The 60,948-nt window shown below is 32.4% G+C and overlaps 4 protein-coding genes and 1 long non-coding RNA gene across 5 annotated transcripts; 3 read left to right on the top strand and 2 right to left on the bottom strand.

Annotated features, from left to right (window-relative positions):
• The first annotated feature begins 3,784 nt into the window (after positions 1-3,784).
• On the top strand, positions 3,785-9,818 carry LOC130641879 (uncharacterized). Its single transcript, XR_008982514.1, has 2 exons — positions 3,785-8,002; positions 8,074-9,818. It is a non-coding gene; the product is annotated as an uncharacterized LOC130641879 (long non-coding RNA).
• Positions 9,819-10,495: 677 nt separating this feature from the next.
• LOC130641877 (N-glycosylase/DNA lyase-like) lies at positions 10,496-12,881 on the top strand. Its single transcript, XM_057448881.1, has 5 exons — positions 10,496-11,339; positions 11,669-11,845; positions 12,179-12,228; positions 12,385-12,447; positions 12,730-12,881. The coding sequence occupies exons 1-5, from the start codon at positions 10,643-10,645 to the stop codon at positions 12,802-12,804; spliced, it is 1,062 nt and encodes a 353-aa protein (XP_057304864.1). The 5' UTR covers positions 10,496-10,642; the 3' UTR covers positions 12,805-12,881.
• Positions 12,872-23,070, top strand: LOC130641878 (puromycin-sensitive aminopeptidase-like). Its single transcript, XM_057448882.1, has 24 exons — positions 12,872-13,171; positions 13,375-13,453; positions 13,771-13,973; positions 14,294-14,401; positions 14,770-14,970; positions 15,499-15,595; positions 15,671-15,704; positions 16,106-16,176; positions 16,312-16,346; positions 16,463-16,471; positions 16,812-16,963; positions 17,307-17,319; positions 17,543-17,647; positions 18,080-18,140; positions 18,390-18,499; positions 19,462-19,531; positions 19,775-19,905; positions 19,975-20,109; positions 20,391-20,610; positions 21,288-21,595; positions 21,818-21,870; positions 22,414-22,513; positions 22,678-22,725; positions 22,838-23,070. The coding sequence occupies exons 1-24, from the start codon at positions 13,043-13,045 to the stop codon at positions 22,955-22,957; spliced, it is 2,592 nt and encodes an 863-aa protein (XP_057304865.1). The 5' UTR covers positions 12,872-13,042; the 3' UTR covers positions 22,958-23,070.
• Positions 23,071-27,694: 4,624 nt separating this feature from the next.
• Positions 27,695-38,661, bottom strand: LOC130641875 (uncharacterized). The gene is made up of 15 exons (XM_057448879.1): positions 38,490-38,661; positions 37,536-37,817; positions 37,240-37,341; positions 36,374-36,571; positions 34,739-34,909; positions 31,848-32,055; positions 31,208-31,265; positions 30,974-31,126; positions 30,425-30,480; positions 30,154-30,291; positions 29,816-29,984; positions 29,624-29,728; positions 29,269-29,487; positions 28,639-28,864; positions 27,695-27,942 (listed from the first exon to the last, which is right to left on the bottom strand). The coding sequence occupies exons 1-15, from the start codon at positions 38,563-38,565 to the stop codon at positions 27,920-27,922; spliced, it is 2,184 nt and encodes a 727-aa protein (XP_057304862.1). The 5' UTR covers positions 38,566-38,661; the 3' UTR covers positions 27,695-27,919.
• Positions 38,662-45,252: 6,591 nt separating this feature from the next.
• LOC130641874 (cyclic AMP-dependent transcription factor ATF-2-like) lies at positions 45,253-47,466 on the bottom strand. Its single transcript, XM_057448878.1, has 4 exons — positions 47,312-47,466; positions 46,365-46,619; positions 46,019-46,159; positions 45,253-45,850 (listed from the first exon to the last, which is right to left on the bottom strand). The coding sequence occupies exons 1-4, from the start codon at positions 47,333-47,335 to the stop codon at positions 45,680-45,682; spliced, it is 591 nt and encodes a 196-aa protein (XP_057304861.1). The 5' UTR covers positions 47,336-47,466; the 3' UTR covers positions 45,253-45,679.
• Positions 47,467-60,948: the final 13,482 nt, after the last annotated feature.

Below are 60,948 nucleotides of genomic sequence, written 5' to 3'. Positions count from 1 at the left end.
TTTCTATGAACCACTAAGCCTAAAATTCAATCCCCCCCCCCCCCTACTATCGGTATCTGGGTTCATTAATGAAATTAGCTTTTAGGCAACACTAAAGGTGCTTTTTTTTAACTTACTACAGAATATATACAATATGCTCAAAAACTAATTAAAACTATAAATCCTTGTGAAATAAAACAAAAATTCATTAGAAAAAAGATAAGGATGAGATATCATGGTCACTTATCATAAAGCTATCACTTAGCTAAAGTACGTGTCCTAAGTTTAACACCAACCAAAGTTCGTTAAGTCAAAAATTGTCACTTCCAGCCTACTTTAAAGTCAGAAATTGAAAATGTTACAAAAGCCTTCTTTATTTTTGGAAGTGATCATATATACGGGCGAGTTCAGGTGACTTTTTTAATTAATTGATGGTTGTCCGACGAAACCCCCACTTTTTCCTAAATATGTCTGGAAAATTCTCGAAATGCAACACCTTGCAACATAAACATGGTGGACGATAGTTTAAAGAATGCGTTTGAAGAGAAAGGAGTAAATAAAGTTTATATATAAGTTATTTATCAAGTAAATCTTAAGAAATTTGCTACCACATGGTTCATTTTAATTTTTATATACTTTTTTAAGTAATTCTTTGGGAGTCATTTGTGGTAAATTACTTTTGGGGGGCATTGTTTGGGACCATGCAGGTTTTGTTCAGGTAAATAGTAAAAAATTTTAAAAATGCCGAACTCGCCTAAAAATGTCCGCACTTTTTACGACGTATGCAGCTTATTGGCACTTTCGTATTAGGACAATGGAAATCCTACAAAAGTGCCTAACGGATTCGATTGCAATGTATTGATTTTATGTGGAACCTACACCTTGGTCATGTAGGTTAATTTAATTGTAAAATTAAAATGACTGGGGGGGCATTCTAAAGTCATGTCGGGCAGAGTGAATATTGAAATAACGTTGTTGCAAAATGAATGAGATAGCAAATGAATGAGATAGCAATGTAGCTAGCTATTCACTGACCAAACCTAAATTTGTGCGAAATTTCTTAACTTCAAATATTCAGTGTCGCTTTGTTAGCATTTTCCTGTTTAACAAGCAAATGGTGGGTTTAGTGTTTAGTAGACTATAAATGGGACCACAAAAAGCAGTTCTTAGCCCTGTTGGTCCATATTGAAAACAACCGACATCATACCCTTTGAAATTTGTTAGGCTAGCCACATTAGTTTTAGTCACTGTAAGCTGGTTGCTGACGATGCTTTTGATCCTTTCCCTTCCACGATTTACAAACCAAGGCTATAACTCAAAGTCACATAAACAATAAATCATAGTGGACTCTGAGTGTCACACAAAAAGTTTGAAATCATCAACTTTGACCTATACTATTTCATGCGCTATAAAATCCATTGCTTGAGAATACAAATAAATATGGTAGCCTTTGGCTGCACGTACCTTCGTCAGAATTCAGATCAGACTGTGTTTTCTGATAAAGATTGATATGTATGTATCTCCCATGGTATATTATTAACGTCTATGATTTCGGTAAATATTGCTAACTATAGTGATTACTACACTGCTCCTCTTCCCTAGCAATTTCTAACTGGCTAGCTACAGTACAGTTTGAATGGTACGCGCGATACAACGCTTTTTCCTGCAAGTGGAAAGTCCTTTAATCTTTTGTTTGTCCTAAATCATTTAATGATATTTACAAGAATTATGCCATAAGTGATTTAACAAAAGCTTTGCAATAAAGCAATACTGTAATTATTTTCTCATAACTCAGAGAGTTTCATTGTTAAAACTTATTTCAAAGATAGCTAGATAGCTAGATAGATGTGCATATTTTGCATGGCTAGCCTCACAAATATCAAGGGATATACCCTGTCTATTATTTCCAGGAAGGGTCATGGTTTAGATAGAGCGTTCTAGAGTATTTAATGCTCTTTTTGAGCTACGCAGACCCAATAGGGTGTATGCTCTGCTAGACAACTCTTGGCAACATTCAGCGGCCCACACAACGTCCCATCTCACTAATTTCCCTCACATGGCTTGGGTTAACCCGAGGCTATGGTAACATTCACTCGCCTATGTTGAATCGCTGTCAAGAGGAATCGAACCCCGGTCTCCTGCACAGAATATGAGAGCATAACCACACTAAGGCCCAAAAGGAATTTGTATCTTGGTTTACCGTCGTCTGTATCTCAGGTGTACCATGCAGGAAATTTTCATTATTCATTATTTTGCCCCTCCGCCTAGCTAGCTTGAACCTGAAACCCTCGGAGCCCAACCAGAATTACAGAAGAGGGTGCCGATAAGCCGCAAACGCCTGCATATATAAGGGCGAGTTGGGGCCACTTTTCGAATCAAATTTGCGGAAAACTTTCCTTCAAACTTACCCGAACTCGCCCGGAACATTCCCGAAATGCAATTCCTTGTAACAAACAATGTGTAAGATAGTTGGAAGAAGGCGCTTGAAAATAAAGGAGTTAATAAAGTTTATATATAAGTTATTTAGCAAGTATATCTTATTTTAAACTATCAAAAACAGTTCTTTTAAGAACTTCGCTACCACAGTAAGTTTATTTTAACTTTTATAGTTTTTTGAATCATTACTGTCTGTTTTTCTTTTCTTTTTCGGGCATTGTTCGGGTCTCTTCGAGGGTTTTCGGGCAAATACCTGATTTTTTTTAAAACGCCGAACTCGCCTCGTCGTATGCGGCTTATCGGCACCCTCGCAACTACAGCGCCGAAATACAACCTCTGGAGACTGGGACATCTATCGAAATGAGGCAAGGCTTGATCGCACAACTTTGTATGACACGCATTGGAACAAAGGCCTTTCGAAATTTAAATTAACACATTGCGTTACATTTGTAAACATTCAAAAAAAGAACACTTTCGATCGATTTGAATACAGTACAGTCCAGATGTAAGCGTACGCGTACGCGCTTAACTTGCAAAAATAATTGCATTCATTAAAAAAAACAATAGGATAGCGAGTTCCTTTCAAATTGCGCGAAAATAATTGCTTCGTGTTAAAAACAAAAGCATAGCAAGAAACATTGTTTAAAAACAATACTCTGCGCGAGAATAAATTACACGCGAAGGCCATTGAATTTTTATTTTTTTTAACAACGAAACTAATTATAGTAACGCAATTTTAATCTCGATTTATTTAAAAAACACAAGCTCTTTTAAAAAACAACAAATCCAATGATCTAAATATTTAAAAAAAAACTAATGCTACTTTTAAAACTTTTAGTAATATTTCTTTATCGTCGAAACATATTTTTTAACATGCGAAACTTTTAAAAGTTCTTTTTATAAAAAGCAACGTTTAGCAACGCAAACGGAAAACCCTACGTTCGGGACTTTTCCCTTCGCTATAAGATTTCGAAAACAAGTTAAATTTTAATACCGAAGAAAGAAAAAATCTAAAAATATAACTTTTGACGTTTTATAGTATCACGCTACATTTTATTGTTAAAAACATTGTCTTTGTTTTTTCTACCGCGCAACAGCTCTATCTAAAGATTTAAACAATGCATCTCGCTGTCTATTTAGTTTTCGCGCAAATCTTTTATTTTATAAAACTATCAAACAATGGCTCGCCGTGTCACATTGATAGAGTTGATAACATTTTAAATACTTAAAACACTATCTAACAGAGCTTTCCTATCGCCATTCTTCGTTCTGTAACTTTCTAAAAAAACATTTCTATTGCCGCTCTTCGTTTTGAAACTTTTAAAATGCGATCTAAAAAAACATTTTTATTGCCGTTTTTCGTTTTTAAACTTTTAAAATGCGATATAAAAAAAACATTTCTATCGCCGTTTTTTCGTTTTTAAACTTTTAAAATGCGATCTAAAAAAACATTTCTATCGCCGTTTTTCGTTTTTAAACTTTTAAAATGCGATCTAAAAAAACATTTCTATCGCCGTTTTTCGTTTTTAAACTTTTAAAATGCGATCTAAAAAAACATTTCTATCGCCGTTTTTCGTTTTGAAACTTTTAAAATGCGATCTAAAAAAACATTTTTATCGCCGTTTTTCGTTTTGAAACTTTTAAAATGCGATCTAAAAAAAACATTTCTATCGCCGTTTTTCGTTTTTAAACTTTTAAAATGCGATCTAAAAAACATTTCTATCGCCGTTTTTCGTTTTTAAACTTTTAAAATGCGATCTAAAAAAGCTTTTCTATCAAAATTAAAGTTTCAATCTTTGTTAAAATATAATAATTTCTATGGCTTAAAAGGTTTATTTAACCCGCGCAACCAACAATGCCTTCTCGCTAGTTTATTTATTTTCCACGCAAAACTTTTGTTTAATAAAAATATTAAACAATGGCTCTTCGTGTCACATTGATAGAGTTGATAACATTTGCAATTATGCTATTGGGAATAGTTTTGTTAACACTATTTAACAATAGTTACGCGCAGTTGTAATAAGCTATTTTTTCTTCGATAATCTTTTGTTTATTACGCGTAAGTTAATGACTTACAAGACTCGCAAGATAATTAATAAGAACAAAAGACAAACAACTACCGCCTCCGAGAAAAAGGTGTGAAACTTGAGCGTACGCGTACGCTTACATCTGGACTGTACTGTAGGATGCATTAAGTATATTTCATTTCTTTCTTTGTGGAACTGTGATGAATATGTTCATCATTTATCTATATTGAATATTTAATTATTTTTTTATTTATTTTACTATTATATGTTTTACTATACTGGTTCAGAAATTTTTTCATTCAGGGTTAAAGAATGTGGCTCAGGGGCGACTTAAAATTGAAGGGTCCGGAAATAAAGCATGACGACATGCGCGGTGATTCGAGTTGTTGTTGGAAATCCTCAGTGATAATGGTGTGGTGTGCGAAGCATGTCAGAGGGGTTTATTAAGATATTCTTTGAGTCATTAATTCATATTTTCATTCTCCAGAGGGAAAGTGAAGACAATAATGAATTTTTTTAATTACGACAACAACGTGTATCTTGTTTTTTCTCAAGTCTTTTTAGATTGGCGTCACGATCACTGACGCAAGTTACAGTTGTACAAAATATTTAAAGCAATTCTTGCGGTCAGATTTGCGTCATAACACTGGTTGAACAAATCACGGGCCAGTATTCAGGTTAAGCAGCCATTATGAAATGGTGTATAAATGCTGCAATCATAATGTTTTTGTGGTGAAACCTTCATAATTACAATATGGATTTTTCAAGGAATTCTTTTTTTTTTTAGTCAAATCTTTAATATGTTTTAGATACTGCTTAATTTTTTCCATTTTGCGACATTTTATCGCTGTTTTTGCTTGTAAATTCTGTTTAATTAAGGTTGCTACTGTGAAGGTTTGACCATGAAAAGTCCACTTTGTACCCCATCAGAGAGCAACGAAGGAGAACATTCCTACCGCAAGAATGTATGTAATAAACTAGGTTTCTTGTGTATGGTGGGAAAGTCTGTTATAACACAACTGTTAAATTTCTCAAACCCTCAAGCAACTAATTAGGCTTTTACTTTAGTGGCTCCATCATCTCTCTTGAACTGTGATGAACCAGTGTGTTGTGATCACTTCATGATGAAATACAGATTTCTTTTCCAAATCTTGAACAATTTCTAAGTTCAAAGATTTCATCTCTTGTGTGTCTGAAATTTTACCAAAAACCAATATTTTATAGAAGAAGGTGCTTTACCAGCACAACGACAACAAACTCCTAAGGATAGTTGGTGTCCACATCAACGCAATTAATAACATTTCGAATCTTAGGAACATGGATATGTAGTATGTTTGGAAGATGCTGCTCCATCAGGTTGAATATCAGACTATTGCTCAGTCACAACTGCTTCGTAAAGAACAAAAATGTTATGAAGAATAAAGTTATAAAGTTTTTTACTAAACATATAATAAAATTTGGTAGTTAAAAAATAAAACGAATGGGAAACGATTTGGAAACGATTTAGAAACAATATTCCGAAACGATTTAGAATCAACTTCTGAAACGATTCGGAAACGAATTCGGAAACAAATTATAAAACAAATTGTTATTTTGTTTTTCTTTGAAGCTTAATTAAAAAACAATTAAAACGCAATAAAAATCGATTCTTAAAAATTATTTTAAAGCAGATGTCGATCCTGGAGAAGGCGTCATTTACAAGCTTAGACTTCTTTTATATATTAGTACACTTTTAAAGAAATCTTATATTTATTGTTTATTCATACGTTATAGTTTTTCCAAAAAACTAAAACACCATGACGACGTTAAATGAAAGTGAATTTAAATGTGCCAACCCAGAGGTAGCACCTTTCCATTTTAAAAGAAAACGGACCATAAACTGTTGTTCTGGCTTCATAAGATCTGATATGGAAAGATTGTACAGTGTTCATGAGTTGGCAGAGGGAAGTTTGTTGAGGAAAACGAAAATACTCTGGCCAAGTTACTGATAAGTTACTGATAGGCCCTATCACTAAGCCAGTTGAGAATAATTACTGTGAATAAATCAACGACAATGACTTTTTATTTTTTGAGTGTGTGTTTACATGCAAAAACAAGACTTGCATGCAGTTATGGTGTGATATTTTTATGTTGCTAGGTACAAAATCATGTAAAGCTATATACAGAAAACAAATTAACTTCAGTTACCTGGGGAAATTATTGGATATTTTCCTCCTTAGAATGCAATTATTTAAAATTGATTATCCAAAAAAAATTAATAAAATTTCATGTGGAATATAACTTGTTAAAAATAATCCTAAAAAAAGCAAACAATCGTTACTTCTTGTCTGGAATTAAAAAGCGAATAAATGTTGATATATCATTCGCAATCTGAAGAGTAGGGTTAAAAGGTACGATAAGTTCCATTGTTTCGAAAAATATGTTCTTGTTATTTATAGACTTTTATAATCTGGTACATGAATAATTAATTATTTACATTAGCTTTCTGAATAATTTGTTTAGGTTTCTTATGAAAGAGTATTTAATGTTAAAAGAGACATATAGGTATCGGTTGTTGTACAATCTTTAAAACATCACTGTTTTGTATTAGAAAAAATAGTGAGAGAACTTAAAAACCCAAGTCTAACAAAGCCATATTTTGTTATACATTGCGAAAAAAGAGTCTACAATATGTGAACATTATGTCTAATAAATAGATAAATCTTATCTAAGAAAAAATTAAGTTACCTACGAATTATCCTTTCTCACAATTTTGAAATTTCAAGTGCAGCCCGCTACGTAGTTAAAACTATGCGTATTTATTTAAAAACTTTAGAATTTAATTCGTAACTGGTTCTATAGAAATCGGCTACAAATACTACCCATGACAATTGCAATGTAATAAATTAGAAACAATTTTAAAATGATCTATAGGCAACGAAACAAATTGTTTGGAAAAAAGTGTGAAAGGATTTTGAAATAAAGTTGAAACAAATTTTAATGAAGTACTTACGATGAGATTGCGAAGCGATTGAGAAAGGATTGCGAAACGATTCTAACTGAAATAAAACAATTTTAAAGCAAATTTATAATTGTTGATATGATGGCATATGAATTTGACTACTTTGATACCAATTTGCATAAGCATGACCACTTCAACTCATACTCCTTCTTTAAGAAACGACTTCCTCTGCATGTAACTAGTTAAAATGTTGCTTTTATTGCAACCAATTAGGCTCTTAATCAAGTAGTGGCAAGTTGTTTTTGGAAAGTACAAAACGTTTTTTATTGTTGACAACGAAGAAGTTTTTTTAAATTATTATAATTAATATTTGTGACATTGCTTTTTGTTTCTCTTGGTGGTTTAAAATGCCTGGTACACACCCAAAACCTCAAAACTAAAAAACAAGGTTTTTTATTGTGACTTAATTTTTTTCATCAGGTGGAATGAGTGCCTGTGAAGCTGTGAAGGTTTACTCTGTACCACGAGCGACAATTGGGACAAACTTCGGGGGTAAAAGCAAATCAGTAGTTACTTCTAGAGGAAATGCACCAGTTATTTCCAAAGCTGATAAAGATTGGTAAGTAGCCATATCAACTTTTGATTAGCTTGTTGCTTATTTTTTTGTCATACACAAATACTCTTGTTTAGATTTGCGGAATGGATACTCAATATGATCTGATATGGTTTTCCGCGCACACCCTTATAAATTTAAGAGGCTGTCAAATGTATCTAGATAAATCGAGAATTAAAACTCCCTATTTTGTTGAAAATCGCCCTGGAAAAACATGTTTTTTTGGTTTTCTTAAATGCTATCCCGACAATAAACTTGGATGGGCCAAAAAATTGGAACAGGCATGGGCAATAGCGTGTACAGAAGAAAGTGTGCACGCTTGGTTTGATACTTTTGAGGAATTCGTGAAGGAAAATATAATATCTTTTGATAGTCAAATCTTCACCTGTAATGAGCCTGACTTCCCATTGCAGTCAATAAAAGTCTGTTGTGACGAACAAATTAGAGGAAAATTCCAAATAACCAGCAGAAACAAGACATCTATTGCATGCTTGCAATGCATATGCACAAATGGTCTGTAGTCGCACCTGCAGTCATCTTTCGAATTGTGAATATTTATCCTGAAATGCTATTTGTTTTCAAAAGTTTTTATTTTGGATTCACCAAAATCGGATGGATTGAAACCACCCAGTTTTTTTGGGTGGCTCAGCAATCATTTTGTGAAAAGCATTCCGCCATTAGGACCATGCATGTTGCTTGTTGATGGCCATGCATCACACATTGATTACCACACAAGCCCATTTTGTCAACGAAGTCAAATCTTGTTGTTCTGCCTACCTCAGCATACCTCTCATGCAAATCAACCAATCAACCTTTAACTCATTGCGACTTTTTCATTGTCTTTAAGCACAATTTCTACTGGATTATGACCTGTAGGCAGTTTAAATGTAGACCACGACCTTTTTAGACCTGCAAACGTCTTGGATGAAGAGACAACGAAGGAAAGAAAATTATGCTACTTTGACGTCTGACACAAGTTTTAGCAGTCTGGCATGACAAATATGGCCTATGTGAATGGAGTAGAATCAAGTCAAACCAGCTAGCTCAAAGTGGCACAACTCCCCAAAATTGCATCCTGTCCAACAAGCGTTGATTAATATGAAACAAGGTATTGGAAATAAGAAACATATTTTTCTAAAACGCTTTATGGAAGACTTTTCCATCCCCAACGAAAGTTTTTAACAAGCTTTGAAAGTCCTTTACTAAGGTTTGTTAGAAGTCAAAAAGAGAAACTTTGATTAGATGGTTTTCCTTTCTCCCCACAAGACAACGTAAATCCGATTACAACTCGATATTGCGCTACCTGAAGATAAAAGAAAACAAAAACAATAAAAAATAAAAAATAGGAAGGACTTTCCAAAACACATGACCAGTGTTACAGCCATTAAATTCCTAAATATACAACACAACGTAAAAGATCTGACTAAAGCTTGTTAAGGAGGCTAACGGACAAAAGCAAAAATCAAGACTGCTGTTAAAGCTAGCCAATCTGAATTAGCTTTAGTAGAGACAGGAAAATTAAGTCGCTCACCTAAAAAGAAAATATTTTTAATGGAATGGAAGATGGTGTGGAAAGGTTTGGATCCAATGGGACAAGTGTTTGACTTGGTTTCGTGCTGCATGCACTAACTAAAAGAACGAAATTGATGCGCTATTCCAATCGAAGTGTAAAAATTGTTTTTTACACTTCCATTGGAATAGTGCAAAAATTCCAGTTTTATTTTATTGTCCATTTATTTTATTATCCATTGGAATAGTAAAAGTTCCAGTTTTATTTTATTTTATGACAATAAATACAAATTGTAATAACACAGATACTTTATTTTTGTCTTGGTTTGTCCAAAGTCCAATAAGAAAGGTGACAACGTAAGCATGCATTTGGTTGAGTAACAAAACAAGTATGAAGACATCAGAATTTTGGAAAACAATAAAGTCTCAGATAAATTGTCCATATTTTTACCAGAAAAAATTTTGGACACCTGTTTGGAATTGGTCAAGGCCAAAATGTCTAAAAATGTCTTAAAAATTATCATTTAGATGAATCTCTTCCACAATATCTCTCGAATGAAGTTAAGAAAAAACACCTTCTTTATGGTCCTCATGTTAGGTAAAATATCTGGAATAATAATAACTTAATTTTTTTGCTGTCTGAATTTGTCCAAAGGGTTATTTTTGGTCACAATGTGACAAATATGTAAAAAAGCGGCTTTTAGAGACATAATGTCTGCTTAAACTTTTTTCATTAACTAATCAAAAAACATTAAGATCCCGAGGCCAGTAATGATAGCATAGATAAAATATTAATTTGGCTGAGGTATTCAAAAGGTTTTTCAAGCCAAATATGTGACATCTTTTAAATAAAACATTCTTTTATGTTTCTAATTTATAATATAGGTTCTTAAAAAAATGAAGATGGTTTTTCTATATATAGTTCACAATGACTTCAAGATTTAAAGTAACTTTGTAATATTTTTACAGTTTTTTTATTTTATATTTTAGTGAACAAAAGTTACAGAAAAAACATGGATGATATTGTTTTAGTACTCATAGTCACTATTTTTGCATTATTTCTTTACTTTTTATATTCTTTCTTTTTCTGTATGTTTCCAAAAAAAGAAAACAGAGATTAATGTAAACCTTTTTATTATGTGGAAATTCCTTTGCTGTTCAGAACAGCAGATCAACTTAAAAATTGTTCTTGATTGTGGCCAATCATTCAGATGGTCTAAGAAAGTCGATGATCCTTCTGTTTGGCTAGGTGTGCTAGACAAAAAATTGTGGTTGCTACGTCAAAGTTTAGATGGAATTGAGTACAAGGTTTTTGATAATACTGCAGGTCCTTGTTATGACAATAATAGTGATAAATTTGCTGTGAATAACTTAAATAACAACCATGCTGACAATGAGAAGTTTTTATGTGACTACTTTCAACTAGATATAGATGTTCCTTCTTTGTACGAGAAATGGAGTAGTGCTGACGAGAACTTTAAAGGCTTGCAAAATCAGTTCTGTGGTATACGTATGTTGCGTCAAGATCCGGTAGAAAATTTATTTAGCTTTATTTGTTCACAAAATAATAACATTGTGCGAATAAAACAGCTGGTTAATAAGTTATGCATAACATATGGTCAAAAAGCAGTTTGTTACCAAGATGTTGACTATTATTCATTTCCGTCATTGTCTGCATTGGCCCAACCTGGTGTTGAGAAAAAATTAAGAGAATTAGGATTTGGTTACAGGGCTAAATTTATTCAAGAAACTGCTGCTTGTATAGACCAAAAGGCAAAAGGAGAAGAATGGTTGTACAATTTACGCAATGTTCCCTACAAAGAAGCTCATCAAGGTAAGAGGTTCATAAAGGGGTTAGTATAATACTTTTTCCTGCCTTTCATATAGTTGCATTCCCCTACTTCCCCTCACATTGGGATCACGCTACGTTATTGCTTATATAAAGAATTTATTATTTAAATTCAAAAACTTTGATAACATCTTTATTATAATGCTTGTTGTGTGTCTGTGAGCTAAAAGTGTTAGCTGTAATTAGCGACATGGGCATTCTATGCATTTTTCTCACAGTTAAATCCCATTGATTTGTTTACAGGTTTACGACTAGTACAAATAAATTTCCCCTAACAATTGTGTTGCTGCTTTCTTACTGGGACTTTGATTTAGATCTTTGTTCTTTGCCTGGTGTTGGTGCAAAAGTAGCAGACTGTGTGTGCTTGATGTCATTGGACAAATCTGAAGCTATACCTGTTGATACACACATGTGGCAGATTGCTTCTCGAGATTACTTGCCTCACTTGAAAAAAAATAAAACATTAACTGATAAAACTTACAAAGAAATTGGTATGCTTTAGTTTTATTTGTATACTACATTGAGTTAGATTGAACTTGAAAACTTTTAAGCAAGGAAATACATTTTCTCTGAGAAAATCTTAATTTATAGCGTTAATAGTTTTACTTCTCGAGCTGTGCGTGTAAATCTATGTCAAATAAAAAGAGAAATAAAAGTTGATTGTGTATTGGAGTATCTTTGTATAGTCAAAGTTGAAATTTTCAGTTAAAGAGATTTACCAAAGAATTTTACCAAGTTATAAAAAATTTATCTCCAGAAGTTTTTTGTACATTTGAAAAAATTTAATAAATGTAGTGATAGAGTAACAATTTTTATATTTTTAGGTGATTTTTTTCGTGAACTGTATGGAAATTATGCTGGCTGGGCACATTCCGTAGGAAATTTTTATTTACAAACGTTGATTCTAACATTTTTTTGTTATGTATATACATTTTTTGTGTTTTAAAATTATTGTATTTTACAACATTGTTGAATTAACGAAGAGAAGCTAAACAAGAGTTTTTTGACACTATAATAATTATTATTGTAGGTTTTATTCAGTGCAGACCTGAAAAAATTTCAAGAACTGAAAACAGTAGAAGCCAGTTTAAAAGTAAGAGAGTCAAGTTTAAACACAACGGTGCAAATGTTTGTTTACTTAAAGACGTTGTTTAAACTGTAAACACTCTGTTTGTCAAGAAACAAACATGCTTGCTTTGAGCTACGTACATTGTTAATATTGGATTGTTATATATAAGAGATTCTTCTGTAAATTATTGATAAAGTAGAACATGTTGAGTATACTTTTGCAATACACGGGAACAAGAAAAATCTTGCAATAGATTGTATAATATATAAATCACTAAACCCTTTTCTTTTTCTAATTTTATCATAGCCTATCCAAAAACGGAGCAAAGTAGGAAGAAAGCAAGGACGTTCAAATGAAGTGAAGAAAAGAAAAAAGAAATAATTACTGCTTTTCAAGTTTTTAACTGTAGATTTATTGATGTATAAAGTTATATAAATATAGAAATGATGTAAAGTTGATGTCCATCTACTTCAGTTATCATTTTTCCATAAATTCTTTTACTTGTATATGTTCATTGAACTCTTGCTTTTTAATACGATATATATGTTTACCTTGCAACTATACTTACAGAATTAATGAAACATATTAAATTAAAATATTTAGGCTATTGTAAAGAAATATGACACAAGTAGAGAAGAAAAAGTTCAAAAGACTTTCAAGATGTGTTATACCTTTACATTATGATATCACATTGCAGCCAGACCTGGAGAAGTTTGTGTTTAGTGGGAAAGAAACCATTGATGTAACGGTAATGGCTTAATAATTACGTTTTTTTAAAACAACTATATCCACTGTATAGGTATACTGTGTCTCAAGGAGAGGTAATCAGTGTACTGCCTACTTTTTGGTATGAATAAGCTTATTTTCCTCACTAAAATAATTATTCTTAATTAAACTTCTGTTCTGAAAAAAAATTGTTTACCCTGTCTATATTTTTGTTGTGATCTTTAGGTTGTAAAAGAAACAAAACAAATCAAGCTAAATTGTTTAGATATCGATATTTCTTCTGCAACATACACTACTGAAGATGGTTTGTAGATTTTTGTTCCCCAATATTTTGAGCATGCTATACTGATTTTGAATTTGTTTCAATGAATTTGTAATAAGTTGTCTTTTTGTAGTTTCTATGGGGTAACTGACAAGTCAAAAAGCGTTTACTAGACTTTAATATGACGTTTTGCTTTTAGCTCTTTCTGCCTAAAACGTCAGAAGGAAAAAAATAATATTTAAAGGGGAAGTTAGTCCAAAAATTATTTCTTTTAAATTTTATCTAACTTATCTATAAAATCATGGAAACATGTTGACCAGGGTTTTCAAGTTACAAAACATTATTTTTTCTATTATTAGGGATAGTTCTAACACCTAAAGACATTAAATACAATGAACAATCTGAAACAGTTAAATTTAAATTCGAAAATGCATTACTAACTGGAAAGGGCAGACTTTCGATAGAATTCACAGGCATCTTGAATGATAAACTAAAGGGTTTCTACAGAACCAATCAAGGTGGTGCTGAAAATAAACAGTATGCTGCTGTTACACATTTTGAGGTATATAACATGTAGTTATTATTGTATACAGTATCCTTTAATAATTTACACATCGTTTTATGTATATTGAAATACCCAACTTTACATCTGTGAGCCAAACATAGTATAGCTGCAAGTAGCATTGGGTGTTTTTTAATGGGCTAAAGACTATTTATTTAATATATGATATATAATTATCTACTTAAAACATTAGATATACATTTCCTATAATTGCTTTTTAAAATTTTCGCAGCCAAAAGCAAAATGTGTGTTTTAGTTCATGTTGTTATTCCAGTGTATATCTTCTAGTGATTACCATCCATTCTAGTAATTATTTTTAGCCGACTGATGCAAGACGTGCTTTTCCATGTTGGGACGAACCAGCGTTAAAATGCACATTCGATATTACTTTAGTTGTACCTGAAGATAAGGTGGCATTATCGAACATGGTAGTTACTTATATATTTTATATGTTTTAAAAAATAGACAGTATTAACTGCTTGGTCCGGATAAGCAACCGGCTAATTATGAATAAGTGTCCACCATTAATAAGTAATCGCTCAGTGCGCCTAATTGTTAAATTGTTTTTATAGCAACGCTTTACATTATGTATCTGTTTCTGAAAACTTATAAAAAAATTTGGGGCAGGAAAAACTTATTTATCATTTTATCCTGTATTTCTAATATTATTAAATATTATTAACTTAAATATACAGACATTTCCAATTTGCAAATAATTACATGATCATCTTGCATCGTTTTTGTTAGATTTTGTCTTCTTTTTTCTCACATGGAATTTTACATGTTCTTTTTTCAGAATGTAGTTGAGACTGGTGTTCATTCAGACAACGCTTCATTGAAAGTGGTAAAATTTGCAACCACGCCAAAGATGTCTACATATATCATTGCATTTATCGTTGGAGATTTTGATCATGTTGAAAGCACAACAGACAGTGGTGTACTTGTCCGAGTGTACACTTCTGCTGGCAAAGCAAACCAAGGAAGATTCGCGTTGGAGGTTTGTTCATAAATACTTTGTAGTCAGAAATTTTCAAAGAAAGAAATTTTTGTATTTTTTTTCAAAAATTCGTGAACCAAAATTTTTCGATATATTAGGGTTTGTTTTTTTTGGAAACCTCTTAAATATATTCTACAAAAATTTTAAAAGTCCTGCGGTCTTATTCTTTTAACATATAAAGTTTCAACCACGAAAATAAACTCTGCTATATTCTAGATTTAATTCTGATTAAATTTATCTCGCCAAAAAGTATTAAAAATTATTTAAGTGGGTAATCAAAGATTAACATGAGAAATTCTCTTAAATCATTCTAACAGTTTCATTTTCGACGAAATTTAATTTTTGACCAGCTACGAAGATAAATTCCGTGGAAATGGAAAAAATCTGTTTTCGAATTGTGATATTTTCTTGCAAATACATTTGATCATTTGCTGTTAAGTGGGTCTTATGTTGCTCTTGCTTTTGTATTTAGAGTGTTTATCTATGTTCGTTGTTTTTCATTGCATGTTTAAGTACACTTATTTTTAGGTAGCAACAAGAACTCTGATGTTTTATGAAGACTATTTCGGAATCCCATATGGTCTGCCTAAAATTGATTTAATTGGTGTGGCAGATTTTCCAATAGGTAGAATACAACTTTGAGATTTTTAATATCGCAAACTTGAATTTACGAACATACAGTTTAATTTTTTTATAATAGGTGCTATGGAAAATTGGGGACTTGTCACATATAGGTACGTACTCTCGTTATCTCTGAGATTGCAATTAACACTATCCGTATAGTACGTCAAGGATGATAAATGACTGGCTATTTCCTTTTGATTTTTCTATAGGTTAACTATTAGCAACAGTCAGATTTCTGTATTTCTTAAGTTTTGTAGCGAAAGGCATTTTCTGAAATGAAATTTAATTTTTGAGAACATAAAATTGATGCCTATACCTAAAGACATTTATTTGAAGAAGTGGCCTTTGAAAACTAAAAGAATGTCTGATACTTTTACTCTTAATTGTTGTTTTTTCTGTTTGTTTTTTGTATTTTGCTAAAATTATATTTGCGAGCAATATAATTTTAGCAATATACATGTAATACATAATACACACATATATTTTCAAATTTGAATTTTCTATTCTTTAGAGAACAATACCTCCTTGTTGCTGAAGGAGCTACCGCATCATCTACGAAACAGTTTGTTGCTGAAATCATTGGTAATTCATTCTAAAGTTTTTGATTTGCATTACTAAAAGCTGATCAATATTTTGCAAAATAGTCTATTCTGAGCATTATTATTGCTTTAAAATTTACTAGTTCGTTCTCCAATTGATTAAAGACATATTTTTTAGGACATGAGTTAGCTCACAACTGGTTCGGAAATTTGGTATGTGAAAATGATACTTCTCTTTTTAAATTGTTTCGGTTGTTGCTCTTGTTTATCTTACTCCGTTTCAGTTTTACGATGTGTTGATTTCATAACATTTTTTGTTCGTTTTTTAGGTTACCATGGTAAGATTATTTAAAGAAAGTGCCTAACCATACAGAAAAGAGTAAATTTATAGAATGCTTTAAAAGATGCAGTTTTCAAGTGAATTTAGCGTGGGTTGTCACATACATTTATGTTTGAACTGAAGGACACGAACCAGAATAATGGTAAAACTTAGCAAATCACTGGTGACTACCTTAGGTGATAGCTTTCCTGAAGAAGTACAGAGATTTAATGAACCATTGCACGTTATAACCTATGCGTCGTAGTCCCATAAAGTGATGAAAAATTCCTGATTTTTGCATGGAATTTATTTCATCAAATTCCTATCTGTATTACCAATTCTGCAATCCTTTTTATCAGGAATGGTGGACACACTTGTGGCTAAAAGAAGGTTTTGCAAATTTCATTGAATATCTTTGCGTGGACCATTTGTATCCTGAATATGATATTTGGAGTCAATTTGTGACGTCACAGAATATCGTAGCACAAACATTAGATGCTTTAAGCAATAGGCAAGTGTGATTGAAATGTTTATGCTACTGATGGGCCGTATTGGTTGTAAAAGCTGAGGGGCCAGTGTAATGGTCGAAAAATTGTGGAAGTTACGATCTCCATGTTGCATAAAATGGTTTTTAAATTCTAGCGTTGTACTGTCTGAAGAAAATGTTATTTATTGGAAGCTATCATATCTTCCTCTGGAAAAAAGTGAGGGGCATAACACAAACAACCTCTGATTCGTCGGCTCTATACTGTGTAAAACATAAATAAGAAAGTAGAATAATCAAGCTGTGATTATGTTTTTGTCTTTGCTTTTTCCTTTTCATTTTTATTATTTTTATTTTTATTTTATTTTAGTCATCCGATTGAGGTGAGTATATCTACAATAATTTATGCATCAATATTCATCGACATGTTAACTAAATTTTTGAACGCAGTGTGATAGACCTTCTACAGTTTGTCCTATACCTGCAATGTTGTTATTTCTTTCGTATACACTTTACATTATATTTAATTTCTTATTTCATGTGCTCGGCTGAAACTTTTAAGTTAAAGGAAAGTGTAATATGACTTTATATGTATATAAAACCCAGGTCGCCGTTGGACATCCATCAGAAGTTGAAGAAATATTCGATCAAATCTCATATTCCAAAGGTGCTTCTGTGCTTCGGATGTTACACCAATACATAGGAGCAGAGGTAAGATTGTCTGGAAACCGTAAGAAATTCATACCATGTTTTAATTATTTTTGACCCTTGTCAAATCAGCGAATCCAATGAAATGCTATTTCAGAGATAGGTTTAAATAGCAGTCAGGAACGATGAATTTTAATTCCTGTTTTAAGTTTTACTAAATAGTCTTTTCTGTTTAAAGTTTTGGGAGTTGCTGAACTCGCAGTACTAAAAATGCACACTGAGTTATTGCTCATTCTAAAGAAAAAAAAATTGATTTGTAAACAGTAATAAGGATAATTTATATTGATTATTTTGGTATAAATAAACCTGCACCTTATCTTCCCAAATGCTGCAAAGATGATGATCGAGTGGCTATAAACCACCACCTCTCACTTTATACCAGTACGTCTCACCTATGTACCGTTGTTCCCGTATTGTTTACATTTTACACTTTAGGATTTCAAATCTGGTCTTCATTCATATCTGGAAAAATACCAGTTCCAAAATACTAAGACAGGTATATTATAGTGCAAGTTTTTAAGAATGAAAGTCCTTTAACGTGTTAATAATATGTTTCTTGACAGGTTGGAAAGATAAGTATTTAAATTGCAAAAAATATTTAAAAAAGGTTAGCTATTAAAGTTTAGGGTCGAATTTTTTTAGAGATAAGCTTAGACATATAAGCCAGTAAAAATTCTTGGACGTTTTTTTTCCTATCATTGTATATATTTTAGGTTTTATTTTTCTTGATTCTAACTTTTTCTAGAGGATTTATGGGAACAACTTGAGATTGTAAGTAAGAAGCCTGTTGAGCGAGTGATGTCAACATGGACACAGCAGTTAGGTTTTCCAGTTGTTTCAGTTAGCAGAGAAACAGTAAGTCGATTTGCATTGCATGGAAAACTTAGTGTCCTGCAATCTAGAAAGATTGATAACCATTAAAGACTGAGGTAGTTTTGTTTCGGCATTGAAATGCACACTAGAGTTAATACTTTAAGTTGATTAATTTTCGCGCATATTAATTTTCGCGAAATTCTCGAAATTTATCCATTTTTCTTTGCGCGAAAATTACAGGGAAGGTTATTTTTTTGAAAAATGTATCTTCGCAAAATTACCAGAAATGATTTATTCGCTAAAATAATTTTTGCAAAATTTTCAACCTCTTAATTAGAGCAAGTTCAGTTAAGGACTACTAAACTAAAAGTTTCAAAAAAGTGTTACTAGATTCGTGAAAATAATTCTTGACCGAAAAAGTTTATGGCTATAATTTTTCACCTATCTCTATTTTTTTATATATATAGTTTAATATATAATATTGTACTCGCTAAACATCTATCATATATCTATATCACATATGCGTCCTTTCAATTAACTGCTTATATTTTGCGATAAATCTGCGTACGAAATTAGGCCCATATGCGAATGTAGAAATAACACTCATTTTTATGTCTTTCTTAACATATTTTTATTTGGTTTCGTACTGAAAATAAATTCCTTAATGGAATCTTAACCAAATCAGCCTAAGTTCTCATTATAACACTAATCAAACGTTACCTCACTCTAATTATATTGTGTTATATCAGCGATTTAAGCAAATTCATTGATCTAAATCATTAAAATTACGTCATTATACACTGCAGCGTTTTCAGCGCTTATAGAAAGCACTCCTCATTATTTCGCAATATTGAGCACTTGGTGCCAAAAGATTGAAGCAGATTTTCGCATTCACGGTAGCTGATATTTCTTAACGCAGAGTTCAAGCCCAGAAAACATTCTATTATTAACACAGGAAGATGTTTTTATTGATTATTATTTGTAACTAAATGTTGTTTTCCTAGATTGGAGATGGCAAAGAGGTATTAAAAATATCACAATCTAAATTTAGCATTGGAGACCAGAATGGGAAAAGTATGGAAAATGATTTAATCGAACCTCGCTAATACGCAAAAACCATATAGATATTCTTTTGTAATTTGACATTTGGTCAGCCTTCATCGAAACATTTCATATTCAATTAAGATTAGCCTGTTTTATTTTTCGTTTTTTAAAAATAGGCTAAAACATTAAACTATTTTTACAAAGGTATATTTATCCTTTTTTATCTGCATTAAAGAGTTTTTTCTTGCTCAATAGAAAAACATCTGCATTTAGAATTCCGCTGGATGATTCCAATCAACATTTGCACCGGTAAAAGTCCGGATGATGTCGCAATGACCGTATTAATGAGTGATCCAGATATGTTGATTTATGTTGATAAAGCAACACCTGAAGATTGGATTAAGGTAATTCATTGACACGCATTAATTTCTTGTGCCATAAAATTAAAATAACTTACAAACAACGTTTTTTAGTTGAATCCTGGCCAGACTGATTATTATCGTGTGAAATATTCTGAAGAAATGTTAAAGCAACTGATACCTGCCATCAAATCCAAACAACTATCCAGCAGAGACAGGCTTGGTGTGCAAAATGATTTGTTTGCTATGGTATATCTACTTTTTGCCATTCTCAGACATATTTAAGGCAACGTCTTTTAGATTTTCACGCTTATATTTATTTATATGGTATTTATCAATATGAACTTTTCATCATAAAATTGTATTTACCAAAAAAATGTATCTGCACTACTTTAATGGCACCTAAATTTGCGAATTTGGCAAAAATCTGTGAAAAGCGCAAAATTCATAACACGCAAAATCTAATACCATCAAGGTAGAGAAGTCTACACTCCGTGTTAATAAATTAAGCTAAGCATTTTTACGTACAGGCATGCGCTGGATATTCTCCAACAGTAGAGTACATTCACTTGCTGAATGCGTACATAGATGAGGATGACTACACTGTGTGGACAGACATCTTGAGCAACTTGAAAAAGTTACTGTTACTCTTTGAACGTACGAATTCTTTTGACCAGTTTAAATCGTTTGTTCTCACGTTGATCACACCAATTTCTGAAAGAATTGGATATCAAAAGAAAGAAGATGAAGGTTAGTTCCTATTTGTTGTGCCTTTATTGAGTTCATTATTAATTTTAAAAATGTGCTATTGCAAGACAAGAAATACTTTAGAATGTTTACCATAGGTTTTGTATCTGTAACCTTATGGGCTACGATTACTTGAACTATTACTTACCCAGGATAACTTCTTCAGCTCCTAATAGAACTGTTATCAACAGGTTCCTGAGAAGGGGGTCCTAGTACACAGTGCATTTGAAACTCCTATTTGAGCTTTGAAAGCCGTGTAGGCACAGCAATCGCCCAACTAGACAACCGCCTAAGATATCAATGAACGCAACAGAAAAACACTTTTATAGTATCTGGCATGGCTCAACCACAGTTTAAATCCAAGACCTTCCGCAAGGGAACCGAAAGCTCCACCACCAGACGTAGTTGACGTAGTATTTCTTCAAAAAGTTCTTGAATTAACGTGTGCTACAAAATGACAGCAACGATAAAAAGACATCATTTTGGATCTCTTCGTTAAGTTAGTTAAAGAAATAAGAATAAAAGTGATATTATATACAACTTTCGCGATTAACCTATTTTAACATATTTCACTGAAATAAACTTTTTGTTGCTGAAGTTTTTTCCTTTAAATTATTTCAACATTTTGGTCAAACTATGTCCACATTGTGAAATGGTTGCTAGTTCCTTTTTATTCATAGGTCAGCTTATCAGTATGCTACGAAACTCGGTTTACACTCTACTTGGAATGTTAGGCCACAAACACACTGTCCAGAAATTTACAGAGATGTTTGATGAACACGTCCGTGAGGTGTCGGTAATTGATACAGATTTGCGACATGCTGTGTATGCGACGGTGTGTTGCCATGGTGACGCCGACACTTTAAAGCATATGAAAGAGTTGGTTAAGAAAACGGATGTCGCGGACGAGCGCTCCAGATTGCTGCGTAACATGGGTAGATTCGACTGTGATCAATTGAGGAATGATGTTCTGCAGTTTTCCATATCTGTGAGTTATGCTGGCAGCTGGAGATAAACACAACTAAGTTTCTTAACAATAAAGTGTTCTTACCATAAAAAGAAAAATACGCTTTGTGCTAACCACCGATAAATATCGGATCGATATCGGAATATTTGGAACCTTTATTATGAAAATTTTCTTTCCCCGTATCATCTCAACCTCTTATTCTTTTTGCCAGTGTATTGCATACTTTTTTATTTTACTTCATAGGAAGAAGTGCGTAATCAAGACACACTAGCCACTTTAAGTGGATGTCTTTCCAGGTTAGTTATGAAAGTTATGAAAAAATTCGTCTGAGCACTGTAAAACAAAACCAAAATGAGATTTCTTAAATTTCTTTTAGTTGAAGTCTGATTGGTTAAAAAATACCGTGCAATACATATCCACCAATCAATCTTGTATTTACATTTTAAATTTAACGTTTAAGCTATTACGATGAGTATTAATTAAAATACTCATCGTAATCATCTTAAATACTTATTAAAATATTAAAAGGTTGCTTTTTAATGACTTTGCTAAAGTAACGCCTGTTTTCTATCGTCCACTCATTGTCGTGACTTTTTCTTTGGAACCATCACACCATTCTCAAATTGTTGGAAAAGAATGCTTTAGGGATAAAGTGGTATTAAACTTTCATACAACTTTGATTTGACGATTAAAACAGTCTATTATTCTTAGAATTTAAGGGACCCCAAATTTTAAGAATCTGACATATCTGCTAAAAGCATACAAATATTTCCAAATTTCTGACTTAGTGGTCGCTGTTCCATAAACATTTTAAAAGACATTTTGTGTTTTTCTTTCAGACATGCAGGACAACTTCAAACATGGAAATTCATCAAAGAAAATTGGGACGTTTATCAAGTACGATGCGCTGGTGGACATGCAAGGGCTAATTTGATTAACGTATGCAAATTCGTTGTTGTTGTTGTTGTTGTTATTGTTGTTGTTGTTGTTGTTGTTGTTGTTGTTGTTGTTGTTGTTGCTGTTGTTGTTGTTGTTGTTTGTATTGATGTTGTTGTTTTGTTGTTGAAGTTATTGCAGTTCCTCACCTCGGCTTTTCTTTTTAGTACACTATTCAGAATTTTGCTACAACAGAAGAGCTGAAGAATGCAGAAGTAAGATTTTTTTGATCTTCTTTTTTTATTAGGTATTACTACCAAGTATTTTTCTCGTAACTTTGTAGCATAAACTTGTTTTAAACATTTTTATTGTTGTTGCTGTGTTTAGGAATTTCTGAATGCACATCCTGTCCCCTCAGCTGAAAGAACGATAAAACAAGCGATGGAAACGATTAAAAATAATATTGAATGGTTGGAAAGACTTTCTGGAGTGTGTGCGGTATTTTAAAAAAATTAGGATATCCCGTTTATCGCAAGAACGAATTAAGTAAGACAATCTCTACAGCTTTTTGATTGCCTTAATTTGTACTAATTTGCGCGCGTATTATTTTTGCGCAAGCTGCAACTCCCCTACAAATAACAAGGGAAAATGGTAAAATTCAGAGTTGAGACAAAAAACATGTTTTATTTTTTTCTTAAAAAAAAGTTTTCTTTCGCGCGTATTAATTTTCACTGTTTGTGTTTGCCCTTATTCTAAATTTCGCGCATTGAAGAATTACACAAAACTATTACGCGAATTCGCGAAAATTGCGATTAAGAAATATAATATATATATACAAAACAAAGACATGTAGGCTGTAAGGTTTTGGGTCTTATCTAACCATAAAAGATTAAATTATAAACCTACTGAATTTACTGAAATATATACTGCACTACCTTTCCCCTAAAGTTAATGTTGTTAAATTAGTCTTAGCGAAAACTTGTTGCTGGTGGTATTCTTAGCAAGCATTTGTAAAAGCTATGAGTTTTTGGGAGTTATAGGTTATAGTTCTTTACCTTTCCAACATATACAACGTTAGTTTATCATAGTCATCCTTATTTTATATATAGCCATACATATTTTTTGTGTTTTCGCTAGATTATATTACAATTCTTAAAAATAAAAATATTTTGTATGAATTATTCTTGTAAGACTATTTTTTACTGATAAGCTATCAGCCTGATAGCTTGCGCGCTTTTTATGTTTTGGGAGCGCATCAAATTTCGTTGGTAGTAATTTGCCGCAAACTTGCTTTGTTGAAGGGTTCCACTCGAGCTTCGTTACATCGTACTGCTTTCGTATAGTTAGCAAACGAACTTTTCAGTTGTTGAGGTATTAAAATGTTTAGATCGCTAATACAACTGATTGCGTATTGAAAGGATTTGTGTGTATTCACGCATTGCCAGCACCAACACGTCACATACGATGTTCAGAAAGAGATTCAAAACAGTACTCGGACGGTGACACACAGGTGCTACAGCCAAACAACTTAGACCAAAAAAGGCGTTCCTAATCTAAATAAATTGAAAAATAAATTCTGGGCAGATACCTCTTAAGCCATGGAATTAAACTATTTTGTAAGGATTTAAGCAAAATGACTTTTTTTGAAAAAAAAGATAACGTTCGTTGTACATAAAAGTTTAGTTACGACAGGTTAAAAAGGTAAAAAAAAGGTAATTTATGAGCTATTATTATCCTGTTTACGAGATAATATTGAAGAAAGTTGGGTAAAAGAGGGTATATTTTTTTTTACAAATACATGAAATATATCCGTAAAGGTACTTGATATATCCACTTTCGGATATAAGCCAAACTAGTAGTTGCTTGCTGTTAAAATATCTATTTTACATTTCTCTAAACCAGCTAGGCTATTTCACAGAAACATTGATGCAAGCAATGCTTCGTTGTAATACTTCGGCAAAGTAATTTTGGCGGTATTACATTGCCCTTGTTATTAAAAAGAGAGGTATTGGAAGTGAACGATAAGAAAGTAGGAAAAGGACATGTTCTGTAAAAATGTAAGAAAACTACGGGGTTTGTCCTTTAGTTACATTTAAAATTGTGATCAGCATCCTTTCAAGTAATAAAAAATCCAGATACGCTTGTCCTGAGATTTGGGGCTACAAACCTAAATGTCTACGCCTCTTGGCCTACGACATAATGACAGTGTTAAAAATAGAGCAGAGTATTTCCTTTGTAGCCGGCAAAATTCACGAAATACCCATGCCGGGATGAATGTACGACAGGCAAGAATTTGAGAATCGGCAAACCTGTGTATTTTCCTAAGGGCTAATGACTGTTTCTTAAATATTATCATGATAAAATTGATTTTTCTTCTGTTTCTGTACAGCTGACGTTTTTATGGTCTTATATAGATAACAAAACAAAACAAAAAACAACCTTTTTATAATTTTATTAGGATACTAGGTTATGTGCAAACGCAGCAATCGCTCAACTAGACAACCACCTCAGATGTCAATCCTACGCTAAATAGTAAGGATAGATTCACACTTTTATAGTCTCTGGTATAACTCGCCTGGGGTTTGAACCCAAGACCTTCCGCATTGGAAGCAATTTTTTTTTTATTCCATAATAAATTGTTACATAACACCCAAACAACAAATAACTTTCGTTTAGAAGTAGGAAAAAAGAAAAGTGTTCAATGATTCAGTACCAACTATTATCTTTAAAAAAAAGGAAAGGTTCCTTTATCTTAAGATAATTATTAGGCTTCGATTTGGCAAAATGCATCTTTAAAAGCTCGGCATTCTTGCACTTGTGCTACAAAACCTAAAAATTTCCCTATTGAATTTTAAGGTACAATCGTGGACAAAATTAATGAAACAAAAGCATTTTTTCGTCATTTTTCAAACACGGTTAAAGGGTCAAATGGTCAATACTTATCCGGAGGATTTAGGTAGAGAGTATTAAGAATTTATAACAATATAATTCACGTCGTGGCCCTATTCGTCTTGACATCAGCAATGGTTAGCATGTTTTGAGAAGATTTAACAAAATACCAAATTTCCTTAGTCCGCTGTGAACATGTGAACATTTATATGAACATTTATTTACAAGTTCAAAATGCGCAACTCTAATATAACAACAACCAATGTAATTACTTGTGGTTGCCAAATTCGAATTTAGCCGTCCTGCTTCAATATATTTTGTCCAAGAGTGAATATGTTTAGAAAATGTGATGTGTACGGATTTCGTTGTGATTCCTCCAAAAAGTTGTTCATGCACCTTGACTGGCAAAAATCTATTGCTAGTCAGAAGATTTTTGTGTCTTTGCGTGCTTGACTTTCTGCAGGTTATGATCAGAAATATTGTAACAGCTTGAATCAGCTGTTAATTTGACTGTTTTGACAGCGTAACCCATAAACCTAAATGGTTTTAGGCTAAATTTGGAGATTGGTGGAATAGAGACCAGGGTAAAATGAAAATTGGGTGTACATATGACACGGGAAAATAGGTAAACTTAGGGGAATTTGTGTAGGATTTTGACTCAACTCAGAGAAAGAACGTTATGAGACAACTTATGCTAACCATGTTTGATTATTCAACAGCTTTATATTAGTATAAACTAGTCTATAAAGTCCGTGGAGAAATCCACTTAGGCAAAAGGTCAATAAAAAGAGAGTTTGTTTAGATGTTTTGCTGACGTCAACAGTGCAGTGCAGATAAAAAAATTCGCGAAATTTGTTTATTCTTTGCCTGTTATGTGTAAAGGTGGAAATGCTGGTTAAAATAATGTACAGGATAATATGTTCTCGACGAACGCTTAAGGAGATATCAGGGATTAAAAATCTTGCTGACGTCAGCAAAGACCCGTCAAAACCTTAAAAATTTTTTTTAGAAATTTGTATACCTGTTGCCTTCATCGTATAGATCTTGAAACGCTGATCAAGAAAATGTACAGGATCATGCGTCTTTGACAAATGGCTGCAGAGATACTAGAGTTTAAAGGTTTTTTGATGACGTCATCAACCCGCCCATTCCGAAACGGATTTGGGGACCTAGGTTAGGAAAAATTACCCAAATTGGTCCTAGGTGGTTCCTAGTTACCCACGCGGTGAAAAATCATTGACGTCACCACCTCGTTTCCAAGTTATTTGGCCTCAAATTTTAAGTGCACTGTAATGGCTTCATTAATTTAATATAGGATATTGACGTTAAAGTAGTGTTATTGACCGTTGCGCCGTAACGTCAGAAAATTTAACATATTAGACATGCAGGTTACTTCAAAGAAAATTTCGTTAAGATCAAAGGAAAATGAACATATCCACTTTGCCTGTTACAGACACACGGAACTGGCGTATTATTATATAGATAGTCGATAAGGCCCGTGGAAAAATCCACTTGGGCAGAAGGACAATGGAAAAATAGGCTGTTTTAGATATTTTGCTGACGTCAGCAGTGCAATTACAAAAATATTTGGCGAAATTTAGTTTATTCGTTGCCTGTACTGTGCAGAGGTTAAAACGTTGACCAAGAAAATGTATACGACCATGTCTTTTTGATAAGCGCTTAATGAGATATAAGGGTTTTAAAATTTTGCTGACGTCAGCAATGGCCAGTCAAATCCCCAAAAAAATTTTTTTAGAAATTTCTATACCTGCTGCCTTCATTGTATAGGTCTTGAAACGCTGATCAAGAAAATGTATAGGATCGCGTATTTTTGACAAACGGTTGCAGAGATATTAAGGTTTGAAGGTTTTTTGGTTACGTCATCAACCCGTCCATTCCCGAAACGGATTCGGGGACCCAGGTTTGGGAAACTTACCCAAATTGGTCCCAGGTGATCCCTAGTTACCTACGCAGGAGATGACGTCAGTTATTTCTACTCGTTTCCAAGTTATTTAGCCATAAATTTAAAAGTGCAATGCAATGGCTTCACTAATTTTAATATACTTTCCTTTGACGTCAATATTGCTTTAACGTCAAAGTTTGGTAATTTACAAAACAGATTTATAGACGATGCTTTATAGACTTTATCAAAGAAATTTTATCCACTTTGCAAAAGTCACAGACAGACAGACAGAACTAACGTATTATTATATAGGAGATTTTTGATGTCCAATGAAGTTGCTTAAGAGATTTAAAGTTGTTTGCGAAATCTATAACACGGACTAAACAACAATGTCCCTTTATCCCTCCATGTTTTTACCCTTAAGAAAGGTATCATTATCAAAAAATACAATATTTCTGTAATAAAAATTTGTATATTTCACTATACAACGATATAAAAATATCCTAATTTCAAACAAATATATACAAATGTTACACTTAGTTAAATTCCACGCATCTTTGTGCAGCATTATGAAAAGATTATTTTTACTAAACAATAAAAACTAGCTGGTTAGATGGTCATTCTGTCTTTGTACAAACTTGTAATACTACTTTCACATGTCTGATTGTAACATCATTTCAATGGTCTTCGCCTTGGCGAACTAAAAAAAAAAAAAATTATCACAATGTGTTTTATATTTTTAACAAAGCTTCAAGAACTTTTTAGAAGTATCACAGAATAATCAATGTCCTTTTAGATTTCACATCATAAATACCGCAATGATCTGAACAAGCGACCTGGGCGCTTAAACGAGGGAAGGGGTTAAAAATGCTGTGCGCTGTTTCTTCCTTGAATAATAAAACTGAACAAAAGATGTAACAAAATGAAGTTTAGTCTTTCTCTAGGGTTTTTTAGTTTTGCATTTTATACAACATCGATTTTCAAGTATGCGCCCAGTTTCTCAGGGTAATTTTCGATTAAGCGCCTCCTCTTATCAGGTGGGCGTTTATTTGAGGGAGCGCTTAAAAAATGATGGGCGCTTAATTGAATTATTACGGTATGGCAAAATCATGTCTCCTAAGCTTCATTCCTGTGTTTGGTTGTTGCAAAATGAACTCACGAATCAAGATGTAAAAGATTAATGATTTTCTTCGAATGAGGAAACTAGAAAACGTAACTTCTGTGTATTTCATCGATTCGCAACTCATGATAAATTTCTTACGAAAAAGAGAATACAGTCCTCTTAACCTGAACAGGTTATTAATTCGACACTTTTCTATAAAATAAGATAAATCAATTGCTTCATAATGAGTCGGTCTAAGTAGCCAAAAGTTGGACAATTTCATCAAAAACCTACCATGTGCTCTGAAATCGATCATCAACGGTTTCGCACTATTTCCCACATTAATATCTTTTGATATCATTTGTCCATCAGGAAACACAATTTTAATCGCATGTTGACCATGAAAAGCTTTAAATTTGAAATGGTTTTCATTCTCCTCCGCCAAACTCGGTAACAATACTTCCGTTGGAGTTTTCCATTTATGACGTAATGATAGATATTTCTTGCCTACTGCGTTTGGCTAAAATATATGAAAGCTGGAAGTTATTTGCCATCTGTTTTCAGATCCTATTTACACTTTTAAGACATCAGATTCCGTGCTAATATATCGGTGGTATAACCGAAAAAGAGGAACTTAGAGTCCTGGGTCATGTTCTTCCTCTAGGATCTTGGGTCATCGTTTTCAGGTATGTCCACTCTGGTCTCTTCAGCAACCATATGCCTAAACATGATGCGTTTCTGCGGAAGAAATAGTTTCTTCTATACAATAACCCTGTGAAGTATGAAGTTCATGCCAAGGTTAAATTTAATGGAGATGTCTCGCAGAAGAATAAGCATTACTTGTCAGTTTATCTCAGTTAAATTGTTTATTGTTTACCTGCAAGAATATCCTTAACTCCTATCAGAAAATAATGATATACATACCATGAAGTTATCTCCTTCAAACAAACACGTGTTATTACCACGCCAAGAATGTTTATCCCAAAACGACCAAAACACCATTCCCTGTACAGCTGGATGACTGAACGCTACTCTCATTATAATTTCTAAATTGTCTGCTCGTTTTTTTTCATCTTCTTCTTTAATATCTAATTCTGTTATCCAGATTGGTAAACCTGCTGTTGCGAGTATGTCTAGACGATCCTATAATCAAGCCGCATAAAATATGTGATTTCTCATGTTACTTTGTGTTCTTTTATGTGTCTATGCTATCAATCAATGCATATTTTGTCAGTTTTTTTATAAATAAATTCGATTCTGTATACTATTTTCTTCTTACCTTTATTATTTCAGGATGTACTGTACCCATAAAATGTCCTTGTACACCGATACCTCCGATTGGTACCTTTTTCTTCTGAAGCAATTGAATCATTTCAAGATAACTCTAAATGTTAAGCGATAGATTAATAATGTAAGTAATTGTTGCCATATTGACAAGGCCATTTTGAAGTTGAAGGGGTAAAATATTTACCTGTGTAAAATATGGCGCAGCAAAAACATCAAGTTCGTTTACGAAAAGAATTGTCTCTGGATCCATTTTATGAACAGCGTTGAACATCCATTGCCTAATACCTGAGCCTAACTCCTTTGCGAAGAAACCTCCCTGTAACATCTCATTATTAACATCCCAGTGCTGGAACCTAAAAGAAAAATGTTTCTTGCGGAGAATGTTTTGTTAACAAAAGAAGCAAATGATTTCTAAATTATTAAAACTTCTATACAGTATATGGGCACCTCCCCATAAGATTATATAAGGCAAAAACTCTTTTAACTCCAGAATATAAGACTCAAAACAAACTAAAGTCTTACCTTCCTTTGTATCTCCCTACCAGGTTATATAGTCGACTTTGGACCATCTTTTTCAACGCTGTACTTTTCATGGAAAGCAGCCATGAAGGTAGATGCTCCGGCAGAGCCCAGTATATGCAATGCCCACGTACAGACATTCTAAACAGAAGAAAATCTCATTTTCAACAGGGAAACGTGATAACCATAATTTATCACATGGAAAGAAACTATCATGTTTGTCAGCTGACATATTCATTGGTTGTAATATATAAATATTAAAGACTATATTTACCCCATTTTATCAAGGATATCCAACATTTCATCAACATTGTTGTAGTGCTTTAGTCCCTGTTAAAATATTGAAATACATAAAGACATTTTTAGCGTCTACAAATTATGGAGTATTAACCAAAATTAAGTTTCCTTAGAGTTAGAGTACGGGTAAGACCTTTATTTAGAAATTATACCGTTGAGCAAATTTATATAATGCAAAAAAGCATAAAATACGTTTTTCTTATAAGAAACAAAATAATTTTCCATTTCTTTTATATTTCCCTTGCAAATGATTTTTTCCCCTGTAAAAGAGATTTAATTTTCATGAGTACGTACATGGACGTAGTCCATAAGCTGGGTACGATTTGGACGACTCCAATGAAACAATAAAACTAATGATTGCTTCATACGCATTGGCATATTTTCGTCTTCATCGCTGTATACTGTACTCTTGAAACTTGGAGTGTATTTTAGGCAACTTATATGGTTGAAATTTTAAGAAATACTAGCTCAATAGGCCTTGTGAGAATATAACTATCGAGGATTTATTTCTAACAAAGCTTCCTACCTTTTGTTTTTCCATGTTCTCCCACTTCAACGAACTCTCCATGGTCGCCCACTCAAAATTATGCTTTATAAAATATCGATATTTCTTGTTTTCCTTCAAAGCTTTGTGATGGACAGAAGCACCAAAGCCAAAGTTAGGCAATAAAGAACGCACCTATATGATTATAGTACTTAAAGTTTTTTTTGTAAATGTTCATAAAAAAGATTACTATAAGCGAATGATGATCAGAAGTACCTCTAGTTTGGTTTTCTTTAAATCTTTTTCGCTGTATTGATGTCTGTCAAACATAACCCTAAGATTTCGATAAGTTACAATAAAAAACATTAAAGTAATATAGGTTTCGCATTATTAATGTTGAGATCTAGGGGTGAACGTTCTCAGAAATGGAAAGAAATTCTTTCCGCAAAGATCTAGAGGTAAACCGTCACAGAAATGACAAATTTTTATTCAAAGCACCTAAACGAGATTTTTTTTCGCAAAGATTTTCGTTCGAAAGAGAAATGCAAAAAGAAATATAATGTCACAAGTAAATAATGCAGGGCTTAAGACTTTTACTTTCGCAAATTTAACAAATAGTAGAAGTTTCCGTAAAATTTTCGTTGTTATTTATTTTTGCGATTAATGCCTACGGTCATATTTTGTGAAAACCTAATTTCGCGAAATTAATAATATGTTGCAAAAAACGCACAAGCTATTCACGCTGATAATTAATCCCGTTAAGATTCTTGTGCGAAATGACAAAATGTGTAACTGGAGAGCAGTATACAACTTTGATAAAGATTTAGCTTTGCTTTTTTGTATTCCTTCAAGCAGAAAAAACTGAAATATTTTATAACCTACAACGAAAGACCTTTAACATAACTTCATGTAATACCTGACGGTAACATCACGTGTCCGTGTCTTTTCAATTTTCATGTCATTCAATTCCTTCCAATTCTTGAGATGCTGTATCTGTTGCAGTACCATGCTGTCTACGTAAATATCTATATGCTTTTTAGGTCCTTGAAAGTATATGAAGACAAATCGGTAACTTCTTTCTTTAGGTAGATGAAATTGTGTATTCCAAAACACCCAGCCATCGTCTAAAATTCGAATACAACACGACCGTAAAATCACCAAGCTGGGAAAATTTGATATAAGTTGAAATGAACAATTTAGACATTCAGCGCGAAATTTAATACACGCAAAAAAAATTTTTACTTTTATTTTTCAAGTCTTATCAGCCTAATCCTTGATGAAAATTAACTAATGCCAAAAAGGAGTTAAGATCAACAAAATTATAGGCAGCGATTTATTCGATCCGAGAAATAGTTTTAATAATCCTAAAAAGTCGATTTTATAGAGACGCGATAATGTATTTATGTTGTGCAGTGATAATTATATATTATTTAAAGAACAGTGTTTGTTGTTATTATTTTATCATCTGACTTAACCACAATGTGTCGGTTTATCGGCCCTGCCAACAGGACACACAGAGATTCGTAAAATTGCAAATAAACATCGTGTGAATGTTGTCATGAGCGTATTGATGGAATATTTGGCCGGATACATTGAATACTTTATGAAATTACTTATAGCCTTTTTTGGTCAAGACAGCATTATATCAGTTAATTATCCAATAAGGCCTGGTTATTTCAATCAGGTTAGCCCCACGGGTCGAAGCTCAGAGACGGTATCACAATTCGAACTTCTATAATTTGAATAATCATATAAATCGAAAAAATTCTCCGGTCCCGTCCGAGTTTACTCTAAAATCCTTATAAAAAAATTTTTCCACAATCGAACGTTTTAATGAAATTCGAACTTTTCCAATAATCAAACTTTCTCGAGAATATCGAACCTTTTAACAATGGAACGTTCCCATAAAATTCGAATTTTTCAACAATCGATCGATTCTATTACAATGAAATAGAATGTTTGGAAAAGCTTTTGGAGTGACAAGGATGACTGTCCTGACGACCATCCAGTTTCGCCACCGTCGCAATACGAGACTGAAGACGCAATAGAGACTCTGAAGAAGCTGACGTTGTTTGAGACTAATACAAACCTTGATACACTGCTGTCGCAAATGTCCGATAAAATGAACCATAGAAGATTGATGAATGGGAGACAGAATAAAATCATGGATATTTATGAGAAAAATTAATAATTTAAAATTTGTAACACTTGTTTTACATGAAAATAGCAACTTACTTCTCAAATACTACGCGTCGTTTGTTGTCTCCATAGAATGTTACAACATTTATAATCAATAGCGCTGTAAACCCGTTAATACTTTTCTACCACATCCGGCCAAAAAAAGTCAAAATACTGTAAATTAAAAATTTTGAGGGGACCGGGTCATTTATGCGACACTGTTAGAACAAATTGTATTTTCGTTACTTTTGTAAAAAAAATCAAGCTCTGTACTACCAACAGAGAGTCACACGAATGAATGTTTTAATATTGATTTCTTTTCCGTTGTAAAATTTTATTATGTATAAATATATTCAAAATGTAAAATAAAATATGAAGCAAAAATCTTTATTGATTGACTCTGTTGGTAACACGTTGGTAACTTTCTTTAATTGCATGTGTTGACAAAACGCCCGAGAGTGGGAAATGCAACCAAATGGGAACAAGCCTTTAGTTCATGTTAGTAGCACACTAAAATCAAAGTGTGTCGATTGCTTTTCGAATGAAATATATTTCCTAAAAATGTTCATTGGAGTCAAGCATGCATGGTTTTAATAAAAACTTAATAGCTAATCATAGACTGTCAATTGTTATAAAAACCAATTAAAATCCACGTGTGCTTCCAGCGGGAAAAATAAAGTTATGAAAAGGTAACGTAAGTAAAAAAATCAGCGATCTACTTTTTCTTGCCAAATTAACGTAAAGTTTCCTACATTCGAACTTATGGAGAACGTTTATTTATTATTTCGACAGACATTTATCTACGCAGACACCTGGTAAGATTTTTTGCTTATTTTATACTCTTTGGAGGACACAATGACCAATAATATCCTGATTTGCACTCTATTTACATGTTCAAACTTCAAAATTTTAATATATTCTTTTTCCTGCCACAAAAAACAATTCGTAAATAACTTTGCCTACCTGATTTTTTCTCTCTTTTATTTCTTTCACTAACGGTAAACATTGTCACAGAAGAGGAAATTTTGTAGACATTGTTCTTTTTTTTTCGGTGTAAGTAAAAAAATTAGGTAGTTACATGTGTTTTTAAGAAGAGTGAACTTCAACTGAGGTGTTCCTAATTTTAGTCGGACAAAAAAACGTCACTCTTGAAAAAGATTCAAATAAAATCAGAAGAAAAAATTATGAAGGGGAAAACTGCCGACCGGGGAAAACAGTCTGCGAAAAAAATTGGACATTTGCAGAACAGTTAGTTACTTTTCTCACATATTTTTAAGACAAAATAAGACATCTTTTTTAAATCATGGATAAAGTATATTTGATAATATGTGTGGTTTTATTATAATACCTGAGAAGGTAAAACTTCTTTAACTATGGGACCGTGGAATATTGGAGGACCTTACAACACATTCTAATCACGACAAAAAAAGCATTTTGGAGACCAAAAACTGCGGACGTATGCAATTTTACTTTCTAGCTTGTTCGCAAAAGTACTCCTTTCGAAATTTTTTCTCGAGAATCTCGAGAATAAAATCTTTTGAGGTAACAGTAGCACAAGAAAAATAAAAATGAAATAAAAGTAATGAGACAAAAATAGCAAGAAGTAATAATTAATGACTTAAAACTCACTTTTTATGTATCTGTTTCTTTTTGCAAGTAGTCTTCTTTCCACTTTGCGATCAACAGTTGATTGCCATTTTATCCACAATTCGATTGAAGCCATTTCGTCTTCATTTGTGGCATATAGTAACCGCGTCCATCCTTGCACTTTATACAGCCCGTCAGAAATAACACGATTGCCTCAAAAATAATAACGATAAGAACGGTAACGCTGCTTGTAATGCTTCAAGGGTAGAATTCAGTTTTTCAAAGAGAGATTCCTTCGTTCTCTCGCTCAAAAACGCTTAAAATTTGGGCATCACAAGAATGACTGACGCGGCCTTATTTTGTTTTTTACGAGCGTATCCCGTCTGCATGTTGAAAATGGTAGCTTTTATTCCTGTGATCTTTCCCCTATTTTTTAAAAACCAGGGAGGGGGGTATTAAATCGAAGCCTATAATCATAGTAATAACCCCTGTCCAACTAAATTTCATATCATCTTGCTAACAGGTGGGCAAGAATGCAGGAAAAAGCGATGCCGGCAATAGAGTCGACCCCCTGTGGACTTATCTAATGACTGGCACTGCTTTAAAATGACAAAATTCTTTTTTTTTTGGCAACACAAAAAAGATATGAAATGATTTTACGGAGGGGGTTGTTACAGGGGGTTCTTACATATACATAAGTACACTAATTCAACATATTTTGCCTTATTTTTGGCTGTATAAGCTTGTAATTATCTGATTCGATATGGGAGAGTTGGTTATTAAATTACATTCTCTTGCCTTCATATTTTACAGTCTGACATCAAAACTACCCGATAGCAGTTTTATTACATGAACCTAATATAAGAAAAAAATTCTACCGTAAAGAAAGGAAAAGCTTTTGTTGCAGCATTTATTTTCCAGTCACCAAGGGGAAAAAACGAATGCTCAATGTTATGAAAGTTTCAGGTTTATTTGCATTGTCATGGTATTAAACTAATACTAGTCGTTAACCCGTCGAAAAGTCCCAACCTTGAAATAAAAGCTTAAAATATCGCATTTCGTGTGTCCGTAGCACGGCTATATAATCGGGCGAAGACAGATTACGGGTTTTAACATATAAACTAGTCTTTAGCCTGTGAAAAATCCGTGGGAGATTGCCCGGTACAGCAAAGTCGATAAAACTATATCGCATTTATTTATTTGTAGCTTCAAGATTGTGTGCGCGGTTAACAACATTACAAACAGACAGACGGACTACGACTATTATTGAATAGTTGAATAGTTGAACCCGTCATAGTATAGCATGGAAAGTCTCTGATTTTAATTTCGTTTACGTGCTGGGTTTAACTTTCGCAGGGTTATTGTACGCGTCTGGCATTTCTTTCACTTAAGGATAATTTTATTAGCGTCGTTTTAATTATTAATAGGGCAGAAATTGTGTAACATTGTAAAAGATGCTTTTTAATCTCCCAACAAATAATTTTTTTTATTTTTTTTTGTTTTTTTGCGTATCAATGCAGCCCATAGCCAGATAACTAGCACTGTTGTCGAGACACTGAGTCTAGTTGAAAATACAATAGAGTAGCGTACTGACGTGTGTTTTTCCAACTTCTTAATACAACAAGCGCCGTAATAGGAAACTTTAACTGAAGTTACTTCGCAGGACAAAACGCTTACCAACATGCTGGCCAGGTCCTTCCTCATTCACATTTCTATTTGTACATAAGCCACAATACTTGCCATGTCGTGGCTTGTAGGGGTTTCTATACATTGACTTGTGACTAGCCTCATCGCCCTGGCAAGACCAATAGAGCAATGTCCCTCCTTTATCAGCCCGTTCAAAATCATTATTACGAAATAAATTTCTGTTAGAATCTAGAAAAAGATATGAGAATTAATAAAAAATATAGCCAAATAATTTAGACAGAATGAATGTGAAAATGAGAGATATTTTTTATGGTATTTTCTAGGTTGTCTGGACTGAATTTTGAAATAAGTCAAGAATGGAATTTTGCATGGGCAGTGAGATATTTCAGGAATGTTAATTGCAAAGGTATGTAATTTATGGAATTTTACCACGCAGCTTAGGCGTGTTATTTATGGTGACACTTATAGGACTTCTGCGCCACCTTTTTATTAAGCAATTCTGAGATTTAAGTTTCTCAATTTTAAGTTGAAATATTAGATTTCTAAAAGAAAGTTGAACACGTCAAAAAAACTGATAAATCCACCATAAGCGATTGATGGAATGCAGACGATGTTTTGATTTCTTAAAAGTTGCTTAAACGCATAAAAATGACGTACAATCCGCAGTTTAATGTTTTTGTGGTTAATATATATTTTTGACGTTTGCACAAATGACGTCATCATAGGCATTGAAGTCGCCGAAAATTTTAATGAAATCCACGGGAGTAAACGTTGTACTTGTTTGCTAATTATTACACACAGTCAGGATTGACATTTTAATAAAAGCTAAAAAGTAAGAATAAAAAGCAGAATTGTAAACAAAATTGTTTGATAGAGATTATTTATTTAACTAATACTTGTTTTGATAACGGGACTTGCAGCTATATATTGACGTTTGTTTTCTTCGGTAATAATGTTACCGCTTCCATCGCTGTTTTCTTCATCGTCGTATAGTTGACCTGTAAAAGAGGATTTAGCTTCACAAGGGCTTCAAAAACAAACAAAACATCAAATAAGATTGATGTGTATATCTCTTATCTTTTATGCCATTGGAGCTTAGCTTAAAAATTTGTTCGAAAAGTAAGCAATGTTTTATTTGCCGACAGATCAATAAAACGTAAGACTCTTGTCTTGTTTGTAATACGAAACTCACCAACTAAGCTATAGATTTTTAAGCGGTTTGTACAGTGTTCGTGATTTTTAAGCTTTGATAGTGAAGTCGGCAGCACCAGCTTTAACTTATCTCCAGTAATACACGTGTGATTACATGCTCCGAACACTTGCTCGTGAAGTTTTTTCGCTTTTTTGTAACAAACTTTAACAGGATTTCGAGCTTTAGGCACATTTGTTTTTACAGCGACTTCAGGAAATAAACTTGGAGTTTCGGTATCATTATATCCAGGACATTTAAATAAGCAACCAAGAAACGTTAAATCTAAGATATTTAAGAAATAAAAGTGTAAAATGTAATTATTTAATTGCGTTATCTATGAATTATTAGAAAAAGAAGTTAGTTATAAAATAAACAAATAAACAAATAAAAGTAACGATCAATTTAGTACACACAGTGAAGCATTCACGGGCAGCTAGATATGTTTGTGGATAGCAAGAGAAAGTTAAAATTGGTATTTCTTAATTTTGCTACACCAGGTTAAAAATGATGAACATTCAAGAAAAACTTAAAAGTATCTTCAAGCCGTTTACTTTAGCTCTAAAACGAAAGAACACCAAAATTTGTAATAATTTTAATACGTTTTTTTTTTTAATTTACTTTTTCAGTGTTTTTAATTTTCTTTAAAGATTTTACGAAATAGATAAAATATTTAAAATCCTCGTCAAAAACACAATAAATTCTGTAACCTTCAAAAAATTTTTCTGAGTAAACAAGGTGAATGTTTATTTAATAAGCTATGGCACGCTGACCTCTTATTGAAAGCGAGGTAGCAAGAATAGAACTAAAACTGCACCTTTTTTAGGTTTAGGATTAAATTTCCTAAAAATTGTGAAATTTGGGTAAAATTATTGCCTAAAATAACTTAGTAATATTATATAAGATTAACCAACCGCAAACAAAATTTCACAATACACAAGTTAATTGAGCTCTTACCTTTTGGTAACGAAAATGCCAACGTTACGTAATACCAATAGCATATGACGATAGTGATAAAAAGCAGTCTTGGCATCTCATGTCATCATATGATCAATCAGATGCAATTTTTCTATCTCACGGGAATTCTTTAAAATATATTGCTTTTTTACTAAAATATATTTTAAATACTAGTACGTGTTTTTGTTATTTTATTTAAATATGGACAAAAGCGTCAAACGGTCAATGCTCAGGGGTCAGCAAGCCGCAAGGTCATTACTATTGCACATACGTAAGCCAGGGAGACAACGTTTAATTTTTTCTAACTATATTCTCTGCGTTTGGCCCCACGAAGTCGCGGAAATTCGTGGAAAATTGCCATGCTGATGTCAGGAACAGTTCAAGAGTTTGGATTTAACCAAATAACCTATAAAACCTAAGTCGTAAGTTCACTCCTAACATTGACAAATTTAAAGTGTAAATATCAAATGTAGGTGTAAATTTACTCATGCCTGTGATTTCTTGGTGTCAATTATTTTGCCAAAAAAATAATTAAATTATTATTTTTAATTTTTTTGGGTGTCTACTCAATGACATGCAGTTTCTTGTAATTACACATAAGTTGGTGGTGAAATGTCGTTTACTGCAATAGTTAGATGTTAAGAACTTAATTTTAAGGAGCATAAGTTGAGAATAATTTATGAAATCAGTTAAAACTTTCAAATTTTCGATATTTTGTTACAATATTTTTGAATCAGAGTGTTTAGCAGGACCATGTAATTGGGCATTCTAGAATGCCAACATAATTCATGGGAAACATTGTAATTTCTGATTTGATAGCATAACACTTACAGAATGTTGAAAAAATGAACACTTTCTCAAACGCTTTTTTATATCAACCAGTGCCAGCTGTTTTTCCTTGTTTTTCAATTCTAACTTAAAATATTATTTGCAATCCGGAACTTTTTGCACAAATTGGCATTGTTTTTGTGCAAAAATGAAAAGATCTGAACCATTCATATAACTAACTAGAAGAATTTACAAAAAAATTAAAAAAAATATACGTTCACTATTCTAATAGATGATAATCGCTAGACATGGTGACGTCACGCGAAAGAGCTAATGTCTTTTTTGTTAAACTGAAGTCGTACGAGGATTTGACACACAAAAGTTTTTCTCGTGTCCAAAATATAATACACGGAAATTTTTTGTCTCATCTTCACCCTCTGCTCCCACACATCTTTCTAGGTAGTCAAAGACATCTATACCTAATAGGGTTAAAAATCATTTTAAGAAACATAACAACGAGAATAATTGATATTTGTGTTTGAAGAATTATCAGTTTTCGTATAATATAATTTGATATGACGAAATAAAAATATATTTTTTAAATTGTCTGGCTTGCTGAAATTTATTAAAAACGAAATTATAATCCCACGTAAATTGCACTATCGCAGTATTGCGATAGAACTATTTAAGACCTTTGTTCTCTCAGACTCAAGTGTTGTTGTTTTTATGTCTTGTTGTCTTGACCGAAGACACAATATAATTTAGACAAGTAAGAAGACAGATAAAATGTAAAACCAGGTAAGCATAAATTTTATATCCAAACAAAATTTAAAGTGTATGTTCCTTTACTTCTTGGAAAAGAAATAGTTGTCGCTTCTTATATTCAGGTGGGTTGCTTTTAAGTTTTTTCCCGCAGTTATGATAAAGTCGCAAACAAAAGGTAACAAGATTTTAAAATGGCGCAAATTTATCAAAAAATTTCTTATCCAGAATATGGTACAGGAGTATACTCGCGTTAAACGAGACCTTGTATAAATGGTACTATTGCTAAATGTCACTGTTGGCAAATGTACCAGTTATCTGAGGCCTGATGAACTTCTTTACTAAATTAAACCAGAAAAACGTTTGTGTTTGTAATCAACAAGTGGGACTTTTTTACAAATACCTTTTTAAATAATTTGCATTTTACTTTATTTAAAGAACAATAGTCGCATTCGCATTGCAAGTAAAGATCTGGTGCTTGCCTACACCCGAATGTACATAGTGAAAAAAGACGCAAAAAAATCTGCAATAGATAAATGTTTTTCCCTTGCCTGAAATTTTGCTGCTTTGAGGATTTTTTTTTTTCAAAAAAGTTAAGCGTGAAATCTTTTAGGACTTCAACATAGGTGCTACTAAAATTTAGTTAGCAACTCCGGGAAAATAGTAGTTGTCGGTAACATGAGTTGTTATATGGATTGATGGAAAATAAGATGAACAGATGCTTATCATATAAAAATAAAGAAATAGTTGAGTTCCAATGATTTGACTATGTAATAAATGCAATCATTAAGCATAGCTATGTTTTCAGTAAAAAGCTAAGCCGTTTAAAAAACTTAACATGCCTCACAACTCATGATATATTTAGAACCGAGGTATTGCTATACAGTTGCTTAAAGTTTAACAAAGTGTTGTGTTTGTTGCTTATGAAAATATTACCTCTGAAATGTGGCACATAAACACATGTGACGAAGAACGACCACCGCTTTTACAAACCAGGCAAACAATTTCTTAAATGGGTCATACCTTATTAATTTAGAAACTTCACATTCTGTATGACTCACATGTTTAAAAATTATCTGCTAGTAAGGATAGTGCGTCAAATAATAAACAGATTAAGTTTTGCAAAAACAGCAATCACTGGAACATAAAAAATAAAGAGAAGAAACATACTAACTTAAAAAAATAAAGATTATCTTTACCAATCTTCTTGCACAGATTCATGCTAAAACCAAGATGTAAAGATCTATTTAAGACGTTTGTAGTTGAGCATGATATTAAGAATGTTGGTTACGCTTCATTGCTTTCTCGTATTTGCTGGGTTTGGTGCTTTCAAAAATCTATCAATAGCAGAAATCTTTCTCCTGCTGTTAGTTTTATATTACTGTTTTCATCCAAGTAGCTTCATATTGTAAAGAAATCGCCAAGTTAATGCTTAAAAAAGCCTTCCAATGCTCCAGCAGGTTTAAAAGTGATAGAGTCAATAGTTTTTAATAGAACTGTAATTTTTTTTCGAACGCTTTTATAGGAAATTCTGAAAAAAATGTCTTAGAATGCCTAGATTTTGTTTTTTTAAGATTAAAAAGAAATACAGGATAAAAAATGGCACAATAAAAAGCAACGTAATAACTTCAATACTTTAATTTTCACTTTCTTCTTTTAACCTACCAAAGTCACCTTAATAATTACAAGTAGCTATTGTTAGCTACAGAATAAATCCTTTTCTAAGAAGAACTTTTTTTTGTTTATTCATGACTTACTTTAACATATTTATTGATGTATTTCTTTTTCCTTTTTCTTTACCCATGTTTAAGCATGGAGGTATAGTTAAAAAATAAAAGCTGTAATGTGATAAAAAATATTTTTTTAAAATTATTATTATTTTTTTTTTTTACCAAAAAAAATTACAGTCTCAAGTAACTTGGAAAACTCAGATAATTATGTCTGCTTCTGAGCATGTACTTTCAGTTCTGCATAAACTTTGAAGAAAGCCTTAAAAAGAAAATGGAAGAGTTTCTTCCCTTTAAACTGTTTGAAATGTGTTGTGAGTAAATTTGTAGTCGAAATAATTTTTTGAGGCATAATATGAACGTCGCAATTGAGCAAATAGAATCGTTAAAATTTAGGGAATTTGGATGGAGACATGAAATTGTTGGTTACTTAACGTTTTTATGCCTCTCTGTTTGAAAATGATATTTATTGATTGAGTGCTTCAAAAAGAAAATTTGTTTCGATCTTAAGTAAGCCTTCAACTTTCTTTTGTCGAAATGCTCTTCTTTTTTACTTTTTTATATCTAAAAATTATTACAAAGTATTGAACTTACATCAGCTCGATGGTAGTTCAAAATACGCGTTATTTATATGCAATTATACGGCCCAAATTTTGTCAACCCCAAGAGATATGAAATTTTTAGTAGGTGACAAAAATTTGGTCTGGGGAAAAATTTGGGCTGGCAAAAGTTTCAAAGGCAACGTTTTGGCTGTTTTTTACATTGTTGTTAGTTTGTGTTAGCTACATATGTGCCAGCCATACCTCTGTTAGCTGCTACACTTGTGTCGGTTACACTTGTGTTGGTTACGCTTGTGTTGGTTACACTTGTGTTGGTTACACTAGGGTTGGTTACGCTTGTGTTGGTTACGCTTGTGTTGGTTACGCTTGTGTTGGTTACACTTGTGTTGGTTATGCTTGTGTTAGTTACACTTGTGTTGGTTACACTAGTGTTGGTTACACTTCTGTTGGTTACGCTTGTGTTGGTTACACTTGTGTTGGTTACACTTGTGTTGGTTACACTTGTGTTAGTTACACTTGTGTTGGTTACACTTGTGTTGGTTACACTTGTGTTGGTTACACTAGTGTTGGTTACACTTGTGTTGGTTACACTTGTGTTGGTTACACTTGTGTTGGTTACACTTGTGTTGGTTACACTTGTGTTGGTTACACTAGTGTTGGTTACACTTGTGTTGGTTACACTTGTGTTGGTTGCACTTGTGTTGGTTACACTTGTGTTAGTTACATCTGTGTTGTTTACACTTGTGTCAGTTACACTTGTATTGGTTACACTTGTGTTGGTTACACTTGTGTTAGTTACATCTGTGTTGTTTACACTTGTGTCAGTTACACTTGTATTGGTTACACTTGTGTTGGTTACACTTGTGTTGGTTACACTTGTGTTGGTTACACTTGTGTTGGTTACACTAGTGTTGGTTACACTTGTGTTGGTTACACTTGTGTTGGTTACACTTGTGTTGGTTACACTTGTGTTGGTTACACTTGTGTTGGTTACACTTGTGTTAGTTACATCTGTGTTGTTTACACTTGTGTCAGTTACACTTGTATTGGTTACACTTGTGTTGGTTACACTTGTGTTAGTTACATCTGTGTTGTTTACACTTGTGTCAGTTACACTTGTATTGGTTACACTTGTGTTGGTTACACTTGTGTTGGTTACACTTGTGTTGGCCACACTTGTGTTGGTTACACTTGTGTTGGTTACACTAGTGTTGGTTACACTTGTGTTGGTTACACTTGTGTTGGTTACACTTGTGTTGGTTACACTTGTGTTGGTTACACTTGTGTTGGTTACACTTGTGTTGGTTACACTTGTGTTGGTTACACTTGTGTTGGTTACACTAGTGTTGGTTACACTTGTGTTGGTTACACTTGTGTTGGTTACACTTGTGTTGGTTACACTTGTGTTAGTTACATCTGTGTTGTTTACACTTGTGTCAGTTACACTTGTATTGGTTACACTTGTGTTGGTTACACTTGTGTTAGTTACATCTGTGTTGTTTACACTTGTGTCAGTTACACTTGTATTGGTTACACTTGTGTTGGTTACACTTGTGTTGGTTACACTTGTGTTGGTTACACTTGTGTTGGTTACACTAGTGTTGGTTACACTTGTGTTGGTTACACTTGTGTTGGTTACACTTGTGTTGGTTACACTTGTGTTAGTTACATCTGTGTTGTTTACACTTGTGTCAGTTACACTTGTATTGGTTACACTTGTGTTGGTTACACTTGTGTTAGTTACATCTGTGTTGTTTACACTTGTGTCAGTTACACTTGTATTGGTTACACTTGTGTTGGTTACACTTGTGTTGGTTACACTTGTGTTGGTTACACTTGTGTTGGTTACACTAGTGTTGGTTACACTTGTGTTGGTTACACTTGTGTTGGTTACACTTGTGTTGGTTACACTTGTGTTAGTTACATCTGTGTTGTTTACACTTGTGTCAGTTACACTTGTATTGGTTACACTTGTGTTGGTTACACTTGTGTTAGTTACATCTGTGTTGTTTACACTTGTGTCAGTTACACTTGTATTGGTTACACTTGTGTTGGTTACACTTGTGTTGGTTACACTTGTGTTGGCCACACTTGTGTTGGTTACACTTGTGTCTGTCAAACCTCTGTTAGCTGCTACATTTTTGTTTGTTTGTCAGATTCCCATCAGTTAAATTTATGTCAGTTAACTTTTTCTTTTTAGACTGGTGTTAGTCTTGTGCTTGTGAAACTTGTGTTCGTTAAACTTCTGTTTGCTGGATTAGTTTTAGTTAAATATGTGTTAACTGGACTTGTGTTAACCACCTGCTTGTTAGACTTATAATAGCTAACACAAGTCTGTGCTAACCAGATTTGTGTTAGCTATTTTTGGCTGTTAAGTTTATTGTAAAAAATAGTCAAAATGAGCTATCTTGACCCTTTCTTGACAATATTTTGGATATTGGGATTGTTGTTCTATGTGCTCATTGAAATTATAATACCTAGCTACCTTTATTTTAAAATGTGGAAAAGATAATGAAATTATATCAAACTAAAATACATTGATTGGCTGTAGTAACAATAAAATTTCAAGTATTTTTATTTCTACAAAAAGTATTTTAGTATCTCTTGGGGCTATGTAACTTCTCAATACAGTACCCAGCCTGAACTACCGTTGTCGTGTTTTTATTTTCTTTAATCCAAACAATTTCAAAGTCATACTTTTTGAAAAACCCTAATTTGTAGGATGACTATTTTTAGGCGTCAAATATTTTAATTTTAGGTTTTTAGGAGTAAAAAATTTTAGACTAAAAAAACATGTAGCTAGTCAAATACATATAGCTATATAGAATGACGGAAAACGCAAATACTCCTTAGAAATTACTTTCGTAGATCTTCATATGAAACTGGAAGATTTGAAATTTTTATTTTCTATCAATTTGATATGGGATTTAAAGAAAAGGCTGACTTTGTGGTAGCATTCGTTGAACAAATTAAGTATTTACACACGTGTATATAAGTACACCTTCATCTTATATTTACAGTTAATTACAAGTATACAATAAATATATACAATAATCTTGTAGCATTTTATATTAATTTCTCAAAAGTTTATTTTTTTCTTTATAAAAGAAGGGAAAAACAAAGGAAACCAAAGCATCTAAGAAACTGGACAAAACATAGAAAAAAATTGAAATAGTTTAATTCTTGGCTCTTATATATTATATATTTTTTATGAAGAAAAATGAGTTGAGAGAACTTGTTAAACTTTTTTGGACTTATTAAACTTTTTAAAAAAATTATTTTTCAAAAAAAGGAGCTTTATTTACAAAATATAATATAAATCCCATAACTATATAAATTATTACACATGTACTATTACCAAAATAACCAAAAATCAAAGGTAACATGCATAATCATTCATTGTAAATTTTCTATGTGAGAGTCGTGGTGCAGCCATCACACAATTGTGGTTTAAAAGCATATCTCGTAATTCGTGTAGTTGCTGTTGTAACATTTTAATTTCGGTTTCAACTTGATAATTTGCTGCTTCTATTTCTTTCACATCCTACAAAGAAATTATATTATGGTATAAATGAGGGTACTGTTATTTCTTGTATTTTAAATTTTACAATGCACCTCATGCATTTACAAATGTTTATGCTTCTGGCTGCCAAAGGGAGTTTTATTTTTTTTGTTTAAGTTTTAGGTTAGTGTGTGTATCGCAAGATATTACCTTTTCTAAGTAGGTGATTCTATCTTTTTGCTTTTGTCTGCATCTTCGTGCTGCTAGTCTGTTTTTCTCACGTTTCAATTCTCGCATTTCTGGAGTTTCTTCAAGAAGTTGTTTGGCTTCTTCAGTGACGTGTAAGTTGATCTACAAATGTTGAATATGTTATTCAAAAAAACAGTTCACAAACCTGACACTGAATTTTCAATGCCCTAAATTGATACACTTATTATATAAACCCTATAAAAAAGGACTTAAGTTCTTAATAATTGTTCTCAATATTTAGTTATTTTAATTAGACTACTTATTTAGGTTTTCTATTTTGTTTGAGGTTTTAACTTGTTACACTTACATTAGGTGAAAACTGTTCTAATTTTTCTTCTAATGATTCCCCACTCTTCGATTGTCTGCCAGGTTGATCGCTCCCTTCTGGACTAAGTAAAGGTTCGGAATATTCCATCACCTGCTCTAACTCTTCATTCGATGCTGTATCCCACGAATCAACAGAAAAATCATCTTCGTCCTCTTCTACTTTAATCGAATCAATATGATCCATCATTTGGGGTAGCAAGGTATCACGGATGAGAAACCGTTTTTTTTCGAATAACTAAAAAGACATAGACTAGGTCATTGCTCATTCTTATTATATTATATAAGTTGCATCACTGGGAAATTTTTTTTAAACAAATTTGTATATGTTAATCAGACTTTGCTAGCTACTTTTTATCTGGTTATGCCCTAGAAAGACCACTTTAACCTCTACTGATGTATGTTAATGTATTTGGACTCGTGAATAAAATGTTTATATAATTAATAAATGCTTATATGAATAAGATGTTGGCAGTGCACTTAACATTCGCCATCTTGTTTGTTATTGTATTTTATACGCATGCGCAAAGACAAGCGACGATTGTGCTGACTCTTTCCAACTTAAAATGCAAAAGAAAACGTGCCAGTTGTATCATCCTTTTACGCGATGGTTAATTTATACGTCGCTGTGATCGAAATTTGAAATGTCAGAAACACATGAATTTACTTTTTGTTTTCGTTTGGCTAGTTAATGCAAAGTTTGAATTGAAAAAGTTTACTACCCTATTTTGATATTTGTGGAAAAAAGTCTAAACACAAAAGCTACTCGTAAACAAAAAAAATCTTAGTGTCAAAAGCTAAGCTAGCAAGTAACTCTACACTTATTGTAGACATACAATATATGGTTAGTCCAAAGGCAAAACGAAGTCACGTTACTCTATATATATATATCAGTCTTTATAAACTAACATGTATAAAAAGCAGACTTACGGGTGTCAATAAAGTTAGCGTCATTGGTCCGTTAATTTCTTGGAAACGCGTCGTAAGTAAAATATTTTATAATAAAACCAAAGCCAGCTTGGTTCAGATGTGTACTTGTTAATGGTCATTCAGTTTATGTTGAAATCACCATCCTTCAGTCTTACTTATAACTATCTTCCATCCCACGTGCAATCATAACAGAGACATGAGTTAATGTTATTTATAGAAAACACAATAACTGACTGTTAATTGCCCCCGCATTATATTATAACATGTTGCCATGGAGATGTTTTTAAAATGGTATTACTTGTACATCTATGGCTATGTTATTTTTTTTTTCATACAGCTTTCTGATGTCAGCAAAACATGATAAAGTTGTAAGTGTTTGTTGACTTGATTTAATCATTGCGAAATAACAGGACCGAACAACGCATTAATGATCAAAGTTTACACTATAAGGACTTTATTATGCGCTTCAAATTTCAACTTAATTTATGCATAAAAACAAAACAAAAGATTGACATAATTATGACTAATTATGACAAAGATGTTGTAACCATGGCATGCATAATTAAGAATAATTATAATATTTAAATTTTTCTACCCACAGCTACTGTTTTCCTGAATCATTATTGCATGGCGGTACACAGAAACCTGGTTTCTCTTCATCACATCATGCTTCCTTTCACAATCAAAGAGTCCTTAAAAAAATGTCAAGGTGACGTTGCTTTTTGAAGATAACTACATGGATTATGAACCGTTTAAATTTCGTAATATTACTTTCTGATTTTTTAATTTTGTTTTAACACATAGATATATAGTTAGATAAATAATGCACACTTTTTGATAAGCATTCCTAATTGGTTTTCCTCTTAGTAAGTTTTCTTAGCTCTACAATTTGATTATTTGACGCGTTTTGCTTTCGTCTAAGCCACCTTTCAGTACATATGATGACAAATTGTGAACTAGTGTCCGTCAATACAGTATGCATTTTTTTATCACAACGGTTTAATGGTAAGGCCAAGGATTTTCGTGGTCCGTGGATACCGCATTGTGCGTCCCGCTACTTGCGGTACTATTTTGCGTGACAGGCAGACAGACGTATATGGGTATTATAATATAGACACAACAAATATGGAGAAATATTTTGCTAAACTTTTTACAGACAAGTGTTTCTTGCAATTTGCGAAACTAGTGCACATTTAAATTTTTGGTCACAAAAATTTGTAACATGGAATAAAATATTAAAAACAAAAATAAAACAAGTGGAATAATAAAAAAACATAATCTGGGACGAAAACTTAATTTCCTTTTTTTTAAGGGAAAATGTTTTTTTATCAATTTATTTGATTGTACTTACATAAAAGGTGTCAGAAAACAGACATGTCTTGCTATGTTTGATGACCGTTAGTGCGATCTTTTTTGTTTTGTGTTTTTTTGTAAATGTGGAAGTTTTAGGCTTAAGTCTATTTCTATTGAAAGAATACGCGCAGAAAAATGAAATTAGGAAAAAATAGGCTTGACAGTTGCTGAAAGGAAACGAAACGAACTGAATGTTAATCAACAAAGTACGTATAAAAATAAAAACATAAATACTCTGTAAAAACTTAATAATAAAAATAACAATTATACTATGTCTACTTCAACAGAGTACATGGAAAGTAAATAAAGCCATTTAATTTTTGATAGTTGTTTGAATTTTTTCCAATGTTAGACCTCCTTAGAAAAATCAGTTTAAATGGTGAAATTTTTTTTTCAGAACTGGCAGGATTTAATTTAGTGCACGAGGAAAAATAATTAAAATTAGCAGAAATTTAATTTGACCTATGTCAGAAGAGAATAAACAAATTTTTGCAGAAATTTAATTCGGCGAAACAAGAATTTTATTCGAAAAAATATTTAAGCAACAAATCGAAAACCGTTAACGTCTGATAAAAAGGAATTCGTACTTCCACTACCCAATTCAAAAAAAATTCACCACCAAAAGGTTTATAAAATATTCGGATGACGAAAATGGATTTTCTTCGATGAACTACTCAAATTATAATTATTTGATATTACTATTTACTGCATGTCGTGTGTCTCCCTACCACGGTTACCATTTTGCGTAACAGACTAACGTATACGCGTAGTATAATTTAGACTAGTTGCTGGCCCCTATATAAATCTATGGGTTCGCCCGCCTTTATATACTGCATTTCGTCTCCCTGCTGGCGGTGCCATTTAGCGCAGAGACAAAGTACGGTTAATATTAAAGAGATATATGAGATGAATTTTTGCAAGTTGCGGTTAAAAAAATTAAAAACACGTATTTTACATGTAATGAATCCTCTCTTAGCCTTACTCACACCTAAAGCTTGCTAGCATAAAACTACCAGCTTATCTAGCATAAAACTACTATTTAGCTAGCATAAAACTACCAAACTGAGCTGACATAAAACTAGCTAGCTAGCGTTTGCAATCGGTTATAAATTATATGCCGCTTAACAGTTAACAGTACTACTCAAGGCTATAAGCTATAAATGTTTGGAGAGAAATGGGTTATTTTTTTAGGCAATTGATAACTTTGACTCCGTTTAGAAGCATGCAAGATTAAAAATCATATCTTTCTCAATTTAACAAAAACTTCACCGATCATAGAACCACAACTCTTACACATTTAGATACTTAACAGTATTAGGTTTTCTTTAAACTAAAAATAACTTTTTAAAGAACAATAAAAAATAATCTTAAATGCTCTAAAAAAAGGAAAGGAAATAATGAACTTACTCCCAACTCCTGCAAATTTTACTGAACGCTTAAACTTTAATGTGCATACATGTATTTGGGAGGCTATTTAGGCGCATAGCTAAGTGTTTACATTTCGTCATAAATGTCTGGGTTGTAAAGTGTTCTTTTAATGAGACACGGGTAATAAGAATACATTACGTAATCCATAAATGGTTGACGGACAAATATTTAAGCTAGTCTTAAACTATTACTCTCGGTAGAATGGTAAGAAGGCTTTTTAGGATTAACATTTCACGACAAATCCTTGTTAGTAGGAGAAGTGTTTTGTTGTTTTGATTTAGGTGGTTTTCTGGTGGGTGTTTCGTCTGCAAAAAAATTACAAGTATTCCTGAAATGAATGGAATGATTGTGAAATTCCTCTGGGAAATAATATCGTAACCTTTTTTAAAAAATTAGTTAAAAAATAAATACATGGGTAATAAGATAAGGAATACTTACTGGTGACATACCGAAACCAATGTGATGGAATTGTGTGTTCGACATCTTACTATATCTGACATAACTTTCCTTATGTGACTTCAAGTTAACAACTGGACAAGTATATCACCTTCATGTCTTTCTTCCGTTAGAGTTTATAAATCTTTTGTTTTTTAGAACATTCATAAATTTGCACTGATTAAAATTTAATTTAAACCTGGTATCGAAACTTTTTCATCGCAAAAACAGTTGTATTACAAACTTGATTAGACAATGGAAACCAGGTCAATAAAAAGTTATTCTATTGCATTAAACAACGTCACTTCAACTATTAATTTGTGCGGACGTTCAAAATTATTATGCATGACGTCAAATATAGAGACTTCTAGAATAAATTTATAATGTCATATAAATTTTAAAAACTTGTCTATGTTAGGTATCATTCACGTGCAGTTTGATTTGATGTAAATTAAACTTCTTATACCTCAAAATAGTGTATTGGAATATCTTTTTGAGAATATAAACACTTGTAAGAGGGATCTATACTATTTTAATTTTTAAATATTCCTGCATCGCTTTAATTCAAAAAAATCATTTTTTCTTCCATGATGTCACCTTCATGCATCATGCTGCAAGTATTACTCACAAGATCTCTATTCACCAAATATTATCCATACTAATCTGTGGGGGGAAGTTGTGGTATAGGTCCACTAAAACCTCTCTAAAGAGCTTTGTGACGTACAGTCATTCGTCCTTTTGTTTATAATTAATGGCAGGGTAATTAATTTTAATTAATACCTATGTCAGCATTAATTCCTGACAAAAAGATGTTTAGGATTGAAGACTTCGACAATCAGCATAAATATATATTGGCTTGCATATGCAATTTTTATTATAAACGTTAGTTAGATTGAGGTCAGCCTTAATTAATAAACAAAGCAATTTTAAAATCCGATTCGAGATGCAATACTGTTAATACAAGTGTTAATGATAGCTAATAATAATAGTTAAATTCAAGGTACAATTAATTTCTACAGTGTGCAAAATTTTTTAAAAACTGTTTTTAAATTATCAAAACTATTTCCAAGTGCGCTTAATAACGTACCTAACTTTTCGGCATTTTTTGCAATGATACAAACACGAATGTTGTAGGTTGGAAAATAATAATATATATCAAAGATTCCGTAGACTAAACTGTAGCTTTTTAGGTAGCCACTCTGCCTTAACAATAATCAACCTTAATTTTCAAATTATATTCGCATATTTATTCTTCCATATTTTCTTGTAGTATATACCGAATTTGTGTATTAAAGAGCGATTCAGGTTAATTAAAAACATTCCTTATTAAGATAGATTAATGTAAACAGAAAAAAGATTTAGTTCCAAACTTGTTACATGAATCGTGTTAGCCTTAAAAGGAAATTTCAACATGTCTTAAAATCAAAAAAATATTAGAAAAACATGTTATCTTATCTACCAGTTTTCAATTGCCCACGGTGCAAGTAAAAGTACGTACGAGTAAAAATGACAGATTGACAATTTTTGTCGTAAAATTATATTAAATGTTTCAGAAAATGTATGTTGCAGTTTCTTTATGCATTTAATATCTACCTAAAAATTGTTATAATACAAATATAATATTTTTTTCGCACTAAATGACAATACATCTATCGTATACCTGAACTTAAGTATTTTAAGGGAAAATATAAAGAAGAACTAAAATTCATCGATATATCAAAACTCTCTTGTTATTTTGAAGATACATTATGTTATACCTAACCAAACCCTGAGGCGCCGAGATTTGCTAATAATATTAATTTGTTTTATACGGAAGCAGTTTTAGTAATAGTAACAATAAAGTACAACTAATTTAATTTATGTAACTACTATACATTCCGTACCGACGTAATGACGATGTTTTCGGGGGTTGAAAATATATGTGGGTTATTCTAGCATCACCAGGATGCTTGTTTGAGGGTGGCAAGGAATACAAGTTTCCAATACGTGGAGCAGTAACCTTTAAAACAATTTTAATGGCATATGTTTTTGATAATTTTAGTTGGTGGGACGCCTACTATGGCGCATACAGTGACAACATTGAAAGCGGAATTGTATAACGTAGAATGAATGCATTCCCCTTTTTACAATAAAAAACTACATTGTTTTATTAAAACACAGAATCATTACGACAAAAATTAGATAGATTTGTAGTTTTAGCGCTCCGTGTTTTCATACAATTGTATGAGGGTTCAAAATAAAAAAGATGTGATTATAATGGCGGTTGTTTGTCAAAGCCCTCGTTCTCAATGTAAAATCTCGCCACTCAAACTACGATTTTTTGACTTACAGAAACAATTTGCTTTTGTCAAATGACCACAATTATACTGCATCTGACTGGCCATCTCTTACCCGCGCTTTATATTGCATTAACGCCAGTGCTAACAACAGTCGGAAAACCTGTAATGGTAGACTTGTAATTTTTTTGTTAGCTAAATTTAAGTAAAACTTTTGCCAAAAAGTGAGGGCAGAAAGGACCAGTGTATGTTATGTAAATTTAAGGTGGATTGAAGAGGTATTTTCATGCAAACGTTTTCGGGGATGCAAAGTTGTTATTTAAACAGGTAATTACATCATTCTATAGCGTGCGATCGCTCGTAAAAAAAGGTAGAAACAGATCCTACTTCGGCCATCGGTAAAAAAACTCGTGTATAAATTTGGTCAATCGGAACTTTGGAAAATGTTAGCAAAACTTTATCAATGCAGAAGCAGTGCGCGAAGAATTGGTTAGCTTTTGAAATCGGTTAAACAGAGGTACTAGAAAGAAATGTAATAGATAGTTATATATATAAAAATAATTTTTTCTTTTTTGGACAACAAAAAGTTATTTTTTTTAAGAATGTTAAAGTTTTAACAGAACAAACTGCAAACAGGAGTTTTAATTATAATAAAAACAGCGCAAAAAACAGAGGCAAACAACCAGAGCATTTTGCGACTTTAAAAAATACGTGCGAGCGTGGAAATAATTTGAATAGAAATCCACCTTGACAAGAGTGGTAAAAATCCTTCGCGTAAAAGAAACGTGATAAGATATTGGTGATATCTCTTGTTATATCCTTTTCTTTTGACAACCACTGAATTGCTTCGTTATCCCATTGCATCAATAATTAGGTAGCGTTTTATCTATTCCTGTTTGATGTAAATGTAACAAGTTGTATTGACACTTGTGACGTCAATCGATTAACAAGAGGCTTAATTAGTTTGTCTTGCATCATGTTTTTGTACAATTACCTTCATAATTGCAATCAAAAGAACTGTTTGTTTTTCCTCCGAATAATCAAAATTACGGGGGTGTCTTTCGAGGACGGTAGAACGTCACGTACGTGCGCAAAATATTTTTTTTAAAAATGTAGACTTTAATTATATTTGTTTAATCAATCTTCCACATTTTTTATGATTTGCTTTAATGTCACAAATTTTCCCAACTGTTTCACCTTTTCTGTAGCTAACTGAAGAACAAAAGATTTTGCATGTAACCAAGGAGGTTGATATAACAAATGATTCTGGACTTGCAAAAGGCTTCAGGTTTACCATTGGGTAAGTTTTTTTTCAGAATAATTAATTTAATTCACACATGCAAGAAAAATTTTCTAAATAGCAAATTTAAATTGGTCCAGTATTTACAGCTGAGTTTGTGTTAATTAAAAAAGTATTTTTGCCTACTTTCGTCCTTTTTCACATTGTATTTCAATATTCAAATTTGTATTTCTGTTATTGTGTATCGAGACAAAGGAAGATCTAGCTATACACCTTATTTTATGGTGACCTTAATATTAAACTAATTACATATAATTAATATTAAAATCGGTTTTATGCAGATACTACCTTTAGTTGTCATTTTAGACTGTTCTAAATAAAAAAAAAATTATTTCAAGCCAGAATGAGCTACACATTTAGGATTAACTTAAATTTTTTGAGATAAGTTTTATTTAAAAGCTGTATAGTGCTCGCCGAAATAGATAGACGGGCAGTACAAGTGAAACAACGGTGTTAAATTCTCTTGAAAAATAACAGACGCATACATAACACTAAAAAAACCTATCCTATCCAAAATCTATAGTATAATACCCGTTTGTCCATCTGTGAAGCAATTAGCGTATTTCCGTGGATTTTCCTGGTGAATATGACTAGTTTTGAACTAATTAAAAATTGACCGTATTTATCCCTCTCTGCCAATGTTTAGTTATACTGGCTCACCCGCTTTGGCGTTCCGGTATTCCGGAGTTGTAGCATGCCACGCGTCGGTATTCCGGCAGCCTGACTGTCTCCTATTTCGGTATTCCGGTATCCAATAAAAATAAAAGCAGACCAAGAAATTATAACCATCAGTAGTAATATATATATTACATTATATTAAAGCAAGCAATATAGGCGTCTAACTTCGTTTCCTATGACATGTAATGGTATTTATTCTAATTTGTTTTTAATAATCACTTGCATATTTTATATATTTTTTTTATATTTTTTTATATTTCTTATGCAAGCTCTTAAAGTTGACTAACTGTTCGTGCGCAAAATGGCTGCTAAAATCTCGATGTGCACAAAATATGTACCAAAGGTTTGCACGACTGGTGTGTAGGCTAGCTTGAGGTTTTACTTCAAATTTTAAAATGCTTCATACTTTCGCCAAAAACTACTAATGTTACAGTGAGACATTCAGATTGGATTACTCTACTGAAGTTTGAAATCGGAATCGAAGACATGCACAGAGAAGCGCTAGGTATACGTGATAGGAGTGTTTCAATGTTGTTGTTTTTTGTTATGCCGCATAAACATTCCGTGATAATTCTATCTAATTAAGAGGGGTATTGATCATTGATTATTGGACAATGTCTAACTAGCAGGATTTATAAACCAACATTTGACATCGCGAGTATTACAACACAAAATAGATGAGCGAAGCATAGTAGGTAGTTAACATATGTTTTGCATACATACATATTTAATTATTTCGTCATTTGAATCAACTGAGTCATTATAACGGTAACATATTTGAATGTGATGACTACGATATAAAAGGTTTTTCAAAGGTCTTGACTGTGCCATGGTTACTATGTTATATTTAGGATAGAGCTCCCAACATACCATTGCTAATTTACTTTCAAATAAAAAGCAGATATTAATACGCTTTCTCAAGCCGCTGTTTTTTTACAGAATTCTTCACATGAAGTGTATATATTATATTGCCAGTTTCGGTGCATAAAAATTACAAAGAATTTGTTATTGATGATTTTATTTTTTAGTTAGTGTAAGACAAAATATACACTTGTTTTTTTGAACTTTTCACTTTCTTGACGCACATCGACGACAGAAAACCACAAGAAACTAAAACTAATAATTAAATAACACTTCCCCTGTCTCAGTCAAATTTATGCAGTTACACCTACAGAAATTAACATGTGTGGAGATTTCAATATTTACTTGTTGTAACCTTGGCAATTTTTTCATACTACGTTTCATTTTTCTTTTACTATTAAAAATAAAAAAATATATAATGGCGCATAGCGGGCCTGTTACAGGGTTCGCCTTAAATAGTCAATAGTACGGGAGTTTTTAACAAATGTTGTTGCCACAGGCACGAGTCAATTTAAGTCTATGTGAGTTCATAAATTAAGAAGACTGGGGCAACTAGAAATATTCAAAAATGATAATAATAAGAAAGACTTATGACTTGTTTGCCTGTCGAAGAAGCTATTATACGATCAGTGTATAGCTAAATCTGTTGACAAATAAAATATATTTTTACTAATTTTCTATTTTTTTGCTAAACCTTCATTACAATATGTGTTTCATAAAGCTCTTTGCATTGCAAATTTGCTTAGAACACACACAAAAATATATCTTTTTACATGACAAACATTAAGTTTTACCAAAATTGTTATAGTAATTTCTAGGTAAAGAAGTTACCTACACAAACACTTGCGAACAGCTTGTTTAACGATTAAGACTGGCTCCATACAAGGGAAACCATGCATACATTTAGAGATCGGTGTACGTTATAGACGGCGGGGCAGAATGGCCATAATGTAATTTCTATTATACTTTATTACATTTTCGTTCGAAACTCAAGATAAAAATTTGATTCGTAACTTTAATAGGCTACTTCAGGTTTTTTTAACATACCCTCCTCCAATCTTATAATAAAAATTTAAAAATCCAGTACACGCCGTGGGTGTGTTATTCACACAAGTCCAGTAAACCCTGTGGGTGTCTCATTCACACCATTTGTCATGATTGTTTACAAGATTTCCTTTTTTAAAAAAGAAAATGAAATTAATATTTAAAACATTTATTTCAGCTGTTTATTTGTTATTGCTCTTTTAGCTTATAACTTTTTTCTAATTGTATATATGTTTATTTGTTTGGGGATTTTCGAGGGAATTAGTAGCTTAGCTATTTAGTTTCCTAATGGTAACATTCAAATCTGAGCGGCAGCTGTATCGATAGGAAAATTGTTTTTTCTGATCCCAAAATTGACTGTAGCCTTGGTTTTTTATCTTTAGGATTTAATTTTAAGAAAAAATTAATTAAGAAGTGGAACCGGTTTTGTCGGTTAAGGCGCTGTTTTGCTTTAATCCATTGATGAAGGGTATTGTGCAACAATTCATCCACAGAAATATTTTGTGTTGATGGCAACAAAATTCCCCCTTCTTAATAATGAGATTTTGACCTTGACGTAATATTTTGTATTTCACTAGATTTTGTAATAAAATCTACGTTAATCTACGTTAAAACATAAAAATGTTGCCACATTTTTTTCAGTAAAGGCAAAAACACTGGATATACTTATTATACTATAGGTTAGCAACATGTAAATGGCAAGCTAAAACACTTCTTAGTCCTTGCCTAACCAACGGCAGGCAAACTCTCTAATAATTTTAACATTAATTAGACTCACCAACAAGCTATTAAAAAACAGGCAACAAGCAACCTGTCTTACTGGCGCCTGCGAATTAGCTATACCAGCAAGTAAGTTGATTATGGGGAAATATTTCTACCAAATTGAAGCTACTTGAAATAGCTAGTTAAGCGTTTCTTCTGAGACTCGGAAGAAAATTTTTGCAATAAACGCGCGTTTTAAGAAACAAACAGAAGAAGAACAAAAGAAGTATTTATAATATAATAAACATCACGTGAGTTATGTTAAATATAGGATCGCTGATTTCTTTATTGCATTAGAAGCTCAATCCTGGCTTTTCCTTAGCTGTTATATACATAAACTAGTCGTTAGCCCGTGGAAAATCCACGGGGTCGTCGGTCCTTTAAATTAACCCGTTGCAACAAAGTGGACAGAAATATATCGCATTGGTATTGATGCGCATTTTAAGAAATTCGTGTTTTCGTTACGGGACATGGCTTTCGCGGACACACAGACAGACAGACGACGGCTATTATTAAAGAGATGTATCAATTAAACGGAACAGTGATTCTCTTATTGGTCACTCTGAGTAAAACACATAAAAGATATCATAAGTATGACATCAACATAAGATCATAAAAATTGAGGCTAAAATGAGCAATGAAAAAATATTAAATTTATTTCAACATATATAGCTGTAACAATTATACAAAAACTGATCAATAGAGTGAATACAAGTTTTAATACTGAAGTACTGATTGCTTAACAGCAGTGTTGGGTCATCGGTCAATAAAAGTAGTGTAACTTAATGACCTCATCTAAATGGTTAATAACTTGTAGAACTTACCTTAACTTCCTTGCAAGTGGACTAAACTTTGCACAATGATTATCGTATAGGCACTTAACGTTTTGCTTGTCAGAATGAATACAATACCGCTACCACCCAACACAAAAAAGAAAGAGTCTATTCAACTATCTGTTCAGTAGGAGTGCGTAACTGGCCTTTCACACTATACAACAGTTTGACGGACATTGTCATAGCAACGTGTCATTTCGTAGGCAGTTTGAGTAGGAGAGTTTCGCATATATTATGCAAAAAATTCAGTAACTACAAAATATAATTAATTTATCAATTTTAATGAGTTCAATTATATAAATAATTTATGAGTCAGAAAGTTATTATTATCCTGTTGTGAGTCGGGATTGATTGTATGGCGTTTCTCTGGCTATGTATATATGCATTCAAATATCTTATTGAGCATATTTTATCTGATATGTCATTGCCAGGAGAAACGGGATACATAGTTCTGTAAAAGCGTATGCAAATTTCGCAATATATCGGTTAGAAAAGTCTGGAAGGATTCGCAGTAAACTTCTACGAACATTTACGTTCTGATTCAGTCCTAGAGCATGTCCAGTTTTGATAAATAACCAGCAGAAAATGAACTGTGAGTAACCATATTGTAAGAGATTTGTGACGTAATAAATTTAAATATATTTAGTATATCTTCGGATACCTTAAAAAACATTTAAAGCAAAATTTAATAAAAACATCAGGACGTTTCAAAATGTTTAACGAAAAAATAAAAACATTATTTCCAAAACAAACACTTAGCAACTTTGACATTTTTAATTTTACAATATACAAAACAACTGGTTAATAAAGTATAATAAATATAACATAAATCTATATATACATATATATAGGAGACCTAAAACAAAAAAAAGGAGACCTAAAACAATAAATTACAGGTTATGAAGGCTTGACTGTCAAAATATTTTCAGTAAAACAAATTTAAGTAGCCATAGATCTACGTAGGTCAATTTCTTTTGGGTAGTAAAAAAACGCGAAACATTCCAGTTCTATCTAAGACATTGCGATGTGTCATAGAATATAGCAACATGAATTAAGCGCTAAAATAATGCTGTTGAAACAAACGCGAAATTTTGCAGTCTGTTGCTTAATAACATGATCTAAAATTTTGCGCTGTGTCAACAAACATGGCAACATAAATCAATCGGTAAATAAATTCACGCACAACAAACTCGAAAATTCTATCACTGGCATTGTGATTTCTCATAGAAGTTGGCAGTATGAATTAATTTAAAAAGATTACCGCTGGTTAAGAGATTTTTTGTCCTTGGTGGCAAAGTTAATTATTCTACTTTGGGCAACGTTGTTTTTCTCCCTAACAGCAGTATTTTGGCTTATTATCTAATTTTGCCAAGCTTCAGCAAAAATTAAAAATAACAACATGGAGTTGGATACAATTTTTCTGCACTTTTCCTAAGTTTTATATAGGTAGCCTAAAATTTAAAAACAATCACTTGTTTACAGCAGCTGCCTGTGTAATACAATACTTGTGAATTTTATTTCACCCTTAAAAAAACTGAATTGCAATGGAAATTGATCCCTACTCGAGAAAAGACAATTTTAAGTTTTTGTCCTATAGCGGAACATACTGCAAAATGGAAATGAGATATCAAAACTACGTATGAAGTATTACCGCTTTTGCACGCAGGGTGGTAATAATATAGATGGAATTCCAGAATAGGATTACATATTATTCAATAATTGTAACAACACGTAAGATTTTTACCTTATTTCCAAACATTGATATTGAGACTTCACCCTGACACATAATGAAAAATTTGTGAAGTTATAAGTAAGTAAGGTCTTTTTTTGCACAAAACTTCTAAATTTAATGAAATAAGTCTGAATTACATTTGGTGGGTAAAATTATTACGTTGTTTGTTTTTCACCTTGTGTTTTCCCTATTGCTGCAAATTACATTTCTTGCTGGATTTATATTATGTAACATAATTTTGATGATTTTAATGTGTTCAATGTATGTAATTTTGGATTTGAACTGACCTCAGACTTGCAGATAATGACGCATTCAGTTGATAAATTGCTAGAAAAGTGCGTTGGCATGCAAGTTTTATCTGCCGCTTAACTAATTTGCACACGTGAAGATGAGGTAACGAAACTTAGAAATGCGTCTTTTTTTATTTATACTCGCATTCTGTGTGTGCCAGAAGGAAGTCGTGCTACCGGCTGCTAAATAACAAATAAGATTGTTTTTATGAATTTTGTTGTGGATTTTTGTAAGGGTGAATTCCTATGAATTTCTTAGGATTTTTGTGCGGAAGCTTATTAGGGCCATTTCTACACATTTTATTGATCATTGTTGTATCTTGAGATCGCAGCTGCCATCTCGAGATCAAAACTTTGATCTTGAAATGAAAGGTTTGATATACAAGATCGAAAGTGGTTCTTCGATCTTCAGATGGAAGCTTCGATCTTCAGATGGAAGCTTCGATCTTAAGATGGAAGCTTTGATCTCGAGATCAAAGCTTCCTTCGATCTTGAAATGAAAGGTTTGATATACCAGATTGAAATGTGTTGATGGAAACTTCGATCTTGTTTGTTTGTTTGTTTTTGTTTTTTGAAATTGAAAAAAAACGCGAAATCTAAAACAAGCTTTCAACCGCAACATTTAGTTCTGGGAAAGTTTTATTT

The sequence above is a fragment of the Hydractinia symbiolongicarpus genome, chromosome 4, assembly GCF_029227915.1.
Source record: "Hydractinia symbiolongicarpus strain clone_291-10 chromosome 4, HSymV2.1, whole genome shotgun sequence".
Lineage (NCBI taxonomy): Eukaryota > Metazoa > Cnidaria > Hydrozoa > Anthoathecata > Hydractiniidae > Hydractinia > Hydractinia symbiolongicarpus.
Note: the sequence above shows the minus strand (reverse complement) of the source record. Positions and strands in the feature narration are given on the sequence as shown.

Excerpts from the sequence above, each read along its gene's own strand:
- LOC130641877 (XM_057448881.1), top strand. The coding sequence starts at position 10,643 with ATGTGGAAATTCCTTTGCTGTTCAGAACAGCAGATCAACTTAAAAATT. Across the intron at positions 11,846-12,178 it reads TAAAACTTACAAAGAAATTG|GTGATTTTTTTCGTGAACTG; the intron begins GTATGCTTTAGT and ends TTATATTTTTAG. Across the intron at positions 12,448-12,729 it reads CAGTAGAAGCCAGTTTAAAA|CCTATCCAAAAACGGAGCAA; the intron begins GTAAGAGAGTCA and ends ATTTTATCATAG.
- LOC130641878 (XM_057448882.1), top strand. The coding sequence starts at position 13,043 with ATGACACAAGTAGAGAAGAAAAAGTTCAAAAGACTTTCAAGATGTGTT. Across the intron at positions 13,974-14,293 it reads CTGCTGTTACACATTTTGAG|CCGACTGATGCAAGACGTGC; the intron begins GTATATAACATG and ends AATTATTTTTAG. Across the intron at positions 17,648-18,079 it reads ACCAATACATAGGAGCAGAG|GATTTCAAATCTGGTCTTCA; the intron begins GTAAGATTGTCT and ends TTTACACTTTAG.
- LOC130641875 (XM_057448879.1), bottom strand. The coding sequence starts at position 38,565 with ATGCCAAGACTGCTTTTTATCACTATCGTCATATGCTATTGGTATTAC. Across the intron at positions 29,985-30,153 it reads GTAGGGAGATACAAAGGAAG|GTTCCAGCACTGGGATGTTA; the intron begins GTAAGACTTTAG and ends TTTTTCTTTTAG. Across the intron at positions 29,729-29,815 it reads CTGCGCCATATTTTACACAG|AGTTATCTTGAAATGATTCA; the intron begins GTAAATATTTTA and ends CTTAACATTTAG.
- LOC130641874 (XM_057448878.1), bottom strand. The coding sequence starts at position 47,335 with ATGACGCTAACTTTATTGACACCC. Across the intron at positions 46,620-47,311 it reads CGCTAACTTTATTGACACCC|TTATTCGAAAAAAAACGGTT; the intron begins GTAAGTCTGCTT and ends ATGTCTTTTTAG. Across the intron at positions 46,160-46,364 it reads TAGAACAGTTTTCACCTAAT|ATCAACTTACACGTCACTGA; the intron begins GTAAGTGTAACA and ends CAACATTTGTAG.